The 71,456-nt window shown below is 43.1% G+C and overlaps 1 protein-coding gene and 1 pseudogene across 3 annotated transcripts; one reads left to right on the top strand and one right to left on the bottom strand.

The window, feature by feature from the left end:
* The first annotated feature begins 33,413 nt into the window (after positions 1-33,413).
* Positions 33,414-58,907, top strand: Skil (SKI like proto-oncogene). Of its 3 annotated transcripts, XM_028763407.1 has the most exons (7): positions 33,414-33,461; positions 34,982-36,754; positions 50,557-50,654; positions 52,422-52,654; positions 56,124-56,353; positions 56,719-56,943; positions 57,825-58,907. In XM_028763407.1, the coding sequence occupies exons 2-7, from the start codon at positions 35,666-35,668 to the stop codon at positions 57,981-57,983; spliced, it is 2,034 nt and encodes a 677-aa protein (XP_028619240.1). In that variant the 5' UTR covers positions 33,414-33,461; positions 34,982-35,665; the 3' UTR covers positions 57,984-58,907. The 3 variants fall into 3 exon arrangements, with proteins under 3 accessions (XP_028619240.1, XP_028619234.1, XP_028619249.1); XM_028763401.1 differs by lacking the exon at positions 33,414-33,461 and having other exon boundaries at positions 34,805-36,754; XM_028763416.1 differs by lacking the exon at positions 33,414-33,461 and having other exon boundaries at positions 34,806-36,754; positions 52,422-52,516.
* Positions 58,908-59,341: 434 nt separating this feature from the next.
* On the bottom strand, positions 59,342-61,480 carry LOC114617757 (annotated as a pseudogene).
* Positions 61,481-71,456: the final 9,976 nt, after the last annotated feature.

The raw sequence follows: 71,456 nt of genomic DNA, 5'->3' as shown, positions 1-71,456 counted from the left end.
GGTGCTGTACAACTTCATAAACAGTTTGCACTCCTTGTTTAGTCTTAAAGATCCTGACAAGTATCCTTCATCCCAGGACTACTGAATCTTCGCTGGGTACTGGGCCTAGCATCTCAGGCATTGACATATCTTGGTATTCCCCTTGTATACATGAAGAAGCAGAAAACTGTCACCGACTCGGGGTCAATATGTGCTCTAGTTATCCCCAATAACTCTCAAAAGAGCATCTAAAGTTTGCTATGGAGCATTTTGTCTTTCTCTTCAAGAGTGCAAGGCACTGACCAGGCAGTGGTGGCGCAAAGCCTAATCCCAGCACTTGGGAGGCAGAGACAGGCTGATTTCTGAGTTCAAGGCCAGCCTGGTCTACAGAATGAGTTCCAGGACAGCCAGAACTACACAGAGAAACCCTGTCTCGAAAAACCAAAAAGAAAAAAAGAAAAAAAAAAGTGCAAGGCACAATTGGACCACAGTCTTAAGGATTTATGTATATATGAATACATTGTAGCAGCCGGGCGGTGGTGGCGCACACCTTTAATCCCAGCACCTGGAAGGCAGAGGCAGGCGGATTTCTGAGTTCGAGGCCAGCCTGATCTACGGAGTGAGTTCCAGGACAGCCAGGGCTACACAGAGAAACCCTGTCTCGAAAAACCAAAAAAAAGAAAGAAAGAAAAGAAGAAAAAGAATACATTGTAGCTATCTTCAGACACACCAGAAGAGGGCATCGGATCCCATTACACATGATTGAGAACCACACCATGTGGTTTCTAGGAATTAAACTCAGGACCTCTGAAAGAGCAGTCAGTGCTCTTAACCACTGAGCCATCCCTCCTGACCCAGATCACAGTCTTAAACCCACCCTGTTTACTCTTGGTTCCTGTTCCTGTGGGTCTGCTCAAACCTCAGTCCTTTTGGAGCTGCATCACCCCAGTCCTGCCCGCTTTGTCCCACACCTGATCTTGAACTCGTTTGAGCCTCCTGTGTCATATTCCCACAAAGTACATCTTGGACAGTGGGTGGGAAGAGATCCCACGTCTCGCGCTTGCACCGTGAACAGAGCCCTTCGCTGCGCCAGCTGGGCTGAAGCTGCGGAGCAGCGGGCTTGACAGACCACCCAGATGGTTTGGATAATTTGATAATGCTTGGGGAAGGCTGCACAAAGGAAAGGCCTTCACCCACACATTAAGTGCTGACCTAGGCTAGACCTGCCTCTGTCCGGAAAGTGAGTCATTGTGGGTTTCTGTGACATTCCGCAGCACTGAGGCAAACGCATGTCCAGGCCAAGCCCTGGCGTCCCAGGTAAAATCGTGGAAATCGAGGGAAAGGAGCCTCCCGCCGAAAGGCAGCTAGTCCTTGCTAGCTTCCTGTTTTGCCCTGTGAGCGTGACGTTAGGGGCTGTTAGTTTCTGTTTTCTTTTTATAATAAATGAATCTTGGAGCAGAGCTATTTCAGGATCGAGATTGCCTTTGACGTATTAACCAGATCAGTGTGTTTGAAACCCCTTAGCGGCAGGTGTTTCCTCCGTCAGCGACAGATGCGGTTCTCAGAAGGCTGCAAAGCCACTCCAACTGAACCCGATATGGGTAGAACATCTCGAGAATACTGGCTTTTGAGATTTGCACATAAATTCCCCTCCCTCCCGCTGCTCCCGCCTGTGTGACTTCTTCTGAAAGTACATCTTTATTTTTTTTAATTTTTAATTCTCGTTTTACTTTATGTGTATGAGTGCTTAGCCTGCATGTGCATAAGTTGTCTATGCAGTACCTATAGAGGGCAGAAGAGGGTGTCAGACCTTCCTGGAACTGGAGTTACAGACAAGAGTGGGGGCTGCCATATGGGTGCTAGGATTGAACCCAGGTCCTTTGGAAGGGCAGCCACTGCTCTTAACTACTGAGCCATCCGTCTATCCCTCCAGCCTCCACCCTCCTGTGGTTTCTTGAGATGACTTCTGAAGGTAAACCAGACCTCCTGCTCTTTGGCCTTAGCCCCCAGACTTCATTTCAGAGAGTAGATATTGACCCAGAAAACATCCGTTTCCTCTAACAGTTCCTCTCAAAAGCAGAGCCACTGTCTCTACCATCTCCAGCCCACTGGAGATACCTTGCTGCGGGAGGAAGGAAAGGAGGGCGGTCGTTCTTCCCCGCCAGCGTTCACAGAGCCAGAAGTGTATGTACCTAGTCTATACTCCAGGGCTGGAGTCGTGGTGTTGGAAAAGGAAGCTGTGCACCTTGGTTCAGCATCCTTGTTTCTAGAAGCAAAGTGTTAATGCAGGACTTGGGGTTCTCACAGGGATGCTGTTTAAGATAGCCTAGACCAGCAGTCCCCAGAACGACCCTATCACAGGGTCACCTACATCCATCAAAAAATACCAATGTTTACATTGCAGTAGCAAAATTACAGATATGAAGTAGCAACAAAACTAATTTTATGATTGAGAGTCACAACATGAGGAACTGTATTAAAGGATCTCAGCATCCAGCGCAGCACCCACCCCCCTCCACACCCCTGCCCATGGCCTACCCTTCCTGTTCTCTCCCTACCCACCTCTTCTTTCTTCTCAGGGTCTAACCTAGCACCCTGTCTAGCCCTGAGCTTTCGATTGTGCTGCCTTATCTCCTGGAGTTCTGACATTACAAATATGCCCAATCTCTCTCAATCTACATCTCTGCTGCCAGGACAGGTAAACTGTCAGACTGAGAAGGAGGGGGGACTCATCGAATTGCCTTAGGTTTGTTTGTGATTTAAAAAAAAATTGTCATTGATAAACTTCTTTAAAGCCACCTTGCATCATTGGGACACACATCCTATGCTAGCTCATGCTGCAGCTGTATTTACAATTTAAATTCACACTTCCATGGTTCTTGCTGCCTCCTTTTACACAGGGAGAAATATGCCAGGCAGTGGTGACACACACCTTTAAGCCCAGCACTCAGAAGGCAGAGGCAGGCAGATCTCCTGAGTTCAAGGCCAGCTTGGTCTACACAGCAAGTTCCAGAACAGCCAGGGCTACACAGAGAAATTCTGTCTCCAAAAACCAAACCAAACCAAGAACCAGGAGAAACATTTTGACTTGGCAGAAGTCGCTTCTGATTGTCCCTTCCTGTTTTCCTGTTTTCTTTATTTCCTCATAAGCAACAGAAAGACACACATGTACTGAAGAGTGCTCTGAACCGCTGCCAGGGGCACAGAAACAGGAGCCCACTAACCCCAGCTTCGTGGTAAACGATCTTCTGAGTGTCCCAAAGACTTGAGAAGCAGGGCCAGCAGAATGACTTTACAAGTAAGAGATGGCTGCCACTCTTTCCGCCTTCAGTTGTCCCTGGCCCTACAGCATGCACAGGGAGAACAGACTCTCGCTTCTCACTCGCTGTCCTACCCCAGTTTGGCTTCCTTCTTCAGCTCCTCCCTTGCCTGCCCTGGTGAGCACACCTACATCCTGGACTGTAGCCTCCTCCTGCTGCTCGGGATCCACCAACCATTTCCAGGTCTCCTCTTCAGCTTCTACCACTGGCTTCCTGGACTCTTGGCTCACATGTCTGACTTTTGACTGCAGTGCTGCTGAGTCTGCGTCCGTGTTCTTCTGTCCACGCTCAGGATGTGCCTCTTTAGAGCATCCCTAGGACATCATCTCCTGCTCCTCTCACCGCCATCTGACCTTTCTGCTTGGCATTGGACTCGACTTTAATTCGTTTTATTTTAACTTTTAGGATGCTACAGATCAAATGCAGGGCCTGTGTAAGTTGGACAAGTTCTCCATCCCTGAACTACTTACTACTTCCCCCAAAACTTCTTTTCTTGTGTGTGTGTGTGTTTGTGTGCATTTGTGTGCATGCTTGTGTGTGGCACACAAATAAAAGGTGACATATGTGTGTATGTAAATGGAGGCCTGAGGTTGGTGTCCAGAATCAGTTTTGATTATTCTCTGACTTAGTTAGGGTTTTACTGCTGTGAACAGACACCATGACCAAGGCAACGCTTATAAAGGACAACGTTTAATTGGGGCTGGCCCTCAGGTTCAGAGATTCAGTCCATTATCATCATGGCAGGAGCACGGTGACATCCAGGCAGGCGTGGTTCAGCAGGAGCTGAGAGTTCTACATCTTCATCTGAAGGTCACTAGCAGAATACTGACTTCCAGGCAGCTAGGATGAGGGTCTTAAAGCCCACACCCACAGTGATACACCTACTCCAACAGGATCACACCCACTCCAACAGGGCCACACCTTCTAATAATACCACTCCCTGGGCCGAGCATATGCAAACTACCACATTCTTCTACCTTATTCTTTGAGGCAGGGCCTCTCAATCAAACCCAAAGCTTCAAGATATGGCTTAGTCTTGCTGGCCACCTTGTTCTACGGATCTCTCATCTCTGCCTTCTGAAGCTAGACTTGCAGGCAGGTCTCCATGCCACTTGGGATTCTTTCAGAATCTGGGGATCCAAACTCCAGCTCTCCTAATTGCTTGGCAAGCACTTTAACCACTGGGCTGCCACCCCAAGCCCTCTTGATGACAAAATGCCATAAATAATCAGCTTAAAAGGCAGAAAGATTCATTAGTTTCTCATGTCTCACTTCCTAGGGAGAGAGCTCTCGTGTCTTCGGGCCTGTCTGTGGCAAGGCAAAATACTGTGGTAGTGAGTATGTAGAAGAGGAATATTGTTCCCTTCCTGGTGACTGGGAAAAGAGGGGTTGGGGACAGGGGTCCCAATAGCCTCTTCAAGGGCAGCCTCCCACAGTCCTTCCTTCTGTCAGGACCCACCTTTCATAGGCTCCAGTACTTCCCAGTTAGTGCTACAGGCTGATGACCAAGTTTTCCACTCATGGCTTTTGCTGGTCATCTCAGTTGTGAAAGTTAACAGATGCCAAGGAAATGACATAGATTTGGGGATGGCTGACACAGAGAACAAGATGTGTGCTCTGTGTGGCAGGGGCTCTGGCATTGGAGAGAGAAGAGATAGGCAGAGCTAGGAGTTGGGAGGAGGAAGGAAGGAAGAAAAATGATGGAGAAGGAGGAGAAGCCAGATAGAGGCAGACATACGTGTCTCTAGCAATCTCAGGTAGTTATTCTTATCAAAAGGTTAGATATTGGGTTAATAATTCTAATTGTGTGGGCATCCTTTTTGTTTTGGTTTGGTTTTTGGTTTTTCGAGACAGGGTTTCTCTGTATAGCCCTGGTGGTCCTGGAACTCACTCTGTAAACCAGGCTGGCCTCGAACTCAGAAATCCACCTGCCTCTTGTGTGGGCATCTTGTGTATTGAGTGTTTGCTAATATATAAAACCATTGGATAATCTTTAAGCATTAAGAGTCTTCTTTCTACCAGGTACTGCGAGGATGGCGGTTATTGTCTGAGGTTGAGTGGAGCACTATGAGGGTGGCGGATATTCCCTGGGTTTTGGGGGCTGGACGCCACGGAGCTGATCAGCAGGGGCAGCAGCCATGCCAATGTCTCATGTGTCCCTGGCCGGTGCTCCTGGACAGCCAGTACTGCTGACAGAGTGAGAACATGGCGGCAGGAGCTAGCCGGTTCGTGCCAGCCTTCTCTAATACCTCCCGCTACAGCTCTGGTTTGTACGCGTCACCCAGTGTGCAACAGGGATTGAATTCTTGTCATTATGGAGGAAGGAGGTTCATCTGGTGACCACACCCAGCTCCTTACACAGGTCAAACTAGGCTCTCTAGTCCTCTCTTGGCCTTGGTTACTGACCATCTCTTTGCCCCTTCACTACAGAATCATTGAACAAGAACAGCCTTACCCAGGCCTCCTTGGATCTTGGAAGTCTGGACCTTGGGAACTAAGAGGAAACAGTTTCGGAACTATCCCTTCTATGATCCATCATGGCTCAGATCATCAGGGCTGGACCTTCAGCCTCACCCTTGAGTTGATCACCCATAGCCCAGAGCAAATCAATCCTGCTTAAGTTAATGGAGCCTCCAAGAAAATCCAATGGCTCAAAGACTGTCTGAGGAGCCGGGGCAGTGACGGTGCCTGGAGGTCGTCAACAACATGCTCCAGACCACTCACCTTCCCACACTCCTATGGCTATTTATCTGTGTTCCTTTAATACCCATTCGTTTTATGTATGTGTGTGTGTGTGTGTGTGTGTGTGTGTATGTATGTATGTATGTATTTAGTTGAGACATGGTTTCAAATATCCCAGACTTGCTTCAAACTTGTACATAGTTATAAAAAACTTCAAACTTCAAATCCTCCTGCCTCTACCTCTGGAGTACCAAGGTTACTGTACTGCTATGCCTGATGCTATGCAGTGCTAGGGATGCAGCAGAAAGTTTTGTGTGTGCTAAACAAGCATTCACCCAACCGAGTCACATCCCTGGCACCTACCATGTCCCTGCTGATAAATGAGGAAGAACAAGTGTTAGTCTAAGTTTTGAATGAGAATGCATGTTTGATCCTAGCAAACTAGTGAGAACACCCAGTTATAGCCAGTCTATCAGAAAGAAGCCTGGTCCACAACCTGGAGTTTGCTACTGGCATCCGAAGCAGAAACAAACTTATTATACTGAGCCTTAATCCTGTGTAAACTGTCACTATCCCTGGTAGAAATGCCAGGATGGAAATAAAGTGTAGGGTGGCGAGGAGGTGTGTAAAGCGTGGCCTGGTTACTCATTGGTAAGGACTTCCTGGTGCCCACCAGCTGGTTACTCATTGGTAAAGACTTATTGGTGCCCACGGGCTGGTTACTTACTGGCAAGGACCACACTTGTTTGTGCCCAGTGGAGACTCATCTGTGTTGAGTACTGCATTAACTATGTACTAAGAGTACAAAATATTTTGGTTTTTTGTTTTCTTCCATTTAATTGATTCATTTATTTGTACCTTTGGCTGTCCTGGATCTTAGTATGTAAACCAGGTTGTTCTTGAATTGTCAGATATCTTTCTGCCTCTACCTCTTCTGTGCTGGGATCAAAGGGTTAAGCCTGCCTTGTTTTTTCTTTGTTCTTTGTTGTTGTTGTTGTTTGTTTGTTTTTAATGTGATACCAAATTTATGTACTAGGTATAGAAGAAGAGTAAGGTAGTTATTTACTATCTTATTCTGAAGATCCTTCAGGCTGGGTGAGGAACCCAGAACCTCCTATATGCTGTCTGGCTTAAAACACGGAAGCTTTATAAGGAGACATGTCGTAAATACAACCTAAACTTTGGTCTGACAAAGACATTCTTCAAAGCCTTATTTATGTCATCTGGAAAACAGGACCTGAAGAAGAAATCCTAAGTTGGTATGGAGAGTCAAAATTTGCAAAGAGAAATCTGTTTGGAAAGAAAAAAGAAATCCTTCTTCACAGGACCTGACTCATTCGAAATGAGAGGAAAACCTGATTGAAGGGTTTAAAAGAAATGTTTGAGTTGAGCTTGCATGCTGTACCCATAGCTACCCAGAAGGCCGTCACTCCTGGAGACAGCCACACTCATTATAGAAAAGCAACTCAAGATGAGTTATGTAAATCTACATTGACTGAGAATCCTGCTGGAACAGTCGGAACCTTGATTACCAGAATAAAATGAGGATTTTCTTACATTGAAGAGCATTCAAAAGATGAAGTACAAAGCTATACAGACTTAGAATGAGACATGGGTCGAAGTAACACTGACATCACTGTAAATTCTTTTTTCAGGTAAGGGCTGTTTTGTGAAGTTGACAAGAAATATCAAATGGCTTTGGGGCTTAAATTTAACACATTTTGTTGTTGTTGTTGTTTGTTTGTTTTTGTTTTTTTGTTTTTCAAGACAGGGTTTCTCTGTGTAGCCCTGGTTGTCCTGGAACTCACTATGTCGAACAGGCTGGCCTCGAACTAAGAAATCCGCCTGCCTCTGCCTCCCAAGTGCTGGGATTAAAGGCGTGCACCACCACTGCCCAGCTTAAATTTAACATTTTTATTTGTAAAAAAAAAAAAAACAAATTCACACTTTTCATAGGTCATTGCTGGTAAATGAAAAAAAATCTGTGTTTTCTGCTTCATTTCAATCAGTTTTCTTATTTCTTAAATATCAACCTAGTTTAGAAATTTTATTAGGAAATAGCAAATAAGAAAGGATAAAAAGCCTTCTTAAAAAGCCAGGCTTAATGTGTACATTTGTAAAGATAGGCTACTGAAATCAGATCTCTTATTAAGGAGACATAACACAATTCTTTACACACTGGAAAATTTAATAAACCCAATCTTGGTGAGCATGCTAGCAGAAGCAATTGAAACTGGGATTTAAAATGTTTCTTGGTGAAGCGTTATTCAACACGTAATGGAACATGCTATGATTTAAAATGAACCTTTTGTTGTTGTTGTTCTTAGACAGGTTGGAAACGTAGCTGCGCTGTACTCACTACCCATCTACCATGCAGAAACAAACCACAACAGGAAGATCAGCTAGACATTGCTGTGTTTTGGGAAGGGTAAGGACCAGCCTTAGACGCAGCACCCTCTCAGGGGATGCTCCTGCTTCACTCCCTGCCTCATCTGGGTTAGAAAACCAGGATAACTCCACTCTTCATCCTCAAGGACGTGTGTCAGCAGTCTATAGCCCAGTAGGGGAATGCCAAAGCTTTCCTCCAGCTCCGATCTCTCAGGATTTGTGACGTAATGGTGCAGACTGATAAAGGACAGAGACAGTGTCTGCACTTAGCCCTGACACAGTGCCGAGGTCTGCGTGGTGCCTTATAAACATGAAGTAATTAAGAGCAATGACACTGCTTCGAGGTACTTAGCAAGTTGCAAAAAGGAAAATCTACAAGCAAGATAGCCATGGTGCACAAACGGAGTGTGGTTAAAGCAGAGTGGCCTAAAGCTGCAGGGCACCCTTCTCTCTTTTTGCGCTGAGGTCTTTAGGGAAAGTCATGAATTTCTATTTTATGTCAAGATGTGTATGCGTGTGTGTGTGTGTGTGTGTGTGTGTGTGTGTGTGCCTGCATAGGGATAATTCAGAGAACCAGGATGATTCCAGGTATGACGCTTGCAAGGGGGAAATGTCCTACTAACTCATATTAGAGGCTTCAAGGATACAACCCTTTTAGAGGCGTCCCAAAGGATACAAAATCAATACATGGTTTAATTAATCGACTACAGACAGACTTCACACAGAGAAGACCAAGTAGGAAAGTATCGTGCTGGGAAATCAGACAGGGCACACAGGTGGACTTAGGAGAAGGTAAGGAATCCAGGGATAGTCTTTATTGATCAGTTGATTGATTGATTGATTGTTCTCCTAGGAGGACAGGACATAGAGGAGGACACAGTGACCTCCCAGTTCAGACTGCATAGACTTCTTTGGTCCTTTTTTAAAAAGTGTTCTTAACAGGGAGCAGCTGAGACACAGTAGTGAACTGAGTCCTGTAGCTTTTAGAGGAGGCAACAAAAGTCACTCAGAAGATGCAGCACTTAGCCCTTAGCTACCCAATAAGTATCTGCTTAAGATGTAATGTTCATATTTTCATACTTGAAGTTCATCAACTTTTAAGGGTTTTTGTTAGCAAAGAAATAAAGTACTGGCCACGCTTGTCTGATGCTGGTTTTCACAAGGAATCAAGGCCCTGTTGTTAAAAGGAAACAAATTAGGGTGATGGGGAATAGTTTCCTTAGTAAAGTGCTTCCAAGCAAGCGCAAGAACCCAGTTCAATCCCCAGGGCATTGTCACCTATATTTGTAAAGCCCCCACTGGGGAGACAGGGACAGAAAGATCCCTGGGGCTAGCCAGTCAGTTTAGCCTAATAGGCTCCAGACAAACAGCGATACTATCTTGGAGCCCAAGGTGGATACTTCCATGGGGATGACATCTGAGCTTGCCTTCTAGCCTCAGCATGCATCACACACATTCGCAGGTACAGGCAAACAAACACACCCGCATCGAAACAAAACTAAATGAACAAAAAGGATGTAACTACACCACTCTTTATGTAATTTACATTTTACAAGTTACTGCTGGCGTTGTAGCTCACTCGGCTTGGTTAGCGTGCACAGTGCCTTGCACGAGTGTCTATGGAAGGTTTAAAGTCACATATGCAGTTCAGTTGATAGCTCATGCATTCATTGACAAGTATTGCCCTCAAATATCTCCGATCTTCAAAAAGTCTGAAAACACACTCATAATTATATTATTTTATGTTTGGAAATATATTTTATGTATATTAAAAAATCTGGAATCAAAAACAAAAAAGGAAAGAAAATATAGGACTAGGCCTCATCTCTTCCTATCTTTTCCAGAATCTTCATGTGTACCCCTGGGGTCTATGCAGACCACTTTGGAGATTGTTTCCTTAGAATGACTTTTGAGGAGGCCAGGGCCCTATTTGTCACACTCTATTTTGTGATTTGGTGATTGTAACTTGTTACTTTTTTGTGTGTGTGTGCACAAATGTTTATAGTGATAATCATGACCTCATTGTGGAACTAACAAATGTTCATCAGAGGCCCTGAGGAAACACATAAGACAATGAACTGTGGGAGCTTAAGGCTTTGGTGAACCTCATGGTGATGACAGAACAAACTAGGTCTCTTTCAGAGGGTTCCATCTTGCAATCAGATCCAGGCGGCCCTTGTCCCACCATTGCATAATATATGATATGTCGTTAATGGAATCTGGGTCCTCCGAGTGTCGCTTCTCATGCTCTGCATCAGGCAGAGAATAGAGAGGAGCCTGGATAGCTGAGAAATCCTGTGTTGCAATTGGCTGTTCTGGTGAGTGAGTCAGAGGGGCATCAGGGTTTCCGGGGCCTGCATGATCACAGCGCTTGGCTCTTGGCGCCCAAAGACCCCAAAGGAATCCCAAGGAACAAATGCCTGGGACCTGAGAGGGGCGGGTAGAAATGTGTGGTCACAACAGCAGGGATTAGAGGAAGGGAGTGACTGGGTGGATGTACGGCCACTGAGCAGCTGGGGGTGGCCCCTCCTTTGCGCCAACTCCCGATAAACTCATAGGCTCTTCTCTATGAGCAGGTTTTAGCGTCCTTTGCTTCTCAAGCCATGTTTGAATTCTTGGTTCCTCAATGCCTCTTCTCATCGCCATTTCTTTCTTGGCAGCAAGGTCAGGGAGTCGGTTCTTCTCAAAGGCTTTACTTAGGAAGGCCGCTTGACTTCTTTTGAAGGGCACTTGGTGTGGTCTGGCTAGACACCAGAGATCTCTCAGACACTGAGCCCGTAACTTGTTACTTACAGTAACAAATGTAAGGGATTGTAAATCTGCTCAGCAGATTAAGATGCTCAGCGCCAAGCAGACAACCTGGGGAGTTCTATCTCAGGGACCCACATACTGAAAGGAGAAAACTGCTTTTGTTTTGTTTGTTTGTTTTTCGAGACAGGGTTTCCCCGTATAGCCCTGGGTGTCCTGGAACTCACTCTATAGACCAGGCTGGCCTCGAACTCAGAAATCCAGCTACCTCTGCCTCCCAAGTGCAGGGATTAAAGGCCTGCGCCACTACTGGCCAGCTTGAAAGATGAGAACTGACTCCTACAAGCTGTCATCTGCCACAATCTGTGTGCACGGCACGCTTCTCAATAAATAAATAAACAAATAAACAAACAAATAAATGTTTTTAAAAAAAAAGTAAGTGAGGCCGGGCGGTGGTGGCGCACGCCTTTAATCCCAGCACTTGGGAGGCAGAGGCAGGTGGATTTCTGAGTTCGAGGCCAGCCTGGTCTACAGAGTGAGTTCCAGGACAGCCAGGGCTCCACAGAGAAACCCTGTCTCGAAAAACCAAAAAAAAAAAAAAAAAAAAAAAAGTAAGTGTAACAGCATATAGATCAGTCAAGTACAACCGAAGTCCCCAGTCCCCTCCGCGGCACTTTGCTGGGGCAGTGAGCAAGGACTGCACTGGTAAGTCGCTCTGACCTCTGTAAACACAACGCTGCAGAAGATCAAGAAGGGGCCGTGTGAAACAGGACAAGGGGAGACTCACAGTACCTTTCATGCCTTTTTCTTTCTCCCATTTTTTTATGGTAAAAAGATGTGTGCTCTGGGTCTCTGAAATTTTAGAGAAGTTTGTTCTGAGTCTCTCCGGGGTCGAGATAGCGACCTGGATGGAGATGGACGATGGTAAGATGGGGGAGGGACTGAGGAAAAAGTGACCAGAACCTGCGGAGGGAAGAATGCACGAGTTTTCAAGTCCATGTGGGGTTCCCAGGGCAACAGGACTCCCTTCCTGCTTCCTTTCTTTCATGTTTCTTCCTCCCTTCTTTCCTTCCATCTCTCCCTCCCTTCCTCATGTTCTATCCCTCTCTCTCTCCATCTCCCTTTCCCTCTGTGGATAGGGTCTCATTATACAAACAGACGGCGCACTTTCCCAAGCAGCTGGGATCACTAGCATGGACTACCAAACCCAGTAAAACATAGATAACCTTCTGATGAGACATGTTGGGGGATGCTAGGATTTGAGAGTAGCTGTGATGGTTAGTATTGACTGTCAGCTTGACAGGACTTAGAATCCATAGGAGACACTTCGGGGCTCATATGAGGGTGTTTCCAGAGGAGTTTAGCTGAGGAGGAAAGACATCGTTGCTTGGGCTGAGGTCCTAGACTAAAGTGGGGCCTCTTAGGTAGTTTTGCCGGTAAACATGCAAGCCCAATGGTCTGAGTTTGGTCCCCAGAACTCACACGATAGAAGGACAGAAGTTATTCCTACTAAGTTGTTTTACACACACACACACACACACACACACACACACAGAGAGAGAGAGAGAGAGAGAGAGAGAGAGAGAGAGAGAGAGAGAGAGAAAAGCACACACACACACAAAACTCAAAACAAGCAAAGAAAACCCATATCAATGGCAACAAAAACCCCAAATTAAAAAATGGTTTGGTCATCCTCGGAGACTTTGGAAACCCATAAACAAAAGAAAATAATCAAACTTTCTCCCTTTCCAGAAATAGGAACAATGAAATTTTATGGCAATCAATAGATGATAAGAAAGCATACTTTGAAAAAATGAATTCTGGACCAGTGAAAAGGTAGCAGATGATGTTGCCACCCTGGGGAAATATCAGTTGGAGCCGGGTTATGCTCATCAGTGGCTATTGAATCAGCAGTTGAAAACCAATGAGACATTATTATTATTATTTGTATTTTATGTTTCTCTGTGTATCCCTGGCTATCCTAGAACTAGTTCTGCAGACCAGGCTGTCTTCAAACTCACAGAGATCACCCTGCCTTTGCCTCCTGGATTAAAGTGTGTGCTACCACCAGCTGACTCGGATGGAATTTTATACTGGACTCAGCCTGGACTCACACCTGAGCGTACTGATCAATCTCAAAAGCATAGAACAGAAAGGCAGGAGCCACTGTGTGTCTTTTGTAACCACGAGAAAGTAAACACACTCAAGTTGAATGCTGTTGCTCTTCAAATCACAGGTAATCTGACAAAGTTTCTAACCTTTTTTGAAAACAGCATCTTAGAGACCCCAGGCTGGCACCAAAAACATGTGCCGGAGGCTGGAGGATGGCCTTGCTCTTCTGACCCTGCTGCCTCTGTGTTCCAATTGCTGGTGTTATTAGCATGTACCACCAAGTCCAAATCTGCCATGCCAGGGATGGAGCGCAGAGTCCATGGGTGTTAGGCAAGCGCTTGACCAGCTGAGCTGCATGTTCCTGATACTGTAAGGATGCAGCCTATAGAGCTACCCAGGCTTAGAATACAAGGCCTTCTACAGGACAGTGGCAACTCCTTCAGTAAAGGAAATGTAAGAAAAAGAAGGTGGGTAGATAGATAAAGACCCTTAAGGAACATGTGTGTAGGCAGTATGAGTGCTTGACTCAAACACACGAACCACACAAACAAATAAGGTCTTCAAGAGACAGCTCGAATGAACACTGAACTCTGAGAAGAAACATGACGGTATTACTGAGTCCTTGTCAACCACTGTAAGTAGCAGTGGCATTGTGCATGTGTTTGTGGAGATTTCTTGCTATCTGGATATCACAGAGTTCAGAGAAGCTAGAGGGCCTCACACTCTGGTTTCACCAAGTGTTATCCACAGGGTGGGCTCTTTTCACAACAAAGTCAGAAAACTGTCTTGAGTACCCAGGCCCTCTGACCTGTCAGGGAGTTTGTTCTGTTGGCCTGCAAAGATAGAGGCTCAGTCTTAGCCTGCAGAGCTTTGAAGATCCAGAGTGGTTGGCTATCATGGTTGGTGCTAATTGCTGCGTATGAACATGTCTGCCTGGGCCAGTGACAGGGATCGGTGGGGCCAGGGCAAATCAAAGACCAATCTCCAAGTGAAAGCATTCAGGTTTAATGGAAGAAAGAGGGGGAGAGAACGTAGACAAAGAGGAAAAGGAAGAAAAGGAAAGAGAGGGACAGAGAGAGACAGGTACAGATAGGCTGGAGATAACACAGCCCCAGGCTATGTCTTCTAGCCAGATTAAGATCCCTACTTAGACATAAAGTTATACTTGAATTAAATCCATATTTTTTTGGGAGTACAGCTGTTGTATGCATTCATCTTTGACAGTTACTAGAACGCTCCAGTGCCTAGTCAAGGTGGCATAAAAAAAATTAGCACACTTATCAATGTGACAGAGTAAGAGCCGGGAGGAAATGCTCTACCAGGAAAAAAGCTGTCCCATGGGGAGCCTGGCTGTGTTGATTTAGTGATAAGAATCTGTACACTAAGGTTGTCAGCCAGCACAGGAAATTTCTCCTGGTGGAGAGCGGGCTTCTCAGTCAGGACAGACGGCCTCTGGCCACATTGACTGGCTCCAAAGGGCATCTCTTAGACACAGGCAAAGGGCAGCATATCTAGATTTCTGGGTCACAGAAGGCCTTCCTGACTTCCGAATGGGATCGAAGGGCAAGGACTAAAAGCAGAAGAAAGAGGCTGGAACCTTACTTCTTCATGCCTATGAGTGGTTGGTTTTCGTTTCATTTAAGACGATTCTGGGCCTACAAGATGGCTCAGCAGGTAAGGGTGCTCACTGTCAAGCCAGACAACCCAAATTGAATCTCTCAGATCTACGAGGTACAAGGAGGGGACTGATTCTAGTTGTCTCTACTTGTCACACATCAGTTTTGGTTTTTTTGTCTGTTTTTTTTGTTTTTTTAAAAAAAGAAAAAGCAGAACCAGAAACCATTTCTGAGATTCTTTCAAAAATCCTAAATAGCAGAATGTGGGCTGGAACCACTGCAAACAAATTAGGATTTTTGCTGTCTTACCAGATAGGAGTTATTATTTATGTGTTGGATTTGCAGAGAGACTGACTGCATTATATTTTGCATTATCAAAACCAAATACATTATTGAGAGTTGCCTGTACAGGAACCAGGCCAAGCCTATGGAGGGCATGGCTGTGGAGGAGATGTAGTCTTTGCTCTGGCAAATTTTCATACCATAGCGCCTGAAGAATTACATAAAATAAATTATTTACATAAAAGACCCCCCCCTTTTATGGAAGGTCTTGACATACTCAAGGTCATCAGGCTGAGACTTAGAAGGGCTGAGAACAGACTCTAGCCTTGAGAACAGACTCTAGCCTTGCAAGGTAGTCTGAATTTTTTGTTTTGTTTTTTTGTTTGTTTGTTTGTTTTTGTTTTTTTGAGACAGGGTTTCTCTGTGTAGTCCTGGCTGTCCTGGAGCTCACTCTGTAGACCAGGCTGGCCTCGAACTCAGAAATCTACCTGCCTCTGCCTCCCAAGTGCTGGAATTAAAGGCTTGCGCCACCACTGCCTGGTTGGTAGTCTAAAATTTTAAACTTGCCTGTACCCTATTATTCCATTAGGTTAGGAAAGAGGTGGCCCAGAGTCTACCAGTTTCTGACATAACAATGGTCTGACATAGCAAGTTACATTCCGATCCACTCGGAGTCTCTTTGACAGTTTAACTTTAGGGGCACAGACAGAATTCAGGTCCAAAGATACCACATACAAATGAAGAGAAGAAGGTTGTACTAGGCCACTGTGAGCCTGCAGACTTTCTGGTTCCAGTTACAAGTCTCTTTATGATTCCACGCCCTGAAGTGACTTTGACCAGATTATCTCATTACATTATATGGAGATCATGAGCGGAAATAGTAGTACAATTTTTGTTTGTTTGCTTCTGAGACCCTTATGCCACAAGACTTCCCTTGACATTCTTCAGAGATACCCCTGCCTTGAAAATCATTTTAGCATTTGCAAGGTGGACATTGTCCTTCATTTACATGTGAGAGGGTCCAACAAATAATACATTAACTAGCATTTCCAACCTTCCTTTCTTCTACCTTGGACTTTCCTCTCCCTCCTTCCTTCCCTCCCTCCCTCCCTCCCTCCCTTCCCCTTGTGATCCTTTCTCTCTTTACTTTGTGGATAAAATGAGCAACAGAAATTCTTTTTTTTTTTTTTTTTGGTTTTTCGAGACAAGGTTTCTCTGTATAGCCCTGGCTGTCCTGGAACTCACTCTGTAGACCAGGCTAGCCTCGAACTCAGAAATCCACCTGCCTCTGCCTCCCAAGTGCTGGGATTACAGGCGTGCACCACTACCGCCCGGCGCAACAGAAATTCTATTTGTAAGAAATACAACCTTCCCTGGGTAGAGTGGACACTTAACTGTTGGTGGGAGATGACCCGGGAAGGGAACCATACAGCTGCAGAACTTTGCAGAAACATGCTTAGCCTCAACCCTTTGAGTAAGGTGTAGGACAGAAACAAAGTAACTGAAAAAAACAAAGGAAACATTCCCACAAGCCCTCATAAATGGACTAACTGTGGAGGTATAGGCAGATGTCCCTTAGAAAGTCCCCTCAGCAGACAGATAATACAAAGACTCAGATTCTCTTCTAGCAGGGAGGGAATTTTCTCTGGTTTAAATAAGAACCTCTTGGATGTTCTGAGAAAAGATTCCAGCCAGGAAACTATTATGCCTGGAGGGGCAGATGGCTTTCTTCAGGACATTCTTGATGAATCAAATAATGTTCCCCACAAATGTGTGTCATAAGATTTTAAAAGCAAGGGCTGGGGACATGGTTCCATGGATAAAGTTTTTGCCACAGAAGTACGAGGCCCTAAAAGTCAAATCCCCAGAACACACGTAAAAACCTGGGCACCAAGGTGAGTGCCTGCAGTCCCAATACCAGGGAGACAGAGACAGAAGGATTCCTGGACTTGCTGGCTGATCAGTCAAGCTGATCAGAGAGCTCCAGGTTTGGTGAGCAACTCTACTTCAAAAGTGAGGTGGAGTCCGAACGGTGGCACACACCTCTAACCCCAGCACCCAGCAGGGCGAGAGACTGCAGCTCTGAGGGACAGCCTACCTCCACAGAATGTTGTAGCTGTGAGGGGAAATCCCCAAGGGAAGCGCTACAGCTCTGAGGGGAGAGGTTTCCTGGCAGTCGAGCCAAAGGATACCACAAGGTCACACCGCACAACAAACCTCACACTAGAGATTTATTTCTAAAGTCACAGAGAGTGACCGCCTCCGGTTGGGAGCTGAGGCAAAGGTGGGCTTATATATGAATGAGTTTCTTGGGAGAGGAGTTTTCTAGGGTGGAGATTTCCAGGGTAAGATCTCAAGCCACATCTAGGGACTGGTGGGTTTGGGGGCTCAGAGATTGGTGAGTTTTTGTACTCATGGATTGGTGGGCATTGGGGCTTAGGGATTGGTGGGTTTTGGTAGGTTTTCGAGCCTGGAAGTGGGTTTGGACCTTTTACCCTATAAGGAGGCAGAGGCAAGAGGATCTCCATGCTTTGGAGGCTAGCCTGGTCTACAGAGAGAGTTCTACCAGCAAGTTCTGGTAGTAAGACTGTGTCTGAAAAGCAAACAAGCAAACAAATAAACCTTGGAGAAGTGATTGAAGAAGATACACGGGCACCTACTAATCCTGAAAGGACAGAGATGGACCCAGCTGATCAGTGGCAGCTGCTAGTTTCTGGTAGCTTGGTATCTGGACACTGAGTGCAGCGGTTGTTCTGGCTGGTATTTTCTGGAAGCAAGATGGCAAACTTGGAGAGGTGACAGCAGAAGGACTTTATGTTAGGAAAAAGGTCTCAGTGGATACTGAGAAGGTGTGGCATTGCTGGTGAAGTCACAGAGGCCTGTTGGGAACTGACCACTTCTTTACTATTTACTTTGACTAGGTGTGATCTCTGCTGTGTACATTTCATGGATGGCTGTGTGTGTGTGTGTGTGTGTGTGTGTGTGTGTGTGTGTGTGTGCTCGCGCTACTCAGTGCAGACAACTGTTTACAGCTAAGTAAATGTTAACACCTATTAGCAAGTTCTCCACATTCTTAAAATTATGGCAACTCAGTGTTTATTCTATTTTGGAACATGTTAAAGGTTTAAATATTGAATACTGAATGCCTGTCCCTTGTCCCTCCAAGAGAGGGTGGCCAAAGCAAATGAGGAAAACATCATACAGAGCTTTGACAGACTGATTTATTTTAAAAGTCAACAAAGTGTCTGGGGGATCTTCAGGATATTAATTTCATAGTTTTGTTAAGTTTTAATGAGCCCATGTGGTTTCTTCAAAATCTATATCTCCTATGTAAAGCAGCCTATTCATTAGAAATTGGGCTTCTGATTTGAGTACAGAGCCAACATTCATTTCCTGCAAAGGCCATGCTGAGTGGAGGTAAAAATCCAGTACAGTTAACTTCATGGGTAGAAGACCTCATTTCCCATGCATATTCCTCATGCTGTCCACCAAAAACTGAGCACCCGCCATTGCTAATAAGGGATGGAAAGACTGACAGACAAATTGACAGAGCTGTTAGTATCTTCTTCAGTCAGTTTTATACATATACCAGAGATATATATTTACAAGTAACTACTTTACTTGTACATTAATAAACATACAACCTGTTTATTTAAAAAGGTATGCTTCATGCTAGGGAGATGGCTCAGTGGGTAAAGTCCTTGTTGAGCAAGCACGAGACTGAGTTCAACCCCCAGCACCCATATAAAAATGTTAGGACTTGTAATCTTACCACTGGAAAGTTGGAGACAGGTGGGTCCCTTTGGGCTCCCTGGGCAGCCAGCCCAGGCTAGTCCGGTAATCAGGGTTTGATGAGAGAGCTGATGAACAGACAGCTCCTGAAGAAAGAACCATATTAAGGTTGACCTCTGACCTCCATGTGCATATGCTCCCACTTGTACCTACAAGAGTACAGACTCAAAAGAATATACACCCACATAAAGAAAGAAAGGAGCGAGAGAAAGAGAAAGAAGGGGGGAAGAGGGAGAGGGAGAGAGAAATCAATTCCAGTAATTAGGTCATAAAGAGGAAGTCTAGTCTAGCGGCTGACTGAACCCTTTGGCCAGGCTTTCTGGGTCAGACTAAGTCCTGGTTGCTGGCCAGCTAGGGTTCAGGTCCCTTTTCCTGAGCTTTTCTATGCCCATTCTTTACTCGGCAAGGGACTGCGGCCAGGCTGGTTTCCTCTTGAGGAGGAGTTGTGAGCATTGAGGGTGACGTGCTCAGGGAAACACCACCAGTGTTTCTGCTCACCTGCTAACTTTGTTAGGATGAGTTCTAAGAGAGCAACCACGGAACAAGGGGTATGGGAACATGTGATACCTACCCCGTCAGATTATTATCATTATATTTTTCTTAATTAATTTGTATGTGTGTGTATGTGTGTGGTGTATACACACGTGTGTGCCAGTATAGAAGCCAGAAGAGAACGTGGGTATTCTGTTTCATCACTGTCCAATCTTCTGAGACAGGGCCTCTCACTGAACCTGGAGGTGGCCGGCAAACCTCATGGATCCTCCTGCACCCACACCCCAGCACTGGCTCTACAGGGAGTCAAATGGCCACTTCTGACATTTTAGATGGTGCTGGACCGGAATTCAGCTCCTGTGGGTGTGTGTAGGAAGCCACTCTGACTCACTGTGCTGTCTGTCTGTCTAGCCCCTATATATTTCTTGATTTTCTATTCACATTCCACTTACAGTATACCATGAATATGATAATTCCTTTTTATCGATGTAAGAAAACATGTAGAAAATGAAGTTTTATCTTTTCTTTCCTCCTCCTCTCCCTATGCCCTCCTTTCTATACTGAGAATCAAGCTCTGGGTGTCACATATTCTAGGCAAATACTCAGTAACTACACCACAGCCCAAAAGTTTCACTTTGGTAATCAACTCGCATACGTATACATAGTCATTCAACCTTACAATCTAGGTTGGGTTTTGTTGTTTGTTTGTTTGTTTGTTATTTTGAGACAGGGTGTCTCTGTGTAGCCTTGGCTGTCCTGGAACTCACTCTGTAGACCAGGCTGGCTTTGAAGCCAAAAATCCAGCCTCCAGAGTGTTGGGATTAAAGATGTGCATCACCGCTCTGGCTTGTTCTTTGTTGTTCTATGGACTTGTTTAGGAGAAAAGTTCAATACTATTTCAGGAAATATTTGTATTTCTAGAATGTTTCTATTCCAGGGAAAGGTTAGGGCAGCTTGACTGCTCTGTGGAAGGTAAGATTCCAGGACAGGGGAGAATGACTGTTCCGGGGCCTCTTCCTACTTAACTGTCCAGTTCTGTCAACAAGTGCAGCAGATGCTATTGGGCAACTTAATTTCAGACAGAGACCCAATGTAGAGACTGCCCCTGCCCTCAGGTAAGTCCGTCTCTGTATTTGAATTCTGCCAGCCCAGGCAGCCTGTCTGAGAGTGGTCTTGTGCCACAGCCTCCTCCATCAGACTTCAGGTGGAGAATGTTCTCTGCTTTTTCCTCATTACATATTTTATATTTTTATTATATTCCTTATTATATGTTCCTTCTCTTGGTGCTGAGTCTCTCAAGCTTAGAGGACAGGAAAGTATCTGAAGCTAACAGAACGTGCAGATTCCTGCATCCTGACCCTGGAGGCTCTAATCTGGAATTTCTGGCACCTGAAGATTCTGATGGGAGTTCCACCGGAAGACGGCATCAGATTCCATACAGATGGTTGTGAGTCACCATGTGGTTGCTGGGAACTGAACTCAGGACCTCTGGCAGAGCAGTCAGTGCTCTTAACCACTGAGCCATCTCTCCAGCTCTCAAAATATTTACAATGGGGCTGCAGAGTTTGCTCAGTCAGTAAAGTACTTGCCTTGCAAGCACAAGGACTTGAGTCCTGCCTCCAGACTCCAGGTTAAAAAGAGCAGGGTGTGCTGGCCTAGGCTGGAAACTGCAGCTCTGGAGAGGCTCCTGAGGTTGTCCTCTAGCTCCCACATGTGCACACATGTGTAGACACAAATTTAAACATTGGCTGTAATACATTGGTTCTCGTTCTTTCTCTCCTCTCCTTTCTTCCATCTTCCTTCCTTTCTTCTTTCCTTCTCTTCCTTTTTCTTTCTTCTTTCTCCTCATCCTTCTTTCTTTTATACCTCTCCTACCTATGTTATCCCAGCTGGCCACAAATTTCTAGACTCAGCAGCTCCCCACCCCCACCCCCCGCCTTAGCCTTCTGAGTAGCTGGGCTGGGATACGGGGCACGTCCACTGTGCCACCTGTTTTAATTAGCCCATGGATCTAGTAGTTTTCTGTTTCTAGCCCCTCCCTCTTAAGTTCTCTTAGGATTTTCCAGAATATATCTACAATCTCCAGTTTCCCCCTCTGCCAGATTAGGAGGCACTGATTTGAGGGTATGTCCCTGAGAGACAGGTCGAGGAGTTGGTGTGGAAATATTTGGCCATCTGCCAAGAGTTGACAAAACCAGCATTCCATGAGTTAATTGGGACCTGGCTCATTGCCTGTTAGGTTCTGACACCCGATTCTGTCAACAAACAAGATTGGATCTGGTCTGTGACCGAGTTCACATTAACCAAATGCGTAGCACCATGAACACACAAGCCTCACGCCACAGTTAGCGTTAGAGAAGCTACATGTCATTAATGAGGAATCTCCCTGCACACAAGTGCTTTGGGAAGCCCCATTACAATCGGAAGGCTGCACCGTGGTCAAGAAGTTAGAAAAGGGAAGTTAAATACACAACTTGCTTTCTGAGCAGATTGGGCCTGGTTGTAAATTTCCAAAAGTGAGATAACATTCCTAATCTTGCTGACTGACTTAAGCTTTCTGAGCCGATCACTCATCTTGTGAATTTGTTAAAGCGACTGAGTAAAATTTCACTCAGAGAAGAAAATCATCTTTTTTCTTTAAAGTGATTTTTGCAGGGTCCAGGAGAGAGTGCCTGAGGACCAGAGTTCAAACCTTAGAACTCATATAAAAAAGATGGGTGTGGTAGTGCTCACTTGCACTCTCAGTACAAGAGGGAGAGAGGAATCACTAGGGCCCCTGGCTAGGTAGGCTTGCCTTCACAGCAAGTTTCAAATACACATGTGACCCTGCGTCAAACACCAAGATGCTCAGTGACTGAGGAACTACGCCCAAGGTTGATCTCACGCCTGCTTGCACACATGAAAAAGTGACTTTCCTACCCCTTACTCCATGCCCTGCTTCTCCTCTTTTCCTCCTCTCCCTTCCTGCTTTTGTTTGTTTGTTTGTTTGTTTTTTGTTTTGTTTTTGTTTTTTTTTTCAAGACAGGGTTTCTCTGTGTAGCTCTGGCTGTCCTGGAACTCACTCTGTAGACCAGGCTAGCCTCGAACTCTCGAACTCAGAGCTCCACCTGCCTCTGCCTCCCAAGTACTGGGATTAAAGGCGTGTGCCACCACCGCCCGGCTCTCTCCCTTCTTTCTCCTGCTTTTTCTCCCTTTTTGCTGGTTTTACTGGTAGTTCTTAGAGAGCCATCTCTTTTAACGTACTCCCTGTTATGAAGAGCACACCACCACCGGCCAGATACATCATAAAGAAAAGGGTTTTCAGTTGAACATAATGGTACACATTTAAATCCAGCCCTCTGGAGCAGAAGGTAGGGGTACTGCAGCAGGTTTGAGACCAACCTGGTCCCCATGGCAAATCCTAGGCTAGAAGGAGGAGAAACAGAGGGGGGTGGACTTATCTATTTTGGCCCTTAGTTCCAGTCAAGGGCATCTTGTTGAGATGTTCTTCATCATGGCTGTGATGCTTTGTACATGCTCTGCCCAGGAAGTGGCACTGTTAGAAGGTGTGGTCCTGTTAGAGTAGGTGTGGCCTTGTTGGAGTAGGTGTGTCACTGTAAGTGTGGGCTTTAAGACCCTCATCCTAGCTGCCTGGAAACCAGTCTTCCATTAGCAGCCTTCAGATGAAGATGTAGAACTCTTAGCTCCTCCTGCATCATGCCTGCCTGGATGCTGCCATCCATGCTTCTGCCTTGACGATAATGGACTGAACTCTGAACTGTAAGCCAGCCCCAATTAAATGTCCTTATAAGCAGTGCCTTGGTCATGGTGTCTGTTCACAGCAGTAAAACCCTAACTGAGACAGCACAGCTCTCTTGTTGCTAATGCTAATACGTTTCTTCTCTGACCAGAAGCAAATGGCACTGTTGGGAAGTAGCACCATGGTAGTCTTGCTTGTTGAACATGCTGGAGACCCTGCATTTAATCGGAAGTGCAGGGGGAAGGAGCACACAGCAGAATTCCTTTGCAGTGTCATTATCCCTGCCTCCCAGGTCCTTCTCAGATCCCGGCCCCTTAGGACTCTGCAGACTGCCGATAGCAGAAAGTCAGTTGGATTCAGTCTGAGGTAGTAGGAACATCCAAAGGCACGAAAGCAGCTCGGCCCCTGGATACAGGACATATTCACACTTTATGAACACTGAGCTTACCTGTTTCTCCCCGAATCTGCCTCATTTGCTCACACATGGCAACTTAGCTGACTACTTTCTACCTCACAACAGGACACACGGCCACCACAGCTCTTGAGGCTTCATTTCCTCCATCCCACACACCAGCCAGGCTGAGGCTGCACTTCTCAGTGTTCATTCCAAACACTTCTGGCAAGTTGTCCACTGGGCTAGGGTGGCTTATGTGTGCAGTCTTCCTCTGAGTCCCTGTGACTGAGAACAAGGTTAGCTTTAGCCGTATGAAGCTCTGTGGTTGTTTTTGTTTTTAATGGCTATGTGGCTAAAGAGGGTGGTGGGAAAGGGACAGGCTAATAAATGGGAGCTGGAAATGGTATTGCAGGCCTTTAGTCTCAGCCCTTGAGATGCAGAGGCAAGTGGAGAGTTCGAGGCCAGCCTGGCCTACAAAGTGAGTTCCAGGACAGCCAAGGCTGTTACACAGAGAAACTCTTGTCTTGAGAAACAAAGGAAAAATCAAATCAAAACAAAACAAGGGGTGGGGGTAGAGAAGCCCATGGAAGGTAACCACCATTCTCACTCTGACCCTTGGTGACTTGGTCCTTCTCTGAGTCCCTCTTCTCTAGGTTGTACTGTCTGTCTCCATAACCTCCTCTGATGGAAGCTTCCTTACCTTGTGTTCCATTATAGCAGGACTCTGCTGCCAGGTGACTAATTAGTCTGATGTAGGCAACAGTCTACACAGAAGAACTCACTTGAGGAACACAGAGCATCTATTTCCTCACTGAACAAGTGGGGAAGAAATGGCCTATTGATGAGGGGATTGAAGACTAGTAATAAAAGTTCCTACCAAGAACACTTACTTCTAATAAGCACATTTCAGTTTAATCTATATAGCAATGAAACTGACATGTCTTCTGGGGATTTTAAGCATGTGATGCCATGAGAATAGAGTTCCACATCCTTTAATAATATATTATTGTGTGACTTTATGGTGTGTATGTGTTTGTGTACCACACGCACATGAAGAGATCAAGAGGACAGCCTTGTGGAGTTGGCTTCTCTACCCCCACCCCTTGTTTTGTTTTGATTTGATTTTTCCTCTGTTTTTCAAGACAGAGTTTCTCCACAAGGATTCTGGGTAAACATATGGTGTTACATGGGTTCTGGGGACTGAACTCAGGTCAATGGGTATATATGGTAAGTGCCTTTATCCTCTGAGTAATCTAGCCTGCCCTGTATCATCTTTGAAAATATAACCAAATTTGTCTTGCCTATAATTCACATTTGAAAAGCAAGGGTAAACCTTTCTTATATTTCAAGGGTAGAAGTTTACCACACTGTGCAATCTTGAGTACAACTCTGTGCCACTTTCCTGATCTGTAAAATGGGATCGTAATAGCTATTACTTCATAGGATTGTCATGGCAATTAGATTTGTTACTAAATGTAACATGCTTAGGATAGAGCCTAGCAAAAGTAAACACCATATAAATGTCAACAATTATCATTTTTTCAATGTATGGTTTCTTAAACTTTAAGTTGTAATGTAATGAAATGTAAAGATGCAGAATAAAAAAAAAAACCCAGCAACTACAAAGCATTTAATAAGATAAGCATTACAAATGGCTCACACTTGTAATTCCAGTTCTTGGGGAGTCAGAGACAGGAGGATTATTACAAGGCCACCCTAATCTACATAGCAAGTTGCCTTCCAGCTGGGACACCACAGTGAGATGCTGTCTTTCATTTTTATTTTTTAATGAAAATCACTTTATTGCAAAAAAATTGTGAATAAAATATCACGCTACATTAACCTCGCACTTCAGACAAACATCTATACAGGCAGAAAAAAAATGCAAAAAAGAACTCAAACAAAGAAATGCTTTGGGCATCATAAGGGTACATCTCGAGGGCAATGAGCCCTGAGCCCGACCCAGGAGTTCCAGTATTTGTCTTTTTGCCTGGTTCCAGTCAGTCCTTATCACCTGTTTGAATGCTCATCAAGAGGGCAGAGATGAGAAACAGAACCAGTCCTGTTGCTTGTTGAGAGCATATGGTTCTTAACTCCTGTTTTACCACCAATGAGTGATGAGGCTCAGCAGAAGACCTAACATCTCCCTCACCTTCCTCTTGGTGTGAGGAGTACAGGAAGGTGCGGAGCACTCTGAGCTACTCACTAAGTCTGGCTCCATTAGCCAGGAAGGCCATCAACCTGCAGGCGGCATGTAATAATGTGGGAATAGCATAGGGCCCAGTATCATCTCCCTCTTTTTCAGATAACACAACTCAAGGATGCATGTTTGACTTATGAGGCTGGAGAGACGTGTAGGCCAGTGAAGTGCTTTCCTTACAAACACAAAGACCTGCATGTATCTACCGAGCCCATCTAACAACAACGACAACGACAACAATGACAACGATGACGATGACAAAACACTGGCGTAGTGATGTGTGTTCTAGGCCAACAAAGAAACCTTGTTTCAATAAACAAAGTGAATGGCATCTGATCAGAACAGCTGAGGCTGACCTCAGGCTTCTTCACACAGGCACACACATATCACAGGCACACACATATGTACCTGCACACAGGCACGCACACCTTGCCAAGTTTCTTAATCGATTTTGCAATTCCTATAATTGACTTGTATTTATGTTTAATGTGACTGTGACACTGGTTTTAGACTTTTTTTTTCTCTCAATTTAAAAACTGAGATGTTAGGGGCTGGAGAAATGGCTCAGCAGTCAAGAGCACTGGCTGCTCTTTCTAGAGGACTGGGGTTTGATTCCTAGCACCAACAAAGCTGTTTGCAACCATTTGTAAGTCCAGTTCCAGAGAACTGATACTCTGTTCTGGCTTCTCCAGGCACCAGGCTTGCATGTGGTGCACAGATACACATGCAGGCAAAATACTTATATGCATAAAATAGTAATTTTGTTTTAAATTGGGAAGTAACATCTAGTAAGACTTTTCACTTTTTGGCTTTTTCTTCTTTGTTTTCTCCTCTTTCCAATCCAGTTTTATAAGGTTTAGTTAAAACCTGGAAAATAAAAATAAAAAGCCCGTTGTGGCACTACTCAGGGGAGAGGGTTAACTTTTCAATCATTTGCTTGTTTTTAAGGCGTGAAGGTAAGAACTAGGAGCTTGTTAATCCAGTACTGACTTGGCAGGCAGGAGGGCGAGGCCATGTGGGGAAGAAAACCTGGGCGGGGACGGCAGGGAGGGATTTCCTGCTGCTAAGGACTGCAGCATTGCACGAATATGGGGGACAATACGGGCAAGGAAAGGATGGGAAGGGGAGGGCTGCACGGGCAGCAGGACACCTCCTCCTCCTCCTCTCCTCCTCCTCCTCCTCCTCCTCTTCTTCTCCTCCTCCTCCTCCTCCTCTCCTCCTCCTCTTACTCTTCCTCCTCCTCTTCCTCTCCTCCTCCTCCTCTTATTCTTCCTCCTCCTCTTACTCCTCCTCCTCCTCTTCCTCTCCTCCTCCTCCTCCTCTTACTCCTCCTCCTCCTCTTCCTCCTCCTCCTCTTCCTCCTCCTCCTCTTCCTCCTCCTCTCCTCCTCCTGCTCCTCTTCCTCTTCCTCCTCCTCTTCCTCCTCCTCTCTTCTTCTTCTTCCTCCTCCTCTCCTCCTCTTCCTCCTCCTCTCCTCCTCCTCCTCTTCCTCCTCCTCCTCCTCCTCTTCCTCCTCCTCTCCTCCTCCTGCTCCTCTTCCTCTTACTCCTCCTCTTCCTCCTCCTCTCTTCTTCTTCTTCCTCCTCCTCTCCTCCTCTTCCTCCTCCTCTCCTCCTCCTCTTCCTCCTCCTCTTCTTCCTCCTCCTCTTCCTCCTCCTCTTCCTCCTCTTCTTCCTCCTCTTCCTCCTCCTCCTCTTTTACTTCTTTTTATCCTCCTCTTCCCCCTCCTCCTCTCTCCCTTCTCTCCTTCCTCCCCCTCCCCCTGTAAGGAAGCTGTCAACAAAAAGCTACAGGAAAAGTCAACTAAATGGAAAAGGCCATGGTGAAGGACCTCCCAGGCATGCCCCGCTGCTAACAAGTCTTTCAAATGGATTCTGCTGTCCTTTGGGAGCAAGGAAAGAGAAGGAGGATTCCAGGATACAGCTAACTTTTGTAGTAGAACCAATGTAAACTTGTCCCTGACTAGTTTTCAAAGAAATGAGACTCAGACTATGGTTATTTGGCTTTGGTGATTACTGGGGGTGGGGTGGGGGGTGTCACCCTTAATCTACTCTTCTAACTGCAGGTCTGGCTATCTCTCCAGCTGTGTAACCCGGATCCTAGGTGTTTTTCCTGGCCGAGTGCTCATGGTCCATCTCTCCTCATCTCCCCTTCTCCTGCTGTTCTCTCCTCACTTCTCTCTCCTCCACCCCCAACCAGGTAACTCAAAACCTCTAATCCCTCCAGTAACTGCTTGTAACCAATTTTATTTAACCAATAGCTTTCAGTCAAGGAACAAGGTTTGCACAACAGAAGTTGGTAAATGCGAGAGTTCACTCGTAGGCCTAGACTTTCAGGTACAGAATTTAGCATTACAATACATAGCAACACACCAAACCACAACAGAGCAGAAGGTATATTCTTAAATATACCTTCATTACTGTTTACTGTTGTGAACATTTACTTCTCTTCCCCCACCATTATAAAAATAAAATTATTTATATCACACTTGTCCCTACCCTTTCTCATCTTCCTATTCCTGGTAACTAATATTACTAGGTCATTAGCAAAATGGTGGGACAGTGGGGGCGGAGGGAGGCATCAAGAGCTATGATAGACTGACTGATGACTGAAAACCACAGACCTCTAGTTACAAGTCTCAGGGTACTCAAGAGCCCTTGGGATCTAGAGGAGGCAGTGCTATGTAAATGACCTAAGAGGACCTTTCCTTCCTCTCTACTCACCTTTATGGAGAGTACTTTTCTTGTTTAATACTATTTCTACCAATACCCATGTGTGTCCTTGATCCAAATTTTTATTCTTGGACACCAGATTCTGGAAGTTTCCGTGAGTGCCCCTTTGGACTCTGAGCCTCATCTATAGCATGATAGATGAGTATGCTTGATCTTAGCTAAAAGGCCAAGCAACGTGATAATGGATCAGTTAATGAAGACAAAGGAAAGCACTTGCCCCAAAGTGTTGAGTAAGTCCTGGTGAAGCAGGGAGAAGGACTGTCCTTGAGTTGCCCTGAGACCCTCTCAGGTGTGTGTTACTCAGGGCTTAGAGTCCTGTGCTCAGGGTCAGATCAAACTTCCCGACTCAGTGGCTAGAGTTCTCATCTCCTGCAGTCAAAGAATGAAATCCACAGAGATTAAGGAGAGTGAGTTTAAAAAGTACTTTTTATTATAGAGAAAAGCCTGAAGAAGAAAGATGTCAGAAGTCAAGCAGACCTCTGGTGGCAAAAGCAGCTCCAGAGGGGACACAAGACAGAGGGGACACAGTTAGATGAGCTCCGGAGGGGACGCGTTAAGTTGTTTGTCTAAGGGCCTTTTCCTTCTTTTTTTGAACTTAAGACTCGTGGCAGAGACTTGACAAAGAAAATTCCTATTCAGAATGGCTAATCTTCTGAGCATCACATACGCTGAGGCTGGCCTAGCCTGGGAGATGACCTATTCCTCACTCTAGACATTCAATTAAGGGCGTGGTAGTAATTTGAAGCCCTCTTCTGCCCATCTCTAACTTGCTTTGTTAACTGTTGTTAGTTCTGAGTAATTGCTAGTCTGACACGGCAGCGTAGCCAGTGCTGAACCTTGATGGGGTCTGCTAGTTGCTTATTAGACTGTCCTCTTTCTCCTTCCTTCGTGACGAGATTGCGTTTATCATGGGCCTTTTCCCACTGTGGTCTATGGATAGTTAACACTTATCATAGTTACGAGATGTGACTGCAGTTTTCACGGGTTCCCTCACCTCAACTCCTTGTCCAATTGATGGCCTCTTTTCTTGTTGGATGTGGAGGGGGCCAGCCAGCATGACAACACTTTGGAACCCTGTCCCTTCCTCTTATCTGTTCACTTGGGTATCTCTTCTCTAGCTGTAAGCCCCATATTTACTCTTCAGTCTTCCCAACCTTCCTAACCTCTGTTTTTGCTGAAAGGAACAGGACAGAATCTGCTTTCACATTTGTAGATTCTTGGTTTCTATGGTTACCACACAGCCACACCTACTAACGAAGGGATTTTAAGGTATCAATCCCAGTCCTTACCATGTAACAGGAGAGGACCAAACACCGGTCCCACTCCACCATTTGGAATTCTTCGGACACTGGCATGCTCACACAGAGGTCTTGCTCAGCTCCAGCTGGCAGCAAAGAAGGTGTGTGGCCTTGGTGGAGTAGTTGTAGCCTTGTTTGAGGAAGGAAGTCACTGGGAATGGGCTCTGATGTTCCAAAGCCCATGTGCAGCCCAGTACTTCTCTCTCTGCCTGCAGATCAGGGTGTAGCTCTCAGCTCTTTCCTCATCACCATGCCTGCCATCATGTTCCTGCCATGATAATAATGGACTAAGCCCCTCAAACTGTAAGGCAGCCCGATGAAATGATCTGAGAGTTGCCTTGGTCACGGGGTCTCTTCACTGCCCTAGAACAGTGATGAAGACATTTTCTTTGGGTATTTCCCATTTATTTTAGTTTTACTTTATTTTAGAACAGTTTTGCCTGTGTGTATGTATGTGTATCACATTTACGTTAGGTGATCCCGGAGGTCAGATGCCCTGGTCCTGGAGTTACTGGTCCAGATCACTGTGAGCCACTGTGTGGGTGCTAGGAGTTAAACTTGTGTCCCTCGTGAGAACAAGATGGCTCTCACGAGCCATCTCTTCAGTCTTCCCCTTACTTTTGGAGACAGGATCTCCTATGGAGTCTGGAGCTCATGGATCCAGTTAGGCTGGATGGCCAGTGAGCTCCAGGATTGCCTTTCTTGGCCCTCCTCTGGGCTGAGGTTATGGTAGGCACAACTATGTCTGGGTTTTATGTAGGTCTTGGGGAAACTAAATGCAGGACGACCTCACGCCTGTATAGTAGATGGTTTCTTTACAAATGAACTGTCTCTGCAACCCCCACAATTCTTTCTAAGGCCTATATTTTCTGTGTCTGTTTAGATCTGTTTTTGGAACATTTGTCATTTGCTTTCAGTGTCTTTGTTTATTTTTTCTTGAGATGGAATCTCTTGTAGTCCAGGCTAGCCTCTTACTATGTAGAAGAGGATGACTTTGAACTTCTGATCATTTGGCCTCTACTTCCTGAACACAAGGATTACCTGTTTATGCAGTTCTAGGGTTTAACCCAAGGCTTGGTGTGAGCCAGGCAAGCACTTCACCAACTAAGCTACATCTGAAGCTCTAACTTTACATTATACATATTATTGATAATTCTGAAGACCCTTAAAACCTTTAAAAGTGTGCTTGAGAAAAAGCCTACTCGTTTGCAGCGGAGCTACGCAGGCCGACTTTGCTTAGTTCCACTTGTATCCAACCTTTATCTTCAGGCTAAGACCTAGGGAATTCAAGGGCAACGTGAGTTTTATTTTGTAATTGAAGAACAATGGTGAAAACGTCCCCAAAGCTTGGTTTTGATTAATTCTAGCCACATGGCCTGTGTCTAGTGTCTCAACTGTTATTCATAAAATCACAGATACAAAAGACACTTTTCTCAAAAAACAGATTCCTTGGAGGACAAAAGAACAGGAGGAAAATGTATTTGATTTTTCTAAGAAGACTATTGTCCAATTAATTTTGTTTCTCAGGCCTTTGGCCATGCTAGCCAGTAATCACTTTTATGGCTGGTAAGATGACTACTAAATACTTACCATTAATTGCAGTTTCAGACTCACTTAAGACACACACACCTCAGTTATCTTGGTTTCTAAATTTGTTTCTTCTGGTTATATCCAGAGCCAGGTGCAAAGTGACCAGGTGCTTAGTCTCAGGACTGTCCTGGCTTTCCTCCCGCCTCAGCTTTCCAGCCAGGCTGCTGAATATTCTGGCGGTTAGAACGTCTATTCCCCCGGACTCGCAGATGCTGCTCTCCCCCCACTGGCTCTGCACAGAACATCATTATCTTTGCTGAGCTTCTGTCTCTATGGCAATAACAGATGGGAAGTGCTGTGGAATTATTCATGTTCACACAGGCAGTCAAGAAGCGGCGAGTAGGAGGTGGGAGAGGGGCATGACCTGGGAGCATGGAGATGGGGGCCGACAGGAGCGGGGACGGGGGCGGTGATAAGAGGTGACATTTGTTAGACATATTGTGGGATAAAAAAGGACGAAAAAAAAATCTTCAAGCACAAAAGTACTCCCAATTGGACAACCGCAAATGTGGACCCAAACATGAGTAACCCCAAAGCCGTAAAATAAACTGGGCGAGAAAAGAAAAAAAGGGGGTGGGGTGGGGAGCGCCGCGTTGCGCTGTCGCTGAAGCTTGAGTTCCCTAAGTCTGCGCAATGCTACTCGCTGCGCTATTTCAGTTCCTGATCCTGCGGTGGGGTGGAGAAAAGGGGATTTCTTGGTGTTTCGAAATATGACGGGCTAGCTTCACAGAGTTGAATATTCGAGCCATCCTGGGTACGTTGGCTAGGAAGTCCCCTCATCCACCCCCGCCAGCGGTTCGAGGTGGCAGCCGAAAGTGGTTATCTTTCCCCACCTCTTACCGTCTCTGGGAAAAAAGAAAAAATAAAGAGGAAAGAAAAACCCGAAAACCCCAACCCAAAGTGCTTTAGTGAATTAGGACGGGTCACTTCTGGAGCCTGGGAGCAGCTGGGGCAGGTCTGTCCCGGCGGGGCCGAAACCCCGGCCTCCCGGACGATGGCGGCCCGGGAGGCGAGCGGGTGAGGCCACCCCAGCGCGGCCAGGCGGGGCTGAGCGCCGGCAGCTGGCAGGGCGGCCGCGGCGGGAGGCCCCACGGGGGCGAGAGGCCCCGCGACGTCTGCGCGCCGGCCGGGGGTGGGGGGAGGATGGTGGCAGAGCTGCGGAGGGGGGGAGCGCTGGGGGAGGGTGGCGGCGCGGGAGGGGGGGGAGCGTGGGGGGAGGTGGCAACGCTGGGGGAGGGAGCCGGGGGCAGGTGGCAGCGCTGCGGGGGGGTGGTGGCAGCGCGGGGGCGTCTGCACAGCGGGCTCAGCCCCGGGGGTCGCGGCGGGGAGCCACCCGCAGGCCACCTCCGGGGCGGGGCCAGGCGGCCAGCTGCGGCCGCGGGGTGGGGGGACTGTTAGCCGAGCCTGACCCCGGGCGCGGCCAGCTGCCGGGGTCGCGCACAGTGCAGCCCGCCGCGCCCTGCCCCCTCTCCCCCTTCTCACCCCCGCCCTGCCGCGCGGCGGCTCGGCGGCCAGGGCGCCCCCAGGTCTGGCCCGTCTCCACACGGCGGCGGGCGTGGCGGGGGCGGCCCCAGACAGCCGGCTGGGCGACTCGAGGAAGGAAGGAGGGCGGCGGGGGTGGGGCTGAGGGAACATCCTGTCTGCGCCGGGCACCGCAGACAGCGCCGTGCGCCAGCCGCCCAGACGGCGCGCCGGGCCAGCAGCGCGGGGCACGCGCGGGAGGGGGGAGCGGGAGACGGGCGCACGCGCGTGCGCGGCCGAGGCACCAGGCGCGCGCCCCGGCCGGGGCTAGAGAGGCGCGCGCAGCCCGCGAGGAGCCACAATAGGCCAGACGGCGCGCGCGCCCGAGGGGCTGGCTGGCGCGGGGCCGCGCGGCGCCGCTGGCTTCGTTCCCTCCCCTCCCCCGCCCGCCGCCCTCGCTGTCCCCCGGGCGGCCGGAGACGGCGGCGGCGTCTGCGGGAAGCCGTGTCTCCGCAGTGACGTGGGCGGGCCGCGGGCCGGGTGACGTCAGAGGCTGTGTGTAGCGATGTGTGTGGGGTTCGGAGCGGCGCCGGCACAGCGAAGGCGGCGGGCGAGCGACGGCGACGGCGGGCACAGGTGCGGTCGCAGGTCGCGAGGGGACGTGAGGGGCGTGCGGCCTCTGGGGGCGCTGAGCTGGCGGCTGGGTTGATGGGGAAGCTCCAGAGCCCGTGGGGCTGCCCGGCCGCCGAGGGCCTGAGTGGGGCGTCCGGGATGCGTGGGGTCCCGGGCGGGGTCGCGGGCACAGGGCGCGCGGCGGGGGTCCCACGGGTGTACAGGCCTCGCGGATTCTGGGACCGGTCGGCTGGGAGGGGATGGCGGTGCACTTGACCCGAGCCGCCAGGACCCGGGAGACCTGGACACCGGTCATCGCCGCCATCCCCCGGCCGTCTGCGCTCGGCGGGGATGCCCCGGGCTGGCCCCAGCTCTGATCGTCCCGCGACGCGGGCTTCCGGACTTGGCGCCCAACCTGCCCGCGCCCCTCTGGGTGCCACGGCTCAGGGTGGGTCAAGGCGGGGGAGGCGCAGCCCTGGGGCACCGAGGTAACCCCGGAGAACTTCCCGCGGACCGGGTGCGTGGGGGATTTCCACCGGCGGCCCCCGCAGTGGGGCGATGTGGGGAGGGCACTTAGGGTGATCCAGTGGGGGTTGGGAGGACTCCTACTTCCTCTGCCCCCTCTCACCTCACCAGACGTCGGGAGTCCCCTGCTTCCCTGTCCTTCGGGTTGATGAGTGGGTGTCTCTGAGTGTGCGCAGGGCTGTGGGGGCGCCCCTGGTCTAGGTCATGCCTCCTGCCCTTTTCCTTGGCTCGCCTTGGCTGAGGTGTCCCTGTAGTGGCGAAAGTCACAGTACGGTGGCTAGGCTGCTTTCGTCCGTAATTCTCTGGGTTTGTGTTAACATAAATTGCTGCGAGTTTAGAAGCAAAGGTTTTTATTTATCGGCTTTTATTGAGTTTTCTCCAGGGAGGGAAGTGGATGAATACTCTTTTTCGCCACTCTGCCTCCATTTGCATTCTTTGTGAGGTCTGTCTGCCTTGTGCTTTTTGTCCCGGATTAGTCTTGCTCAAGGATGGAGATTTCCAGGCATGGAGTCTTACAGCTTTTGGCTTCCATTAAGCAAATTCGCTAACCTTTTAAAGGGAAAGTTTTTTTTTTTCATTTCAAAAAGATAGTATATATTGACTGGATGAATTAATCTACTTGAGACATAGTTACATATGGTAGGGTTTTTTTTGAGGGGGGGGAGGAGAGCAGAAGCTACTTTTTTTTTTCCTAAGGAGAAAGGATTACTTTTAAAATTTAAATGGTATGCATAGTTGAGAAAGCCTTTCGTGCTGAGTTTTGGTTATTCGTATTCTAAATTTGTGTACTCTGCCTTGTTTGGAGAGATATTATTCAATGCTCCTGTTACCACTGTCTGGACTGCTTCCTAGTTAGATAAAGTTCCTTTTAGATAACTGGTGTTAGGTTGGAAGAAACCACCCAAGTGTTACCTTTGGTAAAGCGAACTGAGTTTAAGATTAAGACACTGGTTTTTAACAGACCCTTTGGTCTCTGGAGCTAATTCAAATGTAACTCTCCCCACCCCTTTCTCTTCCAGATCAATTAAAAGAAGAATGAACTGTAATCCTTGAAGATAAACTGGGCAACTTTTTTTAATTTAGTATATATATATTTAATCACAAAAGTTCAGGTGGAGTCAGGCTCCTACTTGTGTGGAGATTTAGACAAGTCTTCAATTTGTCAGCACAGAGCAGCAGCAGACCACCATTTTCAGTGAAAGATACTTGCCTCTTCTTTTTTGGTGTTTTTGGCAAAAATTAAATCCATTGCATCATTGTAACTCATGTTTGGGTGTAGTTTCAGGATACAGTCATGGCATAAACTTTCCACATGCTTTGTTTAAAAACCAAAACCAACCAAACTCAACCATTACACCAAACTTTGGACTTCTTGCGTTGGCGTTGAGGAATTAGCTTTATTTTAATACAAATATCTGAAGTACTCAAGAAATCAAGAATTTTCTCAGAAGCGTGCTTATGATTATATTCTTTGTTATTAGAAGCAAATTGAGAAGTTTTGTAGCATTTTCAGTTATATCCTAAGGTACAGCTAAACCAAAACAGAGTTGTACAGTCTATTGAGTAAGAAAATTCATCCTTACAAACTAAACATTTCTAAGTGAGTCAGAAGTATTTGTATACATTACCCTTTTCTCTTCAAATTAGGAACTGAGAACAACATGCCAATTGCAGACTTAATCATTTAAAACGCCAGCGGGGCCATGGAAAACCTCCAGTCTAATTTCTCCTTAGTTCAGGGTTCCAATAAAAAGCAGAACGGGATGGAGGATGATGGTAGTCCTCCTATGAAAAAAATGATGACAGACATTCATGTCAGTGGGAAGACACTGACCAAGGTGAAGACGGAGCATTTGGATGACTACGGAGATGCATCCGTGGAGCCGGATGGCGAGCACGCTAAGCGAAACCGTACTTCTCTACCTGAGAGTTTAAATTTAAACCCCAGTCTGAAACACACATTGGCACAATTCCATCTAAGCAGTCAGAGCTCTTTGGGTGGACCAGCAGCGTTTTCTGCTCGATATTCCCAAGAAAGCATGTCACCAACGGTATTCCTGCCTCTTCCATCTCCTCAGGTTCTTCCTGGTCCTCTTCTCATTCCTTCTGATAGCTCTACAGAGCTCACTCAGACTGTTTTGGAAGGGGAGTCTATTTCTTGTTTTCAAGTTGGAGGAGAAAAGAGACTCTGTTTGCCCCAAGTCTTAAATTCTGTTCTCCGAGAATTTTCACTCCAGCAAATAAACACAGTATGTGATGAGCTATACATCTATTGTTCAAGGTGTACTTCAGACCAGCTTCACATCTTAAAGGTCTTAGGAATACTTCCATTCAATGCCCCATCCTGCGGGCTAATCACATTGACTGATGCACAAAGACTCTGTAATGCTCTACTTCGGCCACGAACTTTTCCTCAAAATGGTAGCATACTTCCTGCCAAAAGCTCTTTGGCCCAGTTAAAGGAAACTGGCAGTGCCTTTGAAGTGGAGCATGAATGCTTGGGCAAATGTCAGGGTCTCTTTGCACCTCAGTTTTATGTTCAGCCTGATGCTCCCTGTATCCAGTGTCTGGAGTGCTGTGGGATGTTTGCTCCTCAGACGTTTGTCATGCATTCACACAGATCCCCTGACAAGAGAACTTGCCATTGGGGCTTTGAGTCAGCCAAGTGGCACTGTTACCTTCATGTGAACCAAAAATACCTAGGGACACCTGAAGAAAAGAAACTGAAGATAATCTTAGAAGAAATGAAGGAGAAGTTTAGCATGCGAAATGGAAAGAGAATCCAGTCAAAGGCAAGTTTCTTTTTTTAAAGTAGTGATTTTGAATAGTAATGGTATCCTCATTCTGTGTATTATGAAGCTAATGCTTCAACTTGTTCATGTAACAACAAAACCCCCTTAGCGTCATGTTTGTCTGGTTTTAGCCATAATGTTTTCTGTGTAGTTTTTCATCTGAGAGAAATAGGATCATTCCCATTTTACAGGTAAGAGAATGAGCCTCCAGTTGAAAATGACTTTTCTAAAATTGCAGGCATTGTGAATTCTTTGGGCCAATCTCTTTCACACATCCTGCTTCTTGACTAAATCTGTTGCCTGGGACTAAGATAGTTCACACTTTAGTGCTGTGTTATCTCCATTTGCAAACTGGTCTGGTGGTAGGCTTAAAATTGCCTTTTGAAGCTATTCCAATGGTTTTTGATGTTTTTGTGCTTGGATTGAGGAGTGATCAATGTTCAGATCAAATTAAGACATTTATCTGACGAATTTGGTATTAGTAACCAAGACTGTTTATTTTTTTTTTATTTTTTATTTTTTTTTTAAAGATTTATTTGCTTTGTTTTTTTTAAACTTTATTTATTTATTTATTTATTTATTTATTTATTTATTATAAGTACACTGTAGCTGTCTTCAGACACCCCACAAGAGGGCATCAGATCTTATTGCAGATGGTTGTGAGCCACCATGTGGTTGCTGGGATTTGAACTCATGACCTCTGGAAGAGCATTCAGTGCTCTTAACCACTGAGCCATCTCACCAGCCCACCAAGACTGTTTATAATACAAAAGAAAGGAATGCTTTTGAAAAACTGTTACAGAGGCAGAATGAAGTTTATTTCAGTTTATTGAAATATTGCTATGACAAGCAATATTGCAGATCTGCAAAGAGATCTCAAAGCATTGCTCCTTCCACGGTGTTATCTGGTAGGTGAAGATAACGTCTTTGTCTTTATTCTAATGAAGATTTTGAATGCCTGGATGAAAGACAAAGGTTTGAAGTATTAAACCTTGATGTGGTTATTTTATATACTTTTCTATTTGATTTAAAATTAATATGTAATATACCTAGCACTGTTTAAAATGTATTGACCGTTACTCTAGAGATGTTTTTCATGTAAATTTTGTGCAATTAATTTTTAGAACAGAAGATGGGCCATGTTTTAAGAAAACTTAAAGTTTCCCATTCCCATTATTAGTTTTTCTTGCCTTTGAACTACCATTTATTCACTCACTCTTTCTTTCCTCCCTCCCTCCCTCCCTCCCTCCCTCCCCTTTTCCTTTCTTTTCTTTTCTTTTCTTTTCTTTCTTTCCTTTTTTGGTTTTTTGAGACAGGGTTTCTCTGTGTAGCCCTGGCTGTCCTGGAACTCACTCTGTAGACCAGGCTGGCCTCAAACTCATAAATCCGCCTGCCTCTGCCTCCCAAGTGCTGGGATTAAAGGCGTGTGCCACCACTGCCCGGCCAAACATTTTCTGCTTAACAGTAGAAACTTTATTAAGTAACTCAGGGTTGTTCACAGCAGTTTTAGGTAGGCTTAAATTATAATTTAATATTGGGTATTCTGCACTTAAGCTTTTGAGGGAACTAAAGTGTCTTCTGAGGCAGTAGTTTTCAGCAAAAGCGCAACATGGAGAGAACTAGACTTTTCCTTAGGACAGCTTGCTGCTTTCCTAAAAGTTATCACTGACATTCCTGGCCGGTGGCTACTAAGATAAGTTCTTCAGGTGCAGTGTGAACCGGTTTTAAGCAGGATTGAATTGATGCCTTATTTTAAAGTGAAAACCTTGCCTATATCTGTCTCTGTGCAGTGCCGGAGTCTTACTCAGAGATGATCTGTATACTCTGTCTGCTTCAGCTAATTGGAGCCACTATCCTTACATGTCTGACAGGGGCTCTATTAGTTGCCAGGGCTTCTTGCTCTGGTCCATTACTCTTGACAACATTCTTTGAATCACCTGTTCTGTGCTTGGGCGAAAACTCATCTGAGAAATATGCCCAGTTTGGTTTGAAAAGAAAAGTTCAGAGAGAGAATTGAAACTGTCCTTCTCTTGGGATACAGTAATACAGATGCATTTTTTATTTGATTTTGGGAAGATATGAGACCCCACTCCCTTCTTTTTCTCTTTCTCAGAGTTTGCTGGAGGTTTTGTGCTGTGTTGTTTCCAATTTTATGTGAATTGAAGGAAGTTAGAGAAATTCAAGAAAATTTCCAGCCTAATGTTTAGAAGAAAATTAGGATTTATTTAACACATACTTCAAAAGTGCTGTTACTGTACATTTTAACATTGAGAGGTAGTTTTAAAGGATCTGTGAGGGCAGTGAGGTAGACTATTTCCTCCTGTCAGGTGTGTGTGGGGTGTAGCTGGCAGCTGGTGGAGTGAGTTGAAGGTAGGCCTTCTGACTTTAAGACTAGAAATCTTGAAGCAGCAGAAGCTGCTTATTTGAAGGATAGTATTATTGCTTAGTTTAACACGATGGCTCTTAAATTCTTTATTGACTGCACAGAACTGAAGTATTTACAAGGGAAAGCAGGCTTGGGTTGGAGAAGATATTTTTCAGGGCATTTAGAGAGTCAGAATTTTAGTTGGTTGCCAGACAAACCAAATTGCTGAGGAAACTCATTTAAAAAAAAATCAAAGCAAACTTTTGTTTAACCCAAAGAATGTGCTGAATATTTTAACCTTCTAAATGAAGGAGATTATATTTAGTGTGACCAGTATAATTTGATATGTATGGTCTGTGTAGTTAAAATACTCGTTTTGGATTCAAATAAAAAGAAATTTGAAAATACAGGCATTTATTGGAAATGTAGCAACTATTTATTTATTTATTTATTTATTTATTTATTTTGGTTTTTCGAGACAGGGTTTCTCTGTGTAGCCCTGGCTGTCCTGGAACTCACTCTGTAGACCAGGCTGGCCTTGAACTTAGAAATCTGCCTGCCTCTGCCTCCCAAGTGCTGGGATTAAAGGCATGTGCCACCACTGCCCGGCTTATTTATTGTTTTTAAAAATAATTTATTCATATTTTGTACACATTGGTGTTTTGCCTGCATGTGAGTCTGTGAGGGTATTGGATCCTTTGGAACTAGAGTTACAGACAGTTGGGAGTTGCCATGTGGGTATTAGGAATTGGACTCAGGTCCTCTTGCAGCGCAGTCAGTGCTCTTACCAGCTGAGCCATCTCTCCAGCCCCTGTGGCAACTTATTATAAAGAACAGAAATTGTATCAGTAATGACCAACAAGCTATTTATTTGCATAGCTAATATATTTAATTTGCATAGTTAGCTATGTTTAGATTCTGGGAATAGGTGAGGTAAGGTTAAATGTTCTTAATGGAGAGCTCAGCATATTCTTGGTAGAAACTACAATGTTTTGGACCCTTTCTTAGGTCATCAGAAATATTCATGAAATATTCATGTAGCTCAGTTAGTTGAGAACTTGCCTAGCCTGCACAAAGTCCTGGGTTTGATTCCCTAGCACTGTGTAAACCATGGGTGGTAGTGTGTACCTGCAGTACTGTATTTGAGAAATTGAAGTAGGAGGGTCATCCTTGGCTACATAGGGAGATTGAGGGCTACATGGGATCTTATCTCAAAAAAGAAAACTGCATATAATTTTAGATATGCTTGGGTTACACAGTACAATGGGTATTTGTAGAGCCTTTAATGACAGTTTTTTTTAAATTAGTGTGCTTATTATTTAGAACAATGGTTGTTATGTTTTAGAATGCTCAATATGCAAAAATATTGTTATCCTAATTCTTTTTCACCTTATCAGTAGGTATTCAGCCAGATAAGAATCAGACCAACTGAATTTCTGCTTATAGAACAAGGCTAAGCAAGTACATCGTTGGCTGATAAGCCTGAAGGGTGATGTTTAAGATTATTTTCAATCGCATTAGAAAAGGTCATTTATACTTAGCTGATAAGAGAATGGTAGGTAATTCTTCACTGTAACACAGGACTGACAATTTCTAATTCACTGAGGGGAGAAGGATGAATGCTGGGATGGAGAGACGGCTCAGCACTGGTTGCTTCGCTGCCAAGGACTCAGCTTTGGTTCCTAGTACCCACATAGCAGCTCACACCCATCTGTAACTCCACTTCTAGGGGAATCTAAAGCCCTCTTCTGGCCTCTGAAGGCAGTAGGCACATAAATATATTCAAATAAACACTCATAAAGATCCTTAAAGAATGGGTGGTGTATGCTCTTAAAATTTATTAGAATTAAGATTTCTAACATTCAGATTTGTCTACTCAGTACAGTACAGTAGTGTAGTTTTACTCTATACAATTAAGGGAATATTGTTTTTTAGGTGATCTATGATGCAGATGTTCCTTAAGATAAACAGCGTAGAAATACTTTCTCCTAGTTGGTGGAGAACTTAGCTTATCTTGTGCTTGTTCCTCGATTGAGATTCAGTTCATGCTCCCCCTTCCCCAAAGAAACTAACCATTTCACTCCCTTTAGTTTTGCATTTTTGTTTCTGCAGTGGTCACTGGAACAATTGTACACATATTTCTCTTCTCTGGCAGGGTGCTACATTTGCTTCTTGTTAAATGATGTAAGCAAATACTGTTTTTAATATATGGTATTTATTTATTTTTTATTTTTTGAGTTCTCAGTTCAAATCCAAGGCTTTGCCCTTATTAGGCATGTGTTCTATTCAAGGATTCTGTGTAGCCCTGGGTGTCTTGGAACTCATTTTGTACACCAGGCTGGCCTCAGAGATCCACCTGCCTCTGTTTCTCAAGTGCTAGGATTAAAGGTGTGCCACACAGCCCAGCAGGTTTTTTGCTTCCTGTTTTTAAATTATGGCCTAACCTTTTATGTTTATAGCTTATATATGACAACTTAGTATAATTCGTCAAATGAGAGGATAGATGAGAAAGCATTTGGAAATGGAAAGTCTTCTGTAGAGATGTCAGATGGTATTGAATGATTACTGTAGTATTAATATGTACATGCAGATTCTTCTGCTACTTACATATGAAAGAGGTTTGTAATAAGAAACAGGAAACTGCCAGAACCCAAACGGGTGTGTTGACTGGTTCCCTTGAGGTGGAGCCCATTCCCACTCTGGTTGACATGCCCTTGAGGTTTCAGATAATAGAGTCCAGCGCAAACTTGTTTGAATTGGGTCAAAGTTCATTTGGTTTTCTTTGACAGTGTGTCTTAATAGGGAGTTTATGGTGACTGAGTCTTTAGCGTTTATTTATTTTTTTCTTCTTTTTTCTTTTGGTTTTCGAGACAGGGTTTCTCTGTGTAGCCTTGGCTGTCCTGGAACTCACTCTGTAGACCAGGCTGGCCTCGAACTCAGAAATCTGCCTGTCTCTGCCTCCCAAGTGCTGAGATTAAAGGCGTGCGCCACCACTGCCCGGCCTTTTTTTTTTTTTTAAAGATTTATTTATTTTATGCATATGAGTACATCACCATTGCTCTCTTCAGAGAGCACCAGAAGACCCCATTACAGATGGTTGTGAGCCAACATGTGGTTGCTAGGAATTGAACTCAGGACCTCTGGAAGAGCAGTTGGTGCTCTTAACCAACCACTGAGCTATCTCTCCAGCCCGGTATCAGTTCTTTTTCTCTTGAGTTCCTTTTCAGACTACAGTTTTGCATCTGTGTACTTTTTGTCTCATGTGGGACTCCATGAGAGAAGTAAGGCCTACAGAAAATGCTTGGGAAGATGCTCTTCCAGTTTCCCCAAGAACACTACTGTTCTAGCCCGTCACATACAGTCAGTGCCTTGGGGTTTTTAACTCTCTTCATAACCAGGTTGAGAAGGGTCAGAAGGACACATCTGTATATACAGAAAGCCTTAGATTTATACATGTTACGTTACATGTTAAACAAGATGACAGGTATTTCAGTGGAAATATGTTTAAGGCGTTGAGATTGCTCCTTTTTCTGCTTGGCTGCAGCTGGCAGGGTTATCTGAAGGAGCCTGAATTGGGGGATTACCTCAATCAGATTGGCCTGTGGCCTGTCTTGGGGCACTTTTTTTATTGCTAATTGATGTGGGAGGGCCACCCCTGGGCAGATGTTCCTGGTTTGTAGAAGCAAACAAACCATGAGTCAGCTTTCTTCCATGGTTTCTGCTTCAGTTCCTGCCTGAGTTGCCCTGACTGTCCTGACTTCACTTCTATGATGGACTCTGACTTGGAAGTAAAAGTCACATAAACCCTGTCTTTCCTCCCTAAGTTGTTTTTGGTCAGTGTTTTGTCACTGTGACTGAAAGCAAACTAGAGCACTGCTCAATTGTCTAAGGATGTGGCTCAGTGCCTGGATGCCTGACTGGTGTGTACTAGGCTCTGGACTTTGATTCTAAGCACTTGGAGGAAAAAGCAGCACATTGATGTTTGTAGTTCCTTATGTAAAGTTCATAGTATAAAATTTTATTTTCTTCTTTTCTTTAATTCCATAACAAGACTTTTATCAGGTCTTCATGTTACAAAGGGATAATTACTACCAACTTCACACGAAGCTTAAGATAACGACTGCATATTTATTATAAGAAGTGTAGCCTTTGCTTTCCACCAGGGCCTTCTGAGGTATGTGGGGAGGTTGGTCTTTTAGTGTGAGCAGCAGGCACTGATGTCACTCCCAGTGATCCACGGATCAGCTCTAGATACGTTAGTGCAAGGGCTTAGATCACTGTGTCTCCGTTTTGCATTAGGTTAGTTAATTCTCAGTAAACGTGGCATAACCTAAACCTGAAAAGCTCTTAAGTAGCTCTTTGCAACCTCATGACACTGTTTCATTTCAGTTGTTGACATGCTCATTCACAGTATGCTGGCCATGCTGAGGAAACCAGATACCGGCGGAGGGATTGGGTTTCTTTTAGAGAAAGTTGTTGGCAGCTATTGGGTAGGAGGTGCTTTGTGTATTCTGCAGCCATTTATTGACCACGTGAATATCTTAGTGTTACATATGCTAAAGAGACCCAGAGCCAGGGGTATCATTTCATACTAAAGGAGGTATTTCTTAAGCAATAATGTTGATGTTACCTAAGAGTGTCCTTGTAAAGTTACTGATTTGTGTCGAACCTGTTACATAATAGTGTGCATTATGTTTTAGTTCTCATGTAAGCATTCCATTAGACTGTTAAACTTGCCAACTGGCATACTGTCTTTGAACACAAGAATTTAAAAATGACTATTATTTGTAGCACTTTTGTTATTTGATGTGTGTGGGTGTTTGTCTGAATTATGTCTATACATCACTTGCTTGTCACTTGTCTGTATGCCTGGTGCCTGCAGAGAAATCAACAAGAGGCTATCATAGCTACCAAAACTGGAGTTTCAGATATTTCTGGGTTACCTTGTGGGTTTGGGAATCAAACCTGGTTCCTCTGCAAGAGATGACAGTCTTTTAACTACAGAGCCATCTTTCTATCCCCTATTTTTAGCATTTTTAAAGAATTGTTTATTATATATATATATATATGATTACACTGTAGCTGTCTTCAGACACACCAGAATAGGGCATTGAATAGGACACCCTATTACAGATGGCTGTGAGCCATCATTTGGTTGCTGGGAATTGAACTCAGGACCTCTGGAAGAGCAGTCAGTGCTCTTAACCACTGAGCCATGTCTCCAGCTCCTACTTTTAGCATTTTAAAAAATTCTGCTTTTAAAAGAGTTTTTTGAGGGAACAATAAGATGACAGGGGGTAAGGACATTCCCATCAATCCTGATGATGTGAGCTCAGTCCCCAGGATATCCATGGTGGAAGAAGAGAACTGTTTCACAAACATACATGTTCTCTCAACCACAGACAGACAGACAGACAGACAGACAGACAGACACACACACATTCAACTCATATGAATACATGCTCTCACACTCACTCTAAATGTAAAAACATTTTAAAAACTTTTAAAATGTCTTCATTTTAATTATTACTGAGAATTTGGAAGATTCACTAGCATGTTAAGACCTTGTCTCAGTTTTTTTTAGATAATAAGCATTTGTCACTACAAATTAAAGAGCATAATATTAATCTGATATTATAATTACAAAACAAGCATACCACTTAAAACCTAAGTTTATTCTTGAGTGTAAATCTATCACTCATGAGAACAACAGTGGGGCAGGTGGACATGCTTTTGTGTTTAAAGTGGTACCAAAAAGTCTTTTTAAAAAAGGAAGTCAAGTTCCCTAAACTGTGTCATTGTGAAACTGATTAGGATGCGTCACCCAAACTAATAGTTGCTTCTTAGAATATCTGATTATGTAAGGGCTGTGTGTTCCAGGTACCAGAGTTAAGACATAGACATGTAGGAAAACTTTAAAAATTTTCTCCTAAGGGTTATTTATTAAAAATAAACTTACTGTACATTTTGAAACCCTTTAATTTTTGTTTTCATGGATGTTAATTTGATGTTTAGTAGAAAAAGAACCTTTGGATTGAAATAATGTATCTGAAAATTTGCTTGTATGTGTGAAAGGGTGCCATCTGTTAATTTTGACGTAGATGATGGTGGTGCAGTCCAGCAGTAAGAGCATTTAAAGTAGTAAGCCTCTGCCTTTCGTGATGCCTTACTAAGTGATGTTCTTCTCCACTTGCCAAGAGAGAAAATGCATATTGTTTTAATGTTTGAGTACATGAAGGAGTAAATTGCCCCACACTGAGTGTAAGACAAAAGGCAGAAGATGCTCCCGTTGGGTATCTAATTTGTATTTCTGATCAGAAGCGTGAGCATGACTGCTATACCATTTAATTATATTCTTTTTCTAAAAACCTAATTTGTATGTTGACACAAATGCAGGCTTAGAAAAGAAAATCTGGCGTGATTGTTAATGTTTCATTTTGTAATATGTGCTTAATTGTTTTTAACATGTACTTAGGATAATTTGTTAGGAGTGTGTTTTATGGCTTACCACAGCATTTTAGGCAAAATGAACTTGCAGTTCTTTATTGGCATTGTGCAGTCCTTAGGATTTGCATTAATTTGTACATCTTAGAAAGTGCAACCAGGTGGTGCACACCTTTAATCCCAGCACTTGGGAGGCAGAGGCAGGCAGATTTCTGAGTTCGAGGCCAGCCTGGTCTACACAGAGAAACCCTGTCTCGAAAACCAAAAAACAACAAAAAAACAACAAAAAAAAAGAAAAGAAAAAAGAAAGTGCAACCAAACAGGTTCAGCTTCCCTTGTGCTTCATGGAGGAGAAAGATCCAAATGTGAGAGTGCCTTGAGTTTCTTGGTAGCCAGTAACCTTGTACCAGTTTCCCCTGCCTCTTTTGTCCTTTCCTGTTCTCACTATCCTGGTGCTGATGATTGAGCCTGCAGCCTCACATATGCTAGGCAAATGCCATTGCCACTCCTGGGCATTCAAAGTCACCCAACAAATACTGTGTGGTGCTAGGTACTGAGAATACAAAATACACAGGTTCTTAACCTTAGGTTAGTGTTGAGAGGCCAGATAGCCACTTACTTAGTGGTGTTGAATAGGGAATACAGACATTGGCTAGGGACAATATTAGGTAATTGTTAAAGGGAGTGTTCCAGCTAGCTTCAGTTGTCTGCTTGGCACAGTCCACAGTTGCCTGAGGAAACCTCAGTTGGGGCATTACCTAGATCAGATTGGCATTTTTTGATGGCTTATTGATGTAGAAGGGCTCACCCCATTGTAGGTATTATCAGCCGTATGTATCTTGGGCTATATAAGAAAGCTAGCTGAGCAGAAGCCAGGAGCAAGGCAGTAAACAGCCTAACTCCATGGGCATCTGCTTCAGTTTGCCTCAAGTGCCTGTCCTGACTTTCCATGCTGATGGACAGTTAGCTGGAAGTGTGAGTCACATAAGCCCTCCCCACCCCCCTGCCCCGAGTTGCTTTGGTCATGGTATTTATCGTAGCAACAGACAGCAAACTAGAACATGAAGTTTGCTCAGAACCTGTGGTCTGTGACTCTTTTAGTTGACAGATGTAAGAATAAGAAACAAAGAATAGAAACGGAGGAGGATGAATGCTTAAGATAAATAAATGCAGCTACTTAAGATGTTTCAAATGTAGAGAGATTGCTGAAATAAAGGCATAACCAAGCATGGCAGCTCAAGCCTGTAGTCTTAGTACTTGGGAGGCAAAGGCAGTTAGACCGCTTGAGTTCCTGGCCAGCCTGGTCTACACAATGAGACACTGCCTCATATTTTTAAAAAAGGGCATACTGTGCTTGTATTATGAAAAAAATGATCACATAAGTCAAAGTAGACTTTTGAAATGAATTTAATGATTAAAATCATATTTCAAGTCAAAGTTTTGAAAAATTCTTGCAAACTGTTCTGAAGATTTCAGATTCTAGGCTCTATACTAGGAAAGCCTTTTTAATGTGTGGTTCAGTGTAGTGATTTTAACTTTAAAGTTTGAAATGATTTATTGGACATTATAGCTGGACTTGTTTAAGATATAAGACCAATTAAAGAATTTTGTTTTTTTATGTGAGTTTTACCAAATCATTTTACTTAATTCAAGATAATCGTAGACTCCCTGGATTATTAATTTACTGATGTTTCTCAACATGCTGTCTACCAAATGGAGTTAAGTTACCCTTGAGCATCACAATTTTAAAGAAGTCAGGTTTTTGAGGAAAAAATACACCATTTGTGTCTTTTAAAATTTTTTATATTTTTCTGTGTATGACTGTTTTGCTTGCTTGTATATATGTGTATATACTACTTATGTGCTTGGTACTCTTAGAGATCAAAAGAGGATGTTTGATCCCCTAGAATTGGAGTTACAGATGGTTATGAGCCTCCATGTGGGTGCTGGGAATTGAATCAGCATCCTCCGCAAGAGCGCCAGTGCTCTTTTTTTTTTTTTTTTTTTTTTTGGTTTTTCGAGACAGGGTTTCTCTGTGTAGCCCTGGCTGTCCTGGAACTCACGCTGTAGACCAGGCTAGCCTCGAACTCTCGAACTCAGAAATCCGCCTGCCTCTGCCTCCCAAGTGCTGGGATTAAAGGCGTGCGCCACCACCGCCCGGCTGCGCCAGTGCTCTTAACTGCTGAACCACCCCTTCAGATCCCTGAAATTGTAAATATTTAAAGCGAGTTTAAGTGTTTCAAATAAGTTTAGCTCTAAATAGTACTCAGAATATAGCTAGATGATGTCATCTAGACTCAAGACTTAAGCACCAGTTACCATAGTAACTCAAAGTACTGGGTTAGTCATACACAATTGAAGTGTAGTATATGACTTGCTCTGGCCTATGCTGATACTGATACCCTCAGATTGTCTTTTGGTGGTATACTGTAATTCTTCTCTCTCAGGTTATCAGTGGTCTATGAACATTTATCAGTTAGTATTTATTGCTAGAAGTCAGTTCTTTTTAGTCTGCTGTAGGCCGAGAACCTGTGAACAACTGATTGCTTTACTTTGTAAGTAAGTTGAGTTTGCCCAGATTCTGAATAGTACATCAGAATTGCGGTACTTTCTTGAATCTTAACGAATATTTTATCAGCTTTGTGGATTTTTGTTTTTTCAAAAAAAATAACCTACTCACATAGAAGTCTTCAGTGAATAACCCATTCTTTTTTGTTTTGTTTGAAACAGAGTTTCTCTGAGTAGCCCTGGGTTTCCTGGAACTCAGTCTGTAGACCAGGATGGCCTTGAGCTCAGAGAGATCCCCCTACCTCTGCCTCCTGAGTGCTGGGATCAAATGCATGCACTGTGCACTACCACTGCTGGTGTGCTCTTGCTTGCGTTCGCACCCTCTCTCCCTTTTCTGCTCTCTCCCTCTCTTGCTCTCTCTCACTTTTGATAATCAACTCTTAAACCATTTAAAGCATTTTTGTGGTGGCTCAATAGTTAATTGGTTGCTCTTCTTAGAGGATTCCCACCACCCATAAGGTGGCTTCTAACCATTTGTAGCTCCAGTTCCAGGGGATCTTATGTCCCCTTCTGGCTGCCACACGCACATGATCCACAGATATACATGTAAGCAAAAACATTTATACATGTAAAATAAACATAAAGATTAATTTATGAAAATACTTTTTTTCCCTATAATTTTGTAGTCTTATTTGTATTTCAAATTCCTCATCCAGTAATTCTTAGAAAACATATAGATCTCCCAGTAACACAGATTACCATGTTTTCATTTTTAAAATTTTCTAAATATTAAAAATTACATTTATTTATTGGGGGAAGCATGTGCTACAACATATATGTTGAGGTCAGAGGAGAACTTATAAGAGTTACTTCTCTTTCCGCTGTGTCGTTTCCAGAGAGTGAAGTCTGGTTATACAGCTCAGCGTCAAGTGTTTAACGTGTGACACCAGTGTCTAATGTGTGGGCCATCTCATCCAACATTGCTTTTCAGTTTTCTTTTTAAAAACCTTTTCCTGGCAATAAAGTCACATTTGGATAGTGAAGTTGTGTAAAGTTTTCTCTAGGAGTTGTTCCTTCTGTTTTTGTCTTTTTGTTTGTTGGTTGGTTGGTTGTTTTCTGGCACTGGGCTGCTTATCTGATCTCTCCAAGCTTTCTTTATTTACACTGGTTTTCTTCATTAGCAGTATGTCCCCAGTCCTGGGCCATTTTGAGTTGATTGTTCTTCTAGTAAGAACTGCATGTCATCCTTCCTTTCTGCTCCTTCCTGACCTGGAATATTGGGATGTGTAAGCCAGCTTCCCCAATTCTTAGTATTTGGTGACCATCCCCTGTATGCAGGACTTCTTAAATGTGTAGTGCTGGAGGTTGAGTTCAGGGCCTGACTGGCGTAAGCCGCTGGCCTAGCCAGGCAAGTACTCTGCACTGGGCTGTACCCACAGTTCTATGTGTTCATTCAGCTTGTTAGTCTCCATCTCCCCGGATTGGAGCCTCTCAGAGGCAAGAGGTCAGAGACTAGCGGGTGTCCTGTTAGGTGATCGTCCTTTGACCCACTCTGGGACCTGTGGACATCACATGCGTCTCTGCTGTCTGCCTTCATTTGGCGCCTTCAGCTCCACCTTCACTTCTGTCGGGGACCCATGTGCCCTATTTTTCCTCATGATCAGGGGAGTGACTGTTATGAAAATATGTGAGGAGGACAAAATATAAACCAGACCAAGATGAGGAAGCTGCTAGAACCGTAGGTAAATTCGTTCTTTTAGTTTGTTCTAATCTATGAGCAGAGATAATGACCACTGCTTAATGGAAGGTGCATTTATTAGAGTTAATCAGACTGTAAAATTCTCAGCCAGTAATACTTATGAAATCACCAGTTATCATTCCCCTGTTCCTTTATTTATAGGTACTTAAAAAACAGCTTTTAATATTTATGAGGAATATGGTTTACTAATTCTTATTAGCAAGCACAGTAGTTTCACATTTAATTGGCCAGAGTACTTACTGCTGTAGAATGGTATCTAGTCAAAATTTTAGTTATGTGCTGTGGCTACGGGGTAGAGGTAAGTTGATTGTGGCAAAAAGAGTAAAAGGTTCTCAATGCTGTGTATTTTCAGGGTTGTGTTATTTTATTTGAAATTGGTTTCCAAGGTATGAAATTGTTTCTGGTAAACCATGCCGTTTGAATGTGTGTATTGAAAGTTGTGACCAGATAGTAGCAGTTGTTAAGTTTCAAGGAATGAGACATAGCACTGTTGGAGAGCTCTTAGTAGAAGATGAGCCTTAAGGATGTGACACTTGTTCATCAAGCACCATCAAGTGAACAGAAGATTAGCCACAGGAGCTGGCTGTGAAGCCCAGTGGTTAGAGTGTTTGCATAACATGGCCAAGGCCTTGGATTTAGTCCCTAGGTTCTATGTCTTGAACCATACTCAACAAATAGAAATCATCTTTTTTCCTCAATAACGTTCCTTTCTATGTACTTCTACAGACAGATACACCATCAGGAATGGAATTGCCATCCTGGTATCCTGTTATAAAACAGGAAGGTGACCATGTTCCTCAAACGCATTCATTTTTACACCCCAGGTGAGTGAGCGTTCATTCAGCTGCTTGTCCAGTGGTGGTTGCTTTAGTTGGTTTGTCTGTCTGTTCATTATCTGTACCTTCCAGGTACAATTCTGGGGAATAAGACTTAAGTCCCTTACCTTTAGGTTTTCCTTGTTAACTAATTACCTTTGAAGATTCAGAATTGTTTTAGGCAAGAACGCTGGGGTTGTACGCACCTTTTTGTGTGTGCATATATAAAATTGCTATCTTGAAGTAGAAATTGAATCAATTTGTTTTATTTACCTTTAAGAGGTAAATTGACTCTTCAAAAGAGTTGAATGTGTTACTTTGCTTTTTGTTTTGTTTTTTTGTTTGAAACCAGTTTTCATTAGGTAAACCTGGCTGGTCTCCTTATGTAGCCCAGGTTGGCCTCAGATTCACAGAGGTCTACTTGCCTCTACCTCTTGAGTGCTGAGATTAAAGGTGTGTACCCCCTGCATAGTAATTTTACAAACAATTGGTTTTGAAACTTGGAGATTTTATAATAACCACATCCTTCACAATCAAGAGTTTATATATTTCAATAAAAATCCTAGTTGTCAGTCTGAACCTTAAAATTCAAACAATCACCATCATACAGTTAATAAGTCTTCTGGGCACTATTAAATCCATGAAAGATTATGTAACTTTAATTAGAATACCAAGTGTTCAGAGATAAAGAGTAGTAACATAGGTATCCTACAAACAGAATGTAGGACATCTGACTCTTCTGCTGCACTTGAGACGCTTTTCCTTCTGCTGGGTCATCTTGGATGTGAGGGCCTGTACCTGGAATTACTGTCACTGGTTACGCTGTGTTCCGTTGATACCCTGGGAGGTCTGCTTCCCCACCCCTTTAAAGGAAATCGGATGAGGAATAGGAAGGAATTAGGAAAAAAGAAATTGAGATGTAAAAGGAGATGAAAGTGTAGGGCAGGGTTAGATAGGGGGCCATCTCTTTTCTTGGAAGGTTACTTAGATTATAGATTATAAATCAAACTATGTTAACTATCTCAAGTTTGTTATGTAAGACTTATGTAGATAACTCAATAAGCTCAAAGTTATGTGAGCTTTTGAGAAAAATCAGTAGTTATCCTTTTAGTTTTAATTTTGTAGAGTTTACTATTACTATTTTATTAATAATTTTAAGAGATCATTTATAGATTTTGATGTAAGGATTGTTATAATATTCCCAGAACCTGTTCTCTCTCTGAGGTATCTAAGGTCCCTAGGACCTCACCAATATCAGCAAACCTCACCAACGGAGCTGCTGAGAAGCTCCAGAACTTCATGCCTGGAGTTATTTGTGTTTTGAGAAAGAGTCTTACTATATATATAGCCCAGGGAGAGAGGTCTGGAATTCCCTTTGTTGCCCAGGCTAACTTTGAATATGTGGCAGTCCTCCTGTTTAAGCATCCTACCTTCTAGGATTATAAATGTGAGGTATCATACCCGGTGTTTCATGCTTTCATGGGCAGGAGATTTTGAGGAAAGAGGAAGAGACTTTTGTTTTCTTTTTTTTTTTCTTTCTTTCTTTTTTTTTTTTTTTTTAGTGTTTTGAAATTACTCTCAAAATAACAAGAATTCCTCAGTTTGCTGTCCTTAAGTACTGACTTTCTTTTCTAAGAAATCTTTTCTATGGCCTGTATCCTTTGTATTTTATATTGGTTATTCTAGTAGCTGAGAACTGAGATTCTAGAACAATGTTGTCTTAATTCATATTTCAGTATGACGTAATGAGTGTTTTGTTTTTCCTTTCTGTCCCAGCTACTACTTGTACATGTGTGACAAAGTGGTCGCACCGAATGTGTCGCTCACGTCTGCTGCATCCCAGTCTAAAGAGGTCACCAAGGCAGAGACAAGTAAGTCCATCTCCAGACAGTCAGGAAAGCCTCATGGTAGTAGTAAGCATGAGAAAACAGTGTCTTACCCAGACGTCTCACTCGAGGAGCAGGAGAAAATGGATTTAAAAACCAGTAGAGAATTATACAGTCGTTTAGGTAAGTATTCGGAAGATACATTTTAAAAATCAGCTAGTTAAGAAACACATTTGCTCAGTATTTTAAAAGCTTTTTATATTTAAGGTAATTTCCCCCATATAACCACCGATTTTACTTTAAAACAGTTCTGACTTTGAAAACTCAAGGTGAGTTCTTTGCCCCTCAGTTGTGAGCTTTATAGAATGGTGACAGCCTGTGGAGGGTGACGAGAGGATGGGGAACAGCTTCAATGCAGTGATAACGTCACTTGACTTTCCCTTCCTCTTGTTGGTAGAATGCCTTATGTTTGCTATTTTCTTGTCCTGTGAGTGGAGATGCCACTTACCTGACGTTAAGTATATTTAACATTGGACTTGTGGTTCAGGAGGTATAGAATGGGACAGCTTACACAGTAAAGCAAGGTTGGGACAGACAGATGACACTGGTGCAGGTGCTGGCTGGTACTTCAGAGAAAACCTACATGTTTCCTATGCCTTCTAAAATGCGTAGACCATAGGGGAGATGTGCATGAAGGTACGGCCCTGGTCCATTGTGCATTGCAGCTAAGCCTTGCTCAGTGCCCTGCAGGTGAAGGAATTTAGCTTCCCTGTGGGTGTCCGTCCATCCATCCTGCTGTCTCCTATCTTCATACAGTGTGACAGCTTCCTGTACTCAAGTTGTTTTTGCTATGACTCAGTTTCCTCTGAATTGAGTTATGATAGTAGTGATTCCTATATTATTATAACATATCTGAATTCTGTTTGGCTTTTAATTAAGTTGGTTTTTTTTTTTTTTTTTTTTTTTTTTGATTTTTCTGTGTAGCCCTGGCTGTCCTGGAACTCACTCTGTAGACCAGGCTAGCCTCGAACTCTCGAACTCAGAAATCCACCTGCCTCTGCCTCCCAAGTGCTGGGATTAAAGGCGTGCACCACCACTGCCCGGCTAATTAAGTTTTTTTAATGATTAAAAAGTAATGTAAGGGATTGGAGAGGTGGTTCAGTGGTTAAGGGCACTTGTTGCTCTTTGTGAGGACCTGGGTTTGATTCTTAGCACCTACATGGTGGCTCACAATTTACCTGTTAACTCTAGTTTCAGGGGACTTAGTTTCTTCTTCTGACCACTGCTGGTACTACATATATGTACACATGATACACAGTATACACACAGGCAAAACACAGCTAACAGACACTAAGTCTAAAAAACTAAGTGAGGTACATTTGACCTACCATAGAACTTCAAAGCGTACAGTTTGTTTGTCTTTAGTGTAACCACCATGTCATGAAAAACATCACAGCTGTTTAACCCTAGAGCATTGTCATGGCGCCTATACAGATCCCTGCCATCCTCTAGCCATCAGCCCATCTTCTTCCCCTTTAGCTCCTTGACTATGTGTGGTCTTTATGGATATGCCTATTCTGGACAGTTTAGATAAAAAGAAGGACATTATGTGGTTTTGAGGTCTGGCTTTTATTAGGCATGTTTTTTCTCCACTGTGTTTCTGGTAGGAACAATTATTTATTTATTTATTTATTTATTTTGGAGAAAGAACTTAATGTGTTTCCTTTGGCTATATGTGTTTTGTTTAACCCCTCTTCAGGCAGTAGATGGTTTGCATTGTGTCCTTGTGTAGTTATTATGAAGAATACTGTCAACTTGTATGCAAGTTGTAGTGTGGACTTACATTTTTAGTTCTTGTTGGTAAATAGTGGTAAAGTGTGTTGGGCTGTATAACTGCTAACGTTTTGAGAGACTGTTATACTGTTCCATAGTAGGTACACAGTTGTGAATTTCTCAGCAGTGCATGAAGGTCTCAGTGTCTGCACACTGTGTCAACATTGGACCTGCCTGGTCTGAGTACAGTCATTGCAGTGGTTATGGTCATGTCTTGAATGATTTGGGCTTGTAATTTTCTAACGACTGATAAAGTTGACTATGTTTGTATGGTTTTCTGGACATTGGATATTTTGTTTGAAGAAGAAGCCCAATTCACAACCTGTGCTTGTTTTTAAGTTGCGTTGTCTCTTTTTGTTGAGTTCTAGGAGTTCTCTTTATGATTGATCCTTATTAGACAGAGGGTTTGCCAGTCTCACCACACTTCCCTTGCTCCTTTCTGTTAGACAGGTGGCAGTCTGTATCCAGCTCAGTTTGTCTGTTTAGTTTGCTTTCTTAGCTCAGGTGTCTTACCTGTGAACAATTGTGTACTCCCAAGACCAGAGAGATTTATATGGCTTCAGCTTTTACAGTTAAGTCTTTGATCTTGTATTTAGGTCATTTTGAATTAACATTTATATTAATAGAAGGACTTTTACTTCTTTGTTTGTTTGCATCTTAGTATTGCTGCTCATTTGTTGAAAAGATTGTTCCTCCCTGATTGAATTGTCTTGGCACCATAATAGCAGCAATTGAAAGTTATTGAGACAAGATCCTTGTTGGCAGCCCAGGCTGGTCTTGAGTTTGACCTACATCAGGCTCCTGGGTGCTGGAATCACAAGGTGTATCTTACCTACCACTCCTGGCTTGGATTCTGAAATTTTTTGTTAATTTTTAAAGTTAGCATTAAGTTAGTTAAGCAAAACAATAGGCTTTGTTACCATATTTTCATACATACATATCCATATACTTTGCTCTAAAAATAGGTAATGCTTTACAAGTTTGCATGGTTTCCTTGCTCAGGCCATGTAGAATTGTGACTCACTGCACTTGTAGCATATGTCTATTGAAGTGAGCACTTGGACTCTGTTCCTTTTTGCTTATTTAAATGTCTAGTCTTCAGTCCTCATCACAGTTTTGATTGTGTGTATGTACGATGTGTTTGTGTACATGTATATGCATACATGTGTGTGGGGTTCCGTGTGTAGGTTAGAGGACAACACTGGGTGTTGTCTCCACCTCCCATCTTGAGACATAGTCTTTTTGTCATTTGTCTCCTAAGCTTCAGGGATTCAACTGTATCTGCATTTATTTTGCCTTAGGAAGGCTGGGGTTACAAATGTGTGCTACTGCATATAGCTTTACAAGTGTTCTGGGGGTTCAAACTCAGGTCTTCACACTGATGTAGCAAGCATGATCAGCCCCACATTGGGATTTCTGTAGCTTGTAGGAAGATTTGAAGTTGGGGGTGTGAGTCTTTCCAACTTTATTTCTCTTTTTCTAGGTTGTTTTAGGTATTTTGAATTCCTCACATTTCATTGTGAATCTTAGAATGAACTAGTTAGTTTCTGCAAAACTCGGAGCTGGGGTTTTGCTGTGGATTACATTACATAGATTAAGTCTTTAGTCCATGGGGTGCCACTTCCTGGCTTCATGTGTTAGTGTCATTTGTAATTGTCATCTTGCACTACATTTGTAAATTTTCTTCCCTAAGTATTTTATTGCTATTGATTGATTTATAAATGTAACTTTTTTAAAAAATAAATTACTTATGGATTGTTCCAGTGACTTTTTACCAGTGATATTAATACTTCCCTCCCCCCATTTTTTTTTTTTTAAGATTCATCGATCTCAAATAATTCTACAAGTAAAAAGAAATCTGAGTCTACTGTTTGCAACTTAGTACGAGACGTCAGCAAGTGTGATTCTGAGGCTTCCTCTCCACTTCTGGTCAGAGATGTTACTTGTGAAGACGACAAGGGAAAGATCATGGAAGATGTGATGAGAACCTATGTAAGACAGCAGGAGAAGCTGAACTCGATTCTGCAGAAGAAGCAGCAGCTGCAGATGGTAAGCTGTCCTGAGCAGTAGCCATTGTTCTCTCTGTGATTTTTCTCTGAGACAGGGTTTCTCTGTGTAGCTCTGGCTGTCCTGGAACTCACAGAGATCCACCTGCCTTTGCCTCCTGAGTGCTGGGATTAAAGGTGTGCACCACCACTGCCCAGCTGGAAATAGTCATTGTTAAGATACCTTTTCATAGTAAGAAAGTCAGAGTACTGCAGATGGCCTCAGAGCTGTTCTGTTTTATACTAAGAAGCAGTTCTTCAAGACAGTTGCTTCTCTATTGACATGATAGCACAGCTGAACTTAAGATACCTTGTGACTTATTTTTTCCTAATGGGATAGAAGTAAAGAATTATCACTTTATGTTACAGGAAGTGGAGATGCTGAGCAGTTCAAAGGCGATGAAGGAGCTCACTGAAGAGCAGCAGAATCTACAGAAAGAGCTTGAGTCTTTGCAGAATGAACATGCTCAGAGGATGGAGGAATTTTATATTGAACAGAGAGACTTAGAGAAAAAGTTGGAGCAGGTGATGAAGCAGAAATGCACCTGTGATTCAAACTTAGAGAAAGACAAAGAGGCTGAATATGCAGCCCAGGTGAGTATGGCAGTCTGTAGCATGGGCTAGACCTTACTGTCAAGGCGTTACTTTTGTCAAGTCAGGCTAGGTTTCAGGATAGGAAATTGTTTTAAGCACAGCTTTTATTCACTAAGGTAGTGTATTCTCTTTCTTTCCCCTCTTCTTCCCCCCTTTATTCTGTTTTCATTATTGGAGTTTGTGGAGAGCATATCACTGTATAGTTGAAATGAGAGCTCTGTCTGTCTCCCAAGTGCTGGGATTAAAAGTGTGTGCCACCACACCTGGCTCCATAAAAGTTTTTAACCTTTATTATTTTCACTTTTAATTGATATTCTGTGATTTAGTTATCTAAGTTACTAATGTCTAGTACTCCGTGTATAAAATTTCGCATCTTTTTGGGCTAGGGATTGTAGCTGATTGGTAAAGCGCCTGCTTCACGTGCATAGGACCCTGCGTTGAGTCTCTAGCACCATAGAAATGAATAAGCAAGTAAAGAGAATCTAACTTTTCATTATTTTGATAGAGTAAGATGAGCTTTTGTTCCAAGTTAGCAAACAAACTATTGCCTACTCTGTTTGGAAGTGGAGGCAAACATAAGTAAGGCTGTGTTATATCCTCACAAGTATGGGGAAGATGAGCACAGGAACATAGCAGCGGTGGCGTGCCAGAGCGACGCCATGAGCCTTTGTGAGAGCACCCACATGCTCCTTTCTCTTGACACTCCTAGTCCTCCAGTCCACTGTCAGTTGTCACAAGTATGAGGTGTTCCAAGATATGCAGGAAAACGGTTCATTTTGTAAAAAAGCAGGTGACGGTTTGTTTCATAACCATGGTAGGATGATTTAAGTGGGGAAAAAGTGAAAGTGATGGAAACTAACATAGTCTTTTAAATCACACAGCTGGCAGAACTGAGGCAAAGGCTAGACCATGCTGAGGCAGACAGGCAAGAACTCCAAGATGAACTCAGACAGGAGCGAGAGGCGAGACAGAAGCTCGAGATGATGATAAAGGAGCTGAAGTTGCAGATCGTGAAATCGTCAAAAAGCTCCAAGGAATAGGAGCTGAAGAAGAGACGTACCTGGATTTGGGTGGCAGGTCTTCATGTTTGTCGCTTGCTTTGAAAATTGAATTCTAACATCTTATTTGCATGAAGGTAGCTAGGTATTCTGTTTGTTTGTAGGGCAGCAAAAGTGAAGAATATATATTAATACAAATTTTTCCATTTCCAAATGAATGAAAATGTATGCTTCTTTGTACTTTTTCCAGTCAGCTTGGTAATATTAACCTATGTAATTTGAACCTGTAGTTAGTCAGTCTACCTGTATTTCTAAGAGTTACATACTTTCCAAAGCTGCATTATGTGGTGGAAAGTACCGGTGTCAATTTTGTTATGCATTATTTTAGGCTCGACTTTAGATATAGAGGTAACGTTTATGATACAAAGCTACTCACTCTGTAGCCTTCTCATTGCAGAATCTCGGGACTTTTATACACTGAGCCTGTTGTTACTTTTGTTCAGGTTGTAGAATGAGTTTCTCCTGGTTTCCTCCTAGAGGAATTGTACTGATGAAATGATAGTACCACTTCCCCAACATACAGTGGGGGGCAAGGAAGCACGCTTTGCTGTGCCCTGATGCTGCACACAAGAAGCAGTTGTAATTTGTCTTTCTGTTTAAGAGTGACTATATCTAGATATGTATGTGTGTGAAACTTCAGAAAATTAAAATGATTTCTGAACTTTTCCTGTTAATAGTGGTGTGAAAGTAGTCATTCGTGTTCACGAGGAAAATGGATTCCACTGATGTACGTTGGTCCCTATGTAACTCATAATCCTCTTGTACAGTTTTTATATGTAGTCTTAAGAAGGTCTTATGAAATTTATATAATGGCTTTTTTCTTTTAAATTGTAAAATACTAAATATCTTGAAGGTTATTTTGGACTTTTGTATGTTAAATGTTATCTTAAAACTTGCACAAATGGACCATTATGACTCTTTAATTTTTTTTTAATATTTTATTTATTTTATAAAGAGTGGAAACTCTTTACTGGAATAGAAAGAACTCTAGAGTCAAGCTAAAACACAGAGGGAATACAGAATATGGGGAAATTTTTAATACTGATCTTAAAAAAAAGTCAATTTGATGGTAGAGCAACATATGCAGCAAAGCAACCAAATGGTTCAGAATGAGGTGATACAGGTAAAGGTTGAAGGGACACATGATAGAAAATAAAAGATCAAAAGTTATTTTGATAACATGCTGAATTACCATTTCATATACCGAAGAATAGGCAGTAGAAATTAAATACATTATATAATATATACTATAAACATAATATCAAGAATAATGAAGAAAATAATCTTCAACAAGTATTTCAGACATATACTTCCATGATCCTCTTGAGGTTGCATCTGACTCAGCAGCAGTTTGGGTGCCTTCTTTTAATGGGGTCTTGAGGGTCAAATTCTCCTTAGATTCATAACAAAAAGCCTTGGAAGGGTCAAAGTGCCTGATGCCCAGAGCTTTTTCCAATTCTCCCTGAAGTCTGAGCTCATTCTGCTTCCTTTTAACAAGCTGAGACTAGAGTTTTGACACCTCCAATTTGAGTTGGCTATTTTCATCTTTGAATTTCACAGCATGTTTGATTTTTTGCTTTAGATTCTGGTGACCCAGTAGCTGTGCATATGAGTCTCTGTGTTTATTTAGCTGTTCCTGAGTTGCACCATGTTCATTCAACAATGCCTGCCTCTCTGCTTCAAAGGCATCCTGTTGTTGCTGAAAAAGTTTAGTTTTGTCATACAGTTCTTCATATAGGAGATGCCATTTGTTAATTTCCATGGTTAATTCTGTCACTACATTTTCTTTCTCTGCTGTTCTTTCTCCTTCCTCTTCCAGCTGCTTCCTAAAGTCTTCATCTTCTTGTCTGAGTTGATTTTGCAAATCAGTTATTTTCTCAAGAAATGAAGATGTGTTTTCTCTAATTTCTGCTTCTTTCAGTGTTGATCTGTTCTGCAAGTCTTGAAGCATCTTTGCATCTTCTTGAGTTGTGCTCTCAGCTGTGAATATCTGTTGTTGAACATCTTCTACACCTTTTTTCAGCCATAGTTACTTTTTTCTTGTATAGTCATAGTCTCCAGTTTAAGATCTTCTGTTTCCTTAAGTGTTGATGACTGATAGCTTTCCAATTGAGCAGTGATGTCTCTCAGATTCTGTGCTGTGTTTTTATACTTCTCTTGTGCAGTCAAGGTGGCTTGGGCGTGAGCGGCAGTACTTCTCTCCAGTTCAACTTCTTTCTCTCTCAGCAGGTTGTGTAGCCGCTTCAGTTGTTCTGCAGTTGACTTTGTTTCCTCTTCCAGCTGTTGGACCAGCCTTTCACTCTGCTCCTCCTTCTGCTGGACCACATCCAACTCATCCAGGGCGAGCTTCAACTCTTCTTTAAAGACATTCTTCTTGGAAGTATTTCCTCCTGAGAAGAGCAGAGCTGCTGCTGAAGACGAGCAGACAGTTCCTTCTCCTGCTGCAGAAGTGACTGGCTGTGCAATTCTTTTGGTGGCAGATTTTCATATTCTTACCTTTTCAGAACCAGCTTCTCTGTTAGAAACTGTATCTCAGCGCTGAGACTTTCAGTCCTTTCTCCACCCTTGCTGACAAGATTGTCTCTTTCCATTTCAAGCAGCTGACATTTAACAGTCAGGTCTTCTGTTTGCTTAGAAAATGTAACGCGTTTTCCTCAAGAGATTGCTTAAGACTTAAAATCTCACGATCCTTCTCTTTCAAATCTTCTTCTAAATGGGTAATACCTAGTTTGTATTTTTCTACTTGATCAGATGCACATCTAATTTCTTCTAGTTTTTCTGCTTCAGATTTTTCATCGATCTTTTCTTTCTCTATTGAAACAAGTTTTCTCTCCAGCTGGACTTTTTCCCCCTTAGACTCAGCGAGGTCCTTCTGAGTGGCTTGCAGCTTCCACTCCATGCCTTCCTGTTTAGCCATCATACTCTGAACAACAGAGATGACCTCATCTTTGTCTCTCTCTTATTTCTGAGTTTCATCAACTCCAGGCTTAGAGTTCTCATGTTCTTTTGATGACTATCTTCAGAAAACGTAGACTTTAGTAGCTTGTTGGCTCTGGTTAGCTCAGTAAGCCGTTTTGCCAGTGAAACATTACTTGCAGAGAGATGTTTTTTTCTCTGACTGCTGCATTTAGCTTTGCTTCTGTCTTTTCCAACTCAGATTCCATGTCCTGGATCCGTTTGTCCTGAGTCCCTTGCTCTTGCAAAAGAATATAAATCTGTTTTTCTAATCTCATCACATCTTTATAATTCTTCTGAGACTCCTTCTTTGACACCAATGTCTTTGCTTTTTTAGCCGAAGCAAGCAAGGTCATATCTTTGTCAATGTTAAGGTTTTGTTGAGATTTTCTTTGGTTTTTAAGTCTTTGTGATTTCACTGGTCCTTTCATTGCTTCTGAAGTTTTAACATCATAAGCACCTGGAGATGGAGCAAAACCTGAAGGGTCATTGAATCTTTTCAGGGATGCCTTAGGAAAGGACATTCTCACGCCTGTTAAGATCAAGAATTTACCATCAGCTAAGAATATGTGGTAGGTTAATAATTCACAATTGAAGTATCTGCTACTAGCAGGAATTTTAGATGACAAATGAATTCCGTGATTTGGGGAAGGGCACCCTCTGCACTTTTCTTTGTTGTTTCTTTGCACATAAAGTCTGACATTTTTATCACCAAATTTCACATTAGTAGATGCTTGGCTTGAAATTACTAGGGAAAATTCTTGGCAAGCTTTGCATTTTTTGTTTCGTTCTGTTTGGCCTCCAACTTGCAGGGGTCCTCTTGCCTCTGCCTTCCAAGTGTTGGCTTAACAGGCATGAGACCCACCACCGCTGGCCATGTGCAGGTTTTTTAGGGATGTTCCTGAAAGCAGCTCTGGCATTATCCTCTGTTTCATGTGTCCTGTGCTGTCTCAAGGCACTACATGCAGTGACTTGAGATCTGTGCTCCACACTGTGAGACATCAGAGCCCTGGGTTATCACACCTGCTTATGGTCGTATTTTGTTTCATGATACTTGTCTAAAAGCAACTTTTCTACTTTCCAAAAGGGCATTTGTTTCCTAAATATATTGTGACCTAACTGTGGATTTATTCTACTATGTTCTATAATTTAATGTATTGGCTTTTGTAACCTCCTTGGGAGAAACATGTTAAGTGACACAGGGACCATTGATGTCATTTTATTTAGATCTGGAGGAAGGAAACCGCAGGCATTTGTAAAATAGCCTTAGCTTAGTTGTCAGTTCATTGTATCCCAGCTTGTGTGTGTGGGAGGCAGACTCAAGGACTTGCACCATTTATTTTTCTGACAGACTCAGAAGTATTCTGCTTATGTGCTGCTTAGTAAGTGTGACTTTTCTAGTCTTGATGAAACTTGCCTCGTGACATTGTTGAGTGTCGTCTTCACTTCCCAGAAGATGAAATGATGTGCCATCGTTTTCTGTTTAAACTTCCTTAAAAGTAATTTTTAATCAACTGTAAATATCATATCTATATTGTTGAACATAACTTTAATTTACATTGCACCATATAGCTTGAAAACAAACTTTGAAATTCTGTAATACTCCACAAGTGACCTCTGCTAAAATATCCATATGAAGCTTACTTCGTGCATGCTCGTTTTGTGTGCTGGTTGCTATCTTAAGGTTTGCTTTGGTGTTAGGTCTCATGTGGTATGCCAAGTTCACTAGGCAGGCAGAGTTTCTTTCAGTGTCCATACTCTGTTCAGGAAGAAATGAGACCATTTATTCTGAAAAGCTATGTTTAGGAGTGGAAGAAACACGGTGTTAGCTTTTACACCGAGCAAAGGGTGGTTTCTCTCTGTGGTCCAGACTCCGAGGAATCTGCACCAACTGTGTAAAGTGCAGAAGCTCCTGCCATCAAGGACAACCACCTGCTCATCACAGCCCAGACTGAGCGCTGAGATTCTACCAACAACTTAGGTTTGGCTCGTGCTTTAACATTTTTGAAGTATAGTCTTTCGCTTGAATTTCTTGTGTTTTGGAAGATAAGGATGTTTTATGCTTCTTGAGCTAATTTTATAACATATTTAATATATAACCTGTTTATATGTAAAATCTTTTGTACAGGGGTGGGAAGGAATAATGAAAAAACTGATTTGTGTATAGTGAATTACAAAGCAGACCGAAGTCGGTGAAACAAGGAGTAACTGCAGTGTTTGCAGGTTCCCCACATCTCTCCAGAGTCCGTCAGAGCACCCGGTGTCTGTGTGTCTATGGCTCATGTCTGCAGAAAAGCAAGATGTAAAGGAAGCACAAGTAATAGAAACGTGCCCGAGGTATTTCCCCCTAGCAAGAGCTGCAAAGCTAGTCCTGAAGGGTTTTCATCTACTTCTGGAAGGTCTGCTCAACATGTTATGCTTTGAGTGAGTAGGGAAGGATATTCGTTTTTATTCGTCCGTTATGCATTTAATATTTAGGGCAGGACGTTACAAACTGACGACAAATTGTGTTCATGCTATATACATCTGCTCCTGTTAATGGTTTCATGGAAGCAATCAGCAATATGTGATATGAACTGCTGCATTATAAATTATACTTGTGGAACTGAGATATTTAAACAGAACTTAAATTTTTTTTCTAGTGTAAAATACTTAAGCATTTCCACTATTGGAAGAAAAGTATATATGGGTATTTTGTATTGTATCTTGTTTAAAAGGACAGTCTTTTTTAATCTTCCCACTTAAATGGCTTTTAAAATATGTAATACAATTTGAAGCTTGTTTAGAAATAGAGTTAGATGTCTTATATAGTGCTACTGTTTTGGAATTAGAAACTGATGAAATACACAACATTTTAAAATTAAGCCCAGAAAACAAAATAGTGTTTAAAGTTAGTTTAGTAAAAAAAGAAATTTTTAAGATTTTTTTCTTCAATATAAGATACCTCACTTGAAAATAAAGAAAGCACAGCACATTTACAGTAATTCTCATGAAAACACCCCATTAGAATAATTGCTAAATCTAGGACATCTTTTGAGTTGTTAGAGTTTGTGATAAATGGAGTACCACTAGCTTTCCTGCTGGAAGGGCTTATGGGAATTTTAAGGCAGTGTAATAGTTCAGTCATTCCTCAGTTTCTAACCTGTGAAGGCAGTAAGTGAATGGTCCCTTCTGCAACTACTGAAGCAAATTAAATGACATTGAGCATAATTCAATTCATAATTTTGCCAATGCATATAGTTTTATGATTAAAATTGCTGTGGTTGGTTGCATTACATGACACACAAAACTGTCCTCTACCTCACGTGAAATAAATATTTTATATGGTTTTACTAAAAAAGAAAATGACTCATCTATCTGGTTACTTAGTTTACAAATTTTGGATTATATTTATTGAAACATGACATACTGTGCTCTTAGCTTATACCTCAACCGTATTTTGTGCTGTTTGCCATTTTCATGCCTTGTACATAACTTGTATAGATTGGATGATATTCCCAATAAAAACTTTTAATGCCAGTGAAGTTTGCTTCAAGTCATGTTGGTATCAACTCCTTTCTTGTCCCCCTACGATGGATATTCTCCTTTCATTTAAAACAGATTCATCTGTTTCTATGTGTGTGAGTGCCCGCGTGTGTTTATGTTTACCATGTGAATGGCTGGTGTCTACAGAGGACAGAAGAGATGGTTGTGAGGTGCCATGTGGGTGCTGGGAACTGAATAGCAGGCAGCATACTTAACTGTGCAACTATCTTTCTAGTTACCATTTCTCTCTTTCTGTACCTTACTTATGAATATTTTATTAACAAGGAGTATTTATTATAAATTACAAAATCTGTGTATAATTCTTCTAGTGTTGAAAGTGCCGGGATTTTGTGGTTGTCCTGCTACTAGGACAAACCTTAGGACAAACAGTGCCAGTATCTGAGGGTCAAGTATCAGGTTGGCTGGGTGTTTTGGTTCGGGTGATGTCATTAGAGCCAGAGGGTCTGCTTTGGTGAGCTCATAAGGTATTGACAAACAGTCTTCAAGTGTGGAAGTGTGGAACCTGACTTACCCAAACAAATCACCCAGGAGAAGGCAATGCTACTGTTACACTAGACCAAGGTTCTAAGTCACTCACTCGGCTTGCTTTTGTGGGTTAGAAATGGGTTGCTAGTCAGGTGTGGTGACATATTCCTTTGACCCCAGCATTCAGGAGGCAGAGCCAGATGGATCTCTTGAATTCTAGGCCATCTCTGTTTACAGAGTGAGTTCCAGGACAGCCAGGGCTACACAGGAAAGCCCTATCTCAAAAAACAAACAAACAAAAATAAAAAAAGAAAGAAAAAAAAATGGGTCACGAGTCCAACTCATACCCGATTGCGAGTTTTCATAAGGGCACAAATACTGAGAAACAACTGAGAAACAGCAGTCACTGGGAATGTGGTTTTCATACTCTGCAATTTACTTTCTGTGACATAAATATACACACATTTTGGCCATTTTAAGAGTGTAATTCAGTGCTGCTGTGTACATTTAGTGTTTGCAGTCATAATTATTTCCAGACTACCAGTGTTACTGAGCTGCAGATCCTGCTTTACTTTGTGTCTAATTTCATTCTTCTAGGTACTTACATGGAGTGAGCATATTTGTCCTCCGTGTCTGCCTTCCTCCAGTATGATATGCTTTCTGTATCTATCCATGTCACAAGCATCCTCTACCACTGACTAGTCCTCTTTTATATGTTTATTCTTTAGTCTACTTATCCCTTTGCTGATGGCTATTGGTTGTTCCTGCTTTATAGTTCTTGTGAATACTGCCTGACTATTAATTGACAAGTCTTTATGGAAATCTTAAGTTCATATTTCAACTGTTAATTCTATAACTATTCAAGGAGCCTCTAAATGTCCATAGAGATATACCTTATATGTCTACTGGAAAGACAGTGTAACCCTACCAGCATCTCTACATTCTTGTGAGCGTGTAGTACTTTTTTTTTTTTTTTTTTCGAGACAGGGTTTCTCTGTGTGTAGCCCTGGCTGTCCTGGAACTCACTTTGTAGACCAGGCTAGTCTCAAACTCTCGAACTCAGAAATCTGCCTGCCTCTGCCTCCCAAGTGCTGGGATTAAAGACGTGCGCCACACCTCCTGGCTCGAGTGTAGTACTTTTTATTTTATCAATAATAGATATCCATGCCATATGAAGTATGGTTTCATTGTGCTTTGACCTGCATTTCTATAATGACCAATGATGTTGAACCCCCTTTTGTGTGCTTATTAACCATTTGTATGTTTTGGAGACATCTTCAAGCCCTTTGTTTAAAAAAAACAAAAAACCTGAGTTGGGTTTTGTAATTTTTTTTTTTTTTCAATAAGAAGGCTAGGAAACTAGAAGCCGACATTTAAAGAAGAGGAGAGAGAGGAGACTATTGCATCAGATACAAAAGTTAAGTGAGAACTGATCAGGGACTAACATTAGTGACACTGAACTTGGCAACAATTATGACACCAAAACCACCAATAATAATAAACAAGTAACATAAACTGGACTATTACAGTTTAAACTTGCTCATCAAAGGGTTAGCCTGAGATGTAGGATGACCCTGGGAAGGTTTAACTCCAGAGGAAGGACACTGAGCAAAGGCAGCACTGGCCAGAGGGCTGAGACCTCAATAGGAATGAAGGAGAGCACCTCCCTGCTTCCTGACAGCAGATGCAGTGTGAGCAGCACCACAGGCTCCTGCCACTACCTGCTTTCTTCACCTTGATGGACTGTATCCCCTCAAACTGTGAGCCAAAAGAAGCCATGTCTTCCTTAAGTTTATTGAGGAAAAAAAAAATCACTTAAGCATATTTCTCTGTTATATCTGGCTGTACTCAGAAGTAAACTGTTTGACATGGAGTAATTAAAAGGAAGACTTGTGAGTCTTCTAAATTTCTTTTTAAAAACGGCCTCATTGTGTGGCCTAGCAGGCTTGGAACTCAGAACTCTGCCTACCTCTCCCTCTAATATCAAAATATATTTTATTCTGGACCTCTTTCAGATCTGATTCAAATTACAGTTGTCAAAGCAATACAATGCAAAGGGAAAATTGGAACAACAATACACACACACACAATGTGCCTGGAAAGGGTCAAAGGGTCATTGGGGACAAATCACTGTGATGTAGAACCAAAATACATCATAAGTGTCATTGACATGGTCCAGGAGAGATAGATATCTGTATCAGTCTTCCTTACACAATTATCATGAAAATTGAACAATGAAGTTCTTAAGCATGTACAAAAACCTGTCATGGGCTGCTTTACACATCTACAACAGCTTTTTGTTTGTTTGTTTTTCGAGACAAGGTTTCTCTGTGTAACCCTTACTGTCCTGGAACTCACTCTGTAGACCAGGCTAGCCTCGAACTCTCGAACTCAGAAATCCGCCTGCCTCTGCCTCCCAAGTGCTGGGATTAAAGGCGTGTGCCACCACCGCCCAGCTATACAACAGCTTTAAGGTTAACTGTGGAACTAAAGAAAGGCTGCAGACCTCATCACCCAGTGCTAAGGCTCACAGAATTAGACCCAAAGGATTTGCAAAACTCAAATGAAAACATTATATATAGCAACAATGTCAAAGTCAGGAAAGACTTGTTTTTAAGGATGGCAGAGAGACACAATGAAGTCTGCCTGTTTGTAATGAGATAAGAAAAGCACACCAGATAGAACATGCACAATGTTTCCTCAAACTTATCCAGAAATTCCAAAGAAAACATGAAACACCTTACTAGGTTAAAGAAAGAAAAGAAAAAGCCTGCTTATTCATCCTGCTTCAACACTGTCACAGAAGGGCAGAAATAAAGACTACCATGGACACCTCAGAACTGCTATAGACACCAGATTCTAAATGAGCGAATTTAAAAAAATGTGAGCACTCCCCCCTTTTTTTCTCTCCTACATTTGACTAGGATTGTGTATTAAAAGACTGATATTAAATGTGACACTTCAGAGCTATTACTGATCCCTCCCTGATAACTTCAGACAAAAGGAGGGAATGAAAAACAAACAGAAAACCACCCCCAGGGTCTCTGTAGGCTGGCTGCTAGCCCCCATATGCTCGCTTTTGCTGCTGTGCCACGATGTTGGTCCACGGAGGCAGGATTTCTGCAGCAACTGTGCAAGTGCTGCTCTGAGCTCCTGAGAATCCAGCTTCTGTGGAAATGTGCAGTGCGCTTACAAAGTGTAAATGGTATTTAAGAGAGCGAGGCAGCACTGTCTGAGATGGTTTCTCTACGCGTTTAGTAAAACTTGCCGTGTGTGCTTGCAGAAGCCTGGTCATCCGTGATTCCTTTAAATAGCAAAAGGCCCAGTCCTCTGCGGGCCTCTGTGCCTCATTCATAGTTTACATTACTCTTTTAACAAAATCATTCTACATAAACAGATAGCGCCTTAAAAATAGTACTCTCTCATTAAATCTGATCGACAGGAAGAATCTTAAGGAAAAAAAAAAGGAGTGCTTTATAAGTGAAAAGGACAAATCTTTGGCCTGTCTCTTGACATCTTTATGTCAAAAAGCAAAAAACCCTTCATGTGATTCAATCTATTGATTACTTTTTGCACCATAATTTGTTTTTGTATGCCACAAAAGGAGGCACTTTCAGTATCTGTAAAAGGTGTTTAATCCTAAAACATACTCACCTAGAGGATAACTCATGAAAACAGAATTTGCTACACTCTAAGACCTATTCCAGTCACCACTCCTAAACCATTTGAAAGTCAGTGATATTACCTGATCATGGAAAACAGGAGTGGGGTAAACCTAAGTCCCCAAGGGTCTCCCGCACGGAGAACACTGGTTCCTTCATGCCCTTCGAGGGTGGCCGCTGCTCTCTCCGCTCTACTTTAATCAATGATAGATTTTTTTTATTCTTACTACTTTGGTAATTTGGTATTCGTTGAGTTTGTTCTGCTTTCATAATGATTGTAATTTTGATAGGATTGCACTAAATATATGAAATGTTTTGGGTTATTGCCATTCTAACAATTACATTTTAGGGAGTATGTACCTGGGATGTCTTTCCACTTAGGTCTTTAATTTCACCCAAGGATTTTTTGTAGTTTAAGTCCACAAATCATTTTCTTTCTTGGTAAAGTTTATCCTTAAATAATTCTTATCGATGCATAGGATAAATTAATTTCCCTTTAGCATTCTTTCATTTTTAAGGCATAGGAATGCAACCGAGTTTTACATGTTTATTTTGTAGACTGACACTTTGCTGAGTGGATTTATCAGCTGAGAGAGGGAGAGAGGAAGAGAGGGAGAGAGGGAAAAAGGAAGAAAGGGAAAGAGGGAAAGAAGAGAGGGAGAGAGCAAGAGAGAGAGAGGGTGAGAGATAGATTGAGGTCCTTGATCATTCTTGATGACCGATTTTAATGATTCAGTCTTTTTGTCACTGGTTTAAAATTTTCTATTTAGTATTTCATCTTGGTGGTTTAAATGTGCCCAGTAATATACACGTTTTCTCTTGGTTATCCAATTTGCTACCATGTAATTATTACTCAATGTTTTATAGTCCTGTGTATTTCTGTTGTGTTGGTTAGAACAAATGCATTTCCCATTTTGATTTCTCTCTTTTTTTGTCAGTCAAGTTACGTTTTGTTGATTTTTTTTCCCATTAGCTTGTTCTGTGTCATTTATTATACAACACCACGTGACAATTGGTACTGCATAAAACAGTAATGGTGGATATGACATTTAGAAGCCATGGCCTTGAAAAATCTGGTGCACAGCTAAGACAGCAAAGGATCGAGGACAACAAGGCAGTATTTAGGCTCCTAGGGTGTTGATGATTTTTTTTTCCTCCCTTGAAAAAGGAACAATTTCCTTTGAGGGTATCCAAACCTTTTGTGTTATTTTTCTGGTGTCTTGTTTAATTCTCTCTCATCCTTATTACTCTGTTCTTTCTACAGCCTTTAGGCTCCTCTGTGTCATCTTTCTGTAGATATGAGACATAAGAAGATTGGCTATATGTATTGACGTGTGTGTGTGTGTGTGTGTGTGTGTATGCCACGGTGCTTGCCTGAGTACAGAGGATGAGCTTGTGGAGTTGGTTCTCCTTCCTTGTTTTCTTTCTCAGTTCTGAGGATCAAACACAGGTTGTCTGACTTGAGGCAAGTGCTCCTGCTGAACCATCTTGCTGCCCTAAAGAATCTTTTTTTTTTTTTTTAAATGTTGGTATTTATTGCCATAAACTTCTCTTCTTAGCATTACTTTAGCTGCACACAGTGAGTCTTGGCATACTGTGTTTCTGTATTTGTCTCAAATGAAAATTATTTTAGCCAGGTGGTGGTGGCACACGCCTTTAATCCCAGTACTTGGGAGGCAGAGGCAGGCGGATTTCTGAGTTTGAGGCCAGCCTGGTCTACAGAGTGAGTTCCAGGACAGCCAGGACTATACAGAGAAACCCTGTCTCGAAAAACCAAAAAAAAAAAAAATTATTTTAATTTTTTTTTGATTCATTGGACTTCTGTGTGTTTAATTTTCATTTTAGGAGCTATTATTTGGTTCCCACGAACTGGGAAACATTTTGAACTTTCTCCTTTTATTGATTTATAATCTCACACTATTGTGGTCAGAAAAGATTGTTCTTACAGCTTAGCTTTCTTTTGCTTGGGACTTGGTTTTTCCCTCCCCAATTTCCTTCCTTTCTCGTGCAGTATCTTTCTGTGCATGCCTTATGCAGTGAACCAGGGTCTCATGCTGTGCTGTGCTCTAGCTAGTATTGAGCAAGTCCCTTAGTCATCTTTAAAATTTTCCTTCTGTGTTGTTAAAGGCAAAATGAGTAAGCACCATCCATTGAGATGCCCTATCTCTTCAAAAAACAAAAATTCATCTTATTTTAAAAGTAAGTGTGTGTGTGTGTGTGTGTGTGTGTGTGTGATATGTGAAGGGGCTTCAGGGTTGGCTCCTAGACACCAAATTCTCAGCACAAAGGAGATTTATTACCCTTGAGGGACAAGCAGGTGTGTATGTGGGTGCTGCCTATGGATCAGACAGACAATGTGTCTGTAGGTGAGGGTTTTAAGGAGAAGAGGGGGAATTCTGTGCTAGGACGAGTGGGTAAATCATGATTGGACAGCTTAGAGAGTGTAGCCAAATAATAAATTTTGATTGCTGGACCTTGGCAGTTTGATAGTTGGACCTTGGACTTTTAGTCAGGCACAAGGAAGTGGCCAAATAAGGGGATAGACCTTGGTGGCTAGCTTTAGGAATGTAATCTAATGGTTTAGCAAGGGAGAGGGAAGAGGGGTAGGAAAGATCTGCTGGCACCATATTTGCCATGCATGGGCCTGTTAGAGAGTTGTCAATATGTATTTAAGAGTGCAGGCACCAGAGGAAACCAGAGGGACTGGATCTTCTGGAACTGGAAGCATAGGAAGTTTTAGCCACCCAATGTATGTGCTGGCACCTGGCAAGAACAGCAAGTATTCATGGGAGCTAGAGAGATGATGCAGTGCACTTGCTGTTCTTGC

Source organism: Grammomys surdaster, unplaced genomic scaffold (assembly GCF_004785775.1).
Source record: "Grammomys surdaster isolate TR1022 unplaced genomic scaffold, NIH_TR_1.0 62, whole genome shotgun sequence".
Classification (NCBI taxonomy): domain Eukaryota; kingdom Metazoa; phylum Chordata; class Mammalia; order Rodentia; family Muridae; genus Grammomys; species Grammomys surdaster.
This window is presented reverse-complemented; position numbering and strand designations above follow the sequence as displayed.

Excerpts from the sequence above, each read along its gene's own strand:
- Skil (XM_028763407.1), top strand. The coding sequence starts at position 35,666 with ATGGAAAACCTCCAGTCTAATTTCTCCTTAGTTCAGGGTTCCAATAAA. Across the intron at positions 52,655-56,123 it reads AGAATTATACAGTCGTTTAG|ATTCATCGATCTCAAATAAT; the intron begins GTAAGTATTCGG and ends TTTTTTTTTAAG. Across the intron at positions 56,354-56,718 it reads AGAAGCAGCAGCTGCAGATG|GAAGTGGAGATGCTGAGCAG; the intron begins GTAAGCTGTCCT and ends TTTATGTTACAG.